Source organism: Hevea brasiliensis, unplaced genomic scaffold, assembly GCF_030052815.1.
Source record: "Hevea brasiliensis isolate MT/VB/25A 57/8 unplaced genomic scaffold, ASM3005281v1 Scaf174, whole genome shotgun sequence".
Classification (NCBI taxonomy): Eukaryota; Viridiplantae; Streptophyta; class Magnoliopsida; order Malpighiales; family Euphorbiaceae; genus Hevea; species Hevea brasiliensis.
Window position 1 is genome coordinate 1 of NW_026614667.1, and position 72,089 is coordinate 72,089.

The window sequence follows — 72,089 nt, forward strand, 5'->3', positions numbered from 1 at the left end:
AAATTTACTGCTGATATGATGTAGGAGAATTACATGCGAGCTCGCAATTTTAATATCTAGGTCAAGTTGTGTGGTACTTGTAGTTCCTTTGTTGCAAAAGTGTTTCCAATTTGAAAAGGCTTGTTAACTTATTCTTTTATGAAATTGCATTAAATGCTTGAACTCCCATCTAACATGTCAAATCTGTAGATTTAGTCTTGAATTTATTCGTTTAAAATGTTAGTACTAATTAACGTGGGAATAAAGTGTATTGTGGGACATTGCTTAATAACTTCTATTTTGCTCATGGACAAATTTTTGAGACACGTAAAATGGGGAAGTTGACTACTATCCTGGGATGAAGTACAAATTTTCCTTAGGCATCTCTACTCTGTCTCATTGTTTGCGTGAAATTTCACAGAAAAATTCAACATTTTGTTATTATGCCCTCTTGATTTTAGCATGCGTATGTTCTGTAGCTGATAGTAGCATATTTACTAAGATCATCAACAACGCACACTAGTGGCTCTAAAGCATAGGAGAGTGTGGCCAGGAAGAATGGAAGGGGGGCTTGGAGGGCACTGGTATATATTTATAATTTTTGTAATTTAAAAAAATTGCAGCAGTAAATTTTTTTGAATACCCTCCCAACTACCCACACCCTCCCCCCCTGCCCCCCTCTTTTTTTTTTTTAAATTGTTACCTATATAAGTAAGAAGACAAATAGAGCTCTATGTAAGGATTGCAAGGTCATTCCAGGAGAGGCTTTAACAAGTCAACATCGGTTGGTGGTCTTGGATGTCAAGTTTAGGAACAATTCAAGTAAGGTCAGAAGAAATAGTGTAGCTCGAACAAAGTGGTGGGAGTTCAAAGGAGTAAAGCAAGTGAAGTTCAAAAATGAGCTTCTCGAGTCCAAGTATGGAAGAAGTGGATATGGAGGCCAATGATATGTGGATATAGATGGCATCAAAGATTAGAGAAGTAGCTAGAAAAGTACTTGGAGAGTCTAAAGGACATGGACCACTCTCAAAAGAGAGATGGTGGTGGAATGAGGAAGTACAAAAGGCAGTGAAGAGAAAAAGGGAATGGTATAAGAAATTACCTAAATGTGATAATAATGAGGCATATGAACAGTACAAGATAGCAAAGAAAGAGGCAAAAATGCGATTAGTCAAGCAAGAGCACAGGCCTTTGAAAAGTTATATGAGAAACTTGGAACTAAAGAAGGGGAGAAAGATATTTATAGATTAGCAAGGAGGAGAGAAAGGAAAGGTCAAGATCTCAATCAAGTTAGGTGCATTAAGGATAAAGAAGGAAAAGTGTTGGTAAAAGATGAGGACATTAAAGAAAGATGGAGAAATTATTTTAATGATCTCTTTAATAATAGTCAAAATGGTAATAGCGTGAATATAGTTTATAGAACAATAGAAAAGAATGTGAATTATACTAGAAGGATTAGATCTTTAGAAGTAAAGGAAGCACTTAAGAGAATGAAAGTGGGTAAAGCCTGTGGACCCGATGAAATACCAATTGAAGTGTGGAAGTATTTGGGAGATATGGGAGTGGCATGGTTAACTAAATTATTTAATAAGATTCTAAACTCAAAGAAAATGCCTGATGAATAGAGGAAGAGTATTTTAGTACCTATTTTTAAAAATAAGGGAGACATACAGAGTTGCTCAAACTATAGGGGAATTAAACTCATGAGCTATACTATGAAGTTGTGGGAGAGAGTTGTGGAGCATCGACTACATCATGATACTTCTATCTCTCTCAATCAATTTGGTTTCATGCCCGTTCAACTATGGAAGCGATCTTTCTCATTAGAAGCTTGATGGAGAAATATAGAGATGTGAAGAAAGATCTACACATGGTTTTTATTGATTTGGAGAAGGCTTATGATAGTGTTCCAAGAGAGGTCTTATGGAATGTGTTAGAACAAAAGAGGGTATCTATTAGGTACATACAAGTATTGAAAGATATGTATGAAGGAGCAACTACTATTGTGCGCACAGTGGGAGGGGACACGAGATTTTCCGATCTCAATTGGATTACACCAAGGATCAGCCATAAGCCCTTACCTTTTTACATTAGTTTTAGATGAAACATATACAAGAGAGTATTCCTTGGTGCATGATGTTTGCGGATGATATTGTTCTGATAGATGAGACACGAGAATGAGTCAATAGAAAGCTAGAACTTTGGAGAAGTACTCTAGAGTCAAAGGGTTTTAAGTTAAGTAGAACGAAGACAGAATACATGCATTGCAAGTTCAGTGAAGGCCAAACTGGTGATAGGGAAGGAGTTAGTTTGAATGGGTAATCTTTAAGTAATCACTTTAAATATCTAGGCTCGATCCTTCAAGTAGATGGGGGATGTGAGGAGGATGTTAGTCATAGGATTAAAGCTGGATGGTTGAAGTTGAGACTTGCCAAAGGATTTTTATGTGATCGTAAGATTCCCAATAAATTGAAAGGAAAATTTTACACATCTGACCATGGCTATGTTATATGTTAGTGAGTGTTGGGCACTGAAACAGTCGTATGCATCTAAGATAAGAGTTGCAGAGATGAGAATGTTAAGGTGGATGAGTAGCCATACTAGACTAGATAAAGTCCATAATGAGAAAATTAGAGAAAAGGTAGGAGTGGTGCCAATTGAAGATAAGTTGAGAGAAGGGAGATTGAGGTGGTTTGGTCATGTGAAGCGTAGACATACGGAGGCTCCAGTTAGACAAGTAGAGCACATTAGGTTAGAGGATAGAAAGAAAAAAAGGGGTAGACCTAAATTGACTTGGAGGAGAGTAGTACAACATGACCTAGAAGCATTACACATTTATGAGGATTTAACCCAAAATCGTTCAGAGTGGAGAAAGCGAATCCATATAGCCGACCCCAAATTTTTGGGATAAAGGCTTAGTTGAGTTGAGTTGAGTTGAGTTACCTATATAAGTAAAAGTCATTGAGCCTTGTGTAACACTTTTTCTTTTTTCTTTTTTTTTTCCCAATTTAATAAAATGTTAAAAAGTCATAAACTTAACAGGCTCCCTATTTTTGGCTGCTTACTTTAAAACGCGAGAAGCTCTTCCTTGTTGCTTTCTGCATAAAATACACCCTTTCTGTATAAAATGCAACCTTTCTTGCTATTGTAAAACACACTGAGCTCAATTTTTTGGCTGGTCCAGTTCTTTTTTCAATGTGGATTAAATTATTTTAGGGCTTCAAAATTTTTTGGTGATCTTATTTAATTAAATTTTCAGGTATTATTTCTTAATTTTATGATTATAGATTATAGACTATAACCTATATTTAATGTACTCATACAGATTTTGCCCCCCCGCCGCCCGCCCCACCCCCCCCCCCCCCCCAGCCCCCTCAAAGTTTTGAAAGCTTGATCTGTCCCTGAGTTTGACATTGTTTGTGCACAATATGTTGTAATTGTATGATATAGCTAAGTGATTAGGAAATCTCACTTTCTTGCAAATTTGTTTTGTAGGACAATTCCTTTTGCGTGGAACCTCATTACAGCTGGTTACATTGAACAATCAATATATGGGGTATGCAGTTCTCTGTAAACACATCTTACTGAAGTTTTCTTGCATCATTTTGTGCAAACTGTCCTTTGGCTTTGGTGTTGATCATATTGTCCTTATGACTAGTCGTATTTTCCAGGTGGTTGTCAGCAGTTTATTCCTCCTTATTATGGGGAAGCTACTTGAACCTATGTGGGGTTCTAAGGAGTTCTTGAAGTTCATTTTCATAGTCAACTGTCTTACTTATGTGTGTGTTTTCATTACAACTATTGCCTTGTACTACATAATGAGGCAGGAAAATTACCTGTAAGTGCTTGATTACAGAATATGTAGTTATTTTGTTTGCTTCTGTTTTCTATCCTCAACCTGCCTTTTTCTTTCGTCATTCTCTCCTTATACCTTCTATGAGCCTTTAGCACTCTGTTTGATTTCATAATAGTAGAAGAAATTGCAAGTTAACTACTTTTCTTTCATTCTAATTGTTGGCAATAAATATTGCATTGGAATATTTTAGGTCTGGCTGTAATATTTGCTCAAAGTTTGACCTAGATCAATGCTGAATGATTCATTCTTGCTTTATTAAATACTTAAATTGCTGATTTTCTTTTGTTTTAATCTCGGCAGCTATATGCCCATTTCTGGCTTCCAAGGGATCTTGTCAGGTTTCTTGGTTGGTATGAAGCAAATTATACCTGACCAAGAACTGCCCTTATTCAGAATAAAGGCAAAGGTAAATCTGTCACTTGATTCACTACTTGCCTTCAAATATCAATAAACGAATTTTCACAAGCTGAGGAGGTTTCTCACTTAAATGTTACTGTTGTGACTGCTATGCAGTGGCTTCCATCTATTGCACTCTTGCTAGCTATTGCTGTAAGCTTCTTTACGCCTGATTCAACAGCATATCTTCCAACCATTATATTTGGCACGTATACAAGTTGGATTTACCTAAGATACCTACAGAGGAAACCAGAAGCAAAACTAAGGGGTGATCCAAATGATGATTTTGCATTCTCTACTTTCTTTCCTGAATTCCTTAGGTATTTTAATGTTTCTCATTATGCATTAGTCTTTTGGCTGAGGAAATTCTGAGTTTGTTTAAACGCTGCTGTCTCTGACTCTCTCTCTCTCTCTCTCTCTCTCTCTCTCCCTCTGAATGCAGACCAGTTATTGATCCCATTGCATCAATATTCCATCGGATGCTTTGTGGAAGATCCGACACTTCTACTGAAGCACATTGTTATACTCTGGGAGGGGCTCCATTGCCTGGTTCAGACCCCATCGAGGCATCTAGGAGGAGGTAAGAATCCCGGTTATAGGGCCAGAGTCATATCACATGGGATCCCCACCTCCGTCCCCTAAGCACACACTTTACCCTTCTCCCTGTCCAGTTGTTGTGGTGGCATATAACTTAATGCATTAATCTAACTTGCAAGAATGATGTAGATTTTCAGTTTGAGCATATACTTGTTTAAAGTTGAAAATTGGCATTCATATAACGGAAATTGTAAGTTACTTTTTTTAAATTACGAATATATTCGGACTAAAAAATTGTCATGATTATATTTACTGGAAAAGTGCAAGGGGTTTTTGTATAAGGTGCTACCTTACTGATGGATAAAAAAAATGCGCCGTGGACCATTAAAAAGGAATAGGAAAAAGAAAATCTGGAGAGCAATGACTAGAATGATGCTATTGAAAAGCTACAACAATACAAGAGACCAAGAGTGTATAATGGCAAAAAGGAATAGTTTCTGACATATCTGCCATCTGCCACTTGCAGAGAACGTGGAGCTAGAGCACTGGAAGAAAGATTGGCGGCTGAGAGGTTGGCTGCTGCAAGGAGTGCAGAGGAGTCAAAAAAAGATGCCTCAGAGAATGTTTGATAGCTCGGAAATTCTACTTGAGAACTTAAACAGCGAGTGAAAAGTTGTATTTTGATGACTGCTTACAGAAATTGTGCAGTATTTGGAGATCAGTTTTTTATTCTGATTTCTAGGTAAAATTTTTGTGATAAATATTTTTGTGGATTGTTATTCTTATAGTGAATTATAGCTATAATCAGCATTTTTTTCATGATGATTCAAGTCTTGCTCAAGTTTTGTGAAGCAGAAATTCTAAACTAACCCAAAATGTTGCCCTTTCAATTTTCATAGATAGATGAAATGTGTTTATGTGCCCATTAGGTACTCCTGAAACTTTTGCATAGCATGCATGGCACCATCAGATGGAGCTGCTTTTCTTAAAAATTTCTATTTCCCTGGAATCCTACAGGCATTTATCATTTTTACCAGTATTTATTTACCAAACAGTGACTACAAAATTGAATTAATTACAGAAAAAAGCTTGAAATTTTCATATATACGTATATTGTTGGTATTGGTTATTTTAAAATTAGTAATTTTCGTTTTAACAAATTAGTTATTATTATAAAATTATCATGCTTAGATAGTATCTAATTATGCTTAACCTAGTTCATGAATGGAGTTGAAGGTTTTCAAATTTGGTTCCATTTTAGAACTAGTAAAGACAAAGGTTTTAGGGTTAAAGTTTAATTAGTTTTAAGTAGGAATAGCAATTGATCAGATATTTTTGAATACTCAATCTAATTGAACATTACTAATAATGGGTTTGTGGGGATGATAATAAGGCGAATTGAGAGCAGGAATCACTTCTTCTGTCATTGTCCGAAAGAAAATTAGGATCAGTGTAGGAACACCATCAAAGAGTAGGGTTTATTAAAAAATAAATTCTAAGCTTAAAACATAATTTTAGTAAATATATATTTTTTTTTTTAAAAATTATAATATTTAGATATGTAAATACATAAAAATAAATTATTTTTTAATATAAATTAATAATGTATTATTGTTGGGTAGATTTCAGGATTCAGTGTGTAGAGATCTTCTCCCCATCCCTATTCCTTGCAATAGCGAGGATGAGACAGATAGAGAAAAATCATGTATGGAGCAGATTGAGACAGAATTGAAAACAATTGTCATCCCTACAAATAATATCTACCACATTCTCAAGTGACTTCACTGCACAACTCTCCACTTTCCACCATTAATCTTTAATTTTCAAAATTTAATACAAACCCTTTTGATTGAATTGTACAATATATTTGAAATTCATTTACAAATTTATTTTATATTTAGTATAAATTAAAATTTATTTATAAATTTAAATTTAAATTTTATAAAATTTATTATAATTAATTTAAATTATTTTAATTTTGAAAAAATTTTTAAATGAATTTGTCTCTGCTAAAAATTTTATTGGATAGAAAATTATCGATCTTACTTCTAGGGTAAATTACACAGACTATCAATTAAGGGATTTATAACATTATATATCTGAATTTTAATTTATAAAAAAAAATATTTTATGTTATTTAAATATTATAAAAAATTCTAAATTAAGATATTATCTGTATAATTTACCCCTTATTTTTATTCACTCTTACCACCATGGACTCTGTCTTATCCCTCGCTGCTACTTCTATCACCGCTGCAACCATTGCCTTCGCTCACCAACTCCTCTCTCTTCTCTTGTCTCGTGCCAGCTTGGGATTCTATCTCCTAACTATCATTTCATGGACTTGTTGATTTTCCATTATCATAAACGGAGATTTCTCATAGGTCTATTGATTTCTCAATAAAATTTCCACTTCATTTTCATTTGAAATGTGGAATTCTCATAATACTCTTATCAAATTTTATGTCACGCATACTCATGCGATAGGGCTTTGCCGCTATTAGTGCCATTAATTTTTTAAATTCATTATAATTATATCAGTGGGATTCTGAAAATCCCACACCTTACTATGGATAATGGAATAGAAATTTTGTTGGTAAATCCCCATAATAATGGAGGATCAACGAGGCCAAAGAAATGACAATTAAGAGAAGAAATGTTGGTGAGCAAAGGAAATGTTGTCAATGGTGATAAGAGCTGCGCCTAGGTGAGAAGAGGCTGGAGTACATGGTGGTGGAGCAAGAGAAATCAGTTTTATTATTATTATTATTATTATTATTATTATTATTATTATTGATGTGAGAAATCAAGGTTTCATATAGAAATAAAATGGATATTTTTATATAATAAAATTTTTTGCATTTTAAAACTGAAATTTATTTTAAAATTTATCAAAATTGATAGAATTTAAATTGATTATTATAAATTCTATAAAATTCTAAATTTAAATTTATAAATAAATTTTGATTTATACTAAATATAAAATAAATTTATAAATAATATCTTATACAATTCATTTATATCAAAAGGATTTTTAACAAATATTTGCACTTTTTATATGAGAGAACATACTTCCATCGGAAGAAAATAACACTGGCTTCGTACTTTGTGAATGAAATGATGAACTCAATGTATAATAACTTAGCACCACCTCCTCTGCGCAGGAGCAAAAATTCTTGCTTTGGTTTCAAATGCTTTTTCTATGCTTATTGTCACCAATTTCATGTTGAGAAAACCCAGAAATTGAAATTTGATGAACTGTGCTCCATTAATGATCTCTCAAATTATACAATAATATAATGCACCTTACGGATCCAATTTCTATCTTCTTGAATTTTCAAAGAATAATAATCAGGCAGAATATATAAAGTTCATTAAACTTAAAAAAAAAAAAAACATCTCTTAACACTCTGAATTTTTAAAATGTCCCATGATACATATCAATTCTTATAAATATTTTATAATATACCATCGTAAAGTAAAAAGATTTCTTTAAATTCTAGTTACTAGACCACTATGTCAACAACCTGAAGGGTATGTTAATTCTACTTTATAATAAAAATAATTAAGATGTTACAAAAAAATTTTTAATAAAATTTAAATGTGAAATTAAGATCTCACAAGATTTTTTTTTTTAATGAAATTCAAATGTGAAATAATAATAATAACAATAACAATGATGATGGTGGCCAAGACGCAATGTCCTTGCCAGAACCATTCACATAACAAATATACAGTGACCCCATGAGCACATATTGCTTCAATTTAGATTTTGATGAAAAAGATTCGAAATAATATTTATATTTTTAAAATTAAGAGAGGATCACAATTTCGAGAAGCAAGGAATATTTCAATAATAGCATTAAAGAAAAATCAGCGGTTGCACACTACTGTGCAATTTAACATTCACCATTTTTGTATAATCATCTAAATACAACATTAGAAAATCAGTAATTTGAATATGTGCATGTTTTTTTCTTTTATATATACAATTTCAAGTACTGTCTCTACACTCAAGAGGCAAATTGTCCAGCCATGAATTATCCAAGAGAGGGGTTGAAGATTCCAGTTCAGTGGGCCATTCAGAATTAACATCTATTTCATCATGAATAATAGGTTTACACTTTCCATTCCTACTTTGGCTGATTGATTCTAACCAAAGATTACAGTGCACAAAAACCAAATCATTTAACTTTTCAAGCTCCATTTTGTTGCGTTTCTTGGAGTGAATGCTCTCAAAGGTGCTCCAATTCCATCTGCACCAGTGGGAACTACAAGGTTGGCTAAGTATTCTTATAGCAACTCTCTGCAGAGTCGGAATTTCATAGCCGTATGCAGCCCACCAATCACCTAAAGATGAATGTGATGGCATATTAGAAGCAGTTGTAATTCTTATTTAAACACTTAAAAATATAAAATGTTACAACGTCTCAAAGCCATAGTAGTTATTTGTAACTTCATTGTAAAATATCAGTTTCAGATTGGATATTTTGACACTAATAGAACACTGACACTTTAAATCAATGTGAAGATGAATGAAAATTTTGAAAAGTAGCCAATTCCGACCTTGAGAGCACACATCCATATTCCGTATCCATTGATCACCTTCCTACCAACATGCATGCCAGACTATTCCAGCACAAAATATGGAGCCAACCTTATATGGCACCCAAAGGACAGGTCTAAGATCTAAAGTAGGTACAATTGACCAGTTTAGCACGTTACTCTAAATTCTCTCATCCTTAATGTTTCTTCTACCAATGACCAACAACAACCAATTCCAACACAGAAGAGGATTCTCTATTGTTTTGGTAATTGGTAGGTATTGTACTAGTGAAATAGATTGGCGGACTCCAATGCCAATTCAGAGACGGCACATACACACAAGGTGAATATACACTGTAAAGCCAGTATGCACCTTAGAAACCATGTTAAGACGCAACCATTTATGTATAGTAATAACCACAAAAGCTCACACATACCTGGAGAATTCATTGTCCTGCCCATGATTGCAAAATCAGTACCAAGAGCACCTTGAGCATTTATGAACATTGGATGCTCTTTGGTGATTTCTACTTTATCTTTATCTGAAGTAGCCATCTTGATCATAGCTTCTTGAAACCCATTCCTCATCCGTAAATCAATTTTAAAATTTGGGTTGTAGAAAATTGGGTTAAGGAATGCTGCTGCAGCATGCAAAGGCGAGTGGAGCTGTATATTCCATCTTTGATCAATTATATCCCAAATTGGCATATATTTTCTTCAATGCCCTTATAAAATGCCTTGATTGCAGCCTTTGCCCTCTCTATTCCTTCATAAATATACCCCATAGCTGGCATGTCTCCATCAACAATCCTTAAAATTTTAACAAGTGGTTCAGAGACACTAACAGCTTCATGTGCAAACTTCCAAAACCGATCTTGAAACAACAAAGATTTAATGACTTGAGCATCTGGACGTCTGCTATGTATGGATGATAACCACTCTGAATGAGAGAACATATGCTTTAAATTATCCTCCTGGATAACAATGGCCCTCAAGGAAAGATAATTACTCACAAATCTAGTGATTCTAGGCCTGACCAAATCCCTTCCACCTGTGAACTTTCTCATCATATTTACGGTCCATGAATGATCATATATGTACCTAGTGATGGTATTTGCCTCCTCCAAGACTGTTCCCACCCACTCTAGTTTACTGATATCTTCCAGCATCTTATCAATACAGTAAGACGCACAAGGTGACCAAAACAAGGAGCTGTACTTGGCCATGAGAAGCCTCCCGGCATAAACATAACTGGCAGCATTATCAGTTATTACTTGTATAACATTTTCCACACCAACTTCTAAGACAATCGAGACAAGCAATTCAAACAAGTAATTAGCATCATCTTCATGACCGGATATATCAACCGACTTCAAATATAGTGTTCCTTTGTGGCATGCAACTGAAATTACAAGAATTGATTTGGTTCTACCATCAGACCAGCTGTCACACAAGACCGTGCAACCTGTTTCTTTCCACTCATCTCTATATTTCTTGTACCAATCATGTATATCACCTTTCACTTTTTCCAATAGGGTGGATCTCAGCTTTTCATAACTTGGAGCTTTGTAACCCACCCCACACTCAGCTACAGCATCAAACATCTCTTGATAATACATAGATTTAGCAGCACTAAAAGCAATAGAATTATGTAAGAAAAACAGTGCAATTTTTTTATCTGCATTATCCTGTTTTTGCTTCAGAGCATCATCCACTACTGGTTGTGCACTAGGTGAGGGGCGTGGAAATAACAAAGATGGGCAGGTACTACCATGTTGGCCACTGGACCCATGGTTAGGATGCAAGCCACCACTGGCTGAAGAGCTATTTTGTTGACCGTTGGCGGCTCGATCCACCTTTTGTTTCTTGGGAGTTTTCCGCTTTTTAGGAATGCTTAGAATACTTTGAATATGATCTCGCACATCATCTGGGACTTCTCCACAGGGGATTATGTCTTTGTTTTTTATTTGTGCCAAATGAAACTTCATCCGGTAAACACCTCCACTGAATTCCCTATGACAATAATTACATCTCACCTTCTGTCTTGTTGCATCCACAAGAACACAGTGCTCCCAACACGCATCTCTTCCACGAACCATAATTCCTAAACAAATAGCATCTTCAATGAGATTTTTTTATTTCAACATTCAGTTCATACAAATAATGCAAGAAGCATACAAAATTAAACAGATATAAACCTACATGGATTCAAAACAGCAAAGAAAATCTAGGAATATCACAGGAAACAAGACATAAAAGATGAACCTTGTAGATTAGATGCAATTCTCATTGAGACAAAAACAGATGAAGTTGATTTAAAACAACCTGGTTAGATTGAACCAATGAAAAAGAAACCCAAGGTATTGATCATAAAGAAATGGTCAATAGCTTATGTTAACTCAGCTTGAAAAGAAAATCCAATGTTGTTTAAGAAATGCTGATCACCCAATTAGCTCAAATACAAATTTAGAAAGATGGATATGCATATGTCATCACTTCAAAAACCTGGATTTTCTCATGCTTCATATTTATAATTTTCAAATTATTTTTTTCAAATAATGTGGATTAACTTGTTTGTCAAAATGTTTTCTCTTCAATTCTGCAAACCATCTCATCCCTTTTTGTAAATCTTGCAGAACTCCAATTTTCATGCTCCATACAAATGACAGGTACTTAATTTATCACATACAAAAGGATAACGGTAAATCTCCTTGTCTTAAACTTGCCGTGATAAAGCATACTTGCAAGCCAACACCTATTATAATCATTAATACAGCTAGTGAAATTCCAATACAAGAATGCATATCCATCTAAAAATAGGCACTTGAAAGTTGCTAAGAGAGTACTTCAATAATAAGCAGCAGTACAGTTTGTTTCTTTTTTTGACTACTAAGCATAAAAATGATCACACCCATTCTGCCATACTAGGATAGGTGTAACCTACATACAAACTGACAGATCCATTGAATGAAGTAAATTTCAATTCAAGCAATTAATTTAATAATATAAATTGATCTATATTAATATTTAAATGCTAGCAAGTTAAGCCCCTGATATTTGTTAAAAGACAATCAAATACATCATTATACATTATTGGTTTCCAGCCAAAATGTCTTTACCCAATATATATATATATATATATATTGTATGCATAATTCTAAAAAAAAAAAAAAAAAAAGAAACCCTAACTATAACATATTTGTTAGAGCTACTTACTTTGGACCACATCTGAAGGCTGTCTACACACATCCTATGAAGGATCAAGCCCACTTAGCTCGTGGTTATTTATAAAGGACATTTTTATGTTATATGTTCTAATTAATAATCATACCACAAATTGCAGTTATTCCCACCCAATCTAAAATCTTAGGAATCTGTTTGTGAGTTACTGTTGAGAAAAAGGATCTCTTTAAATTTGACGTGTTTTAGTCATAAAAACTTCAAAAAAATTAAACTGTTTTTTCAAACCTCTTTTCTAAACAGCATCTAAAAAATTAAGCTTTTCCAAAGAGCACCATTTTAGCCCCCGAATCAAAACCCTGAAAAGACACTAAGATCTGCAAATGAGCACTCAAGTTGCTGCCAAAATTCAAACTTAGTTACGGCACTCCAACTCTCTATAAATAACTCCATCCTTCACAGCCAAACCCAATTCAAATCTGAAACCCAGGAAACACAAGAAGTATGCACAAGGAAATTCTGCCAAAATTAAACCTGAATCTCATTCAAACGACACACAAGAAGATAAAGAAAGAAACTCAAGCAAGCTTCAATCTCACATGCTAGCAAGCAATAGACAAACTCTACCAAATTCACCCATAGCAAGCTCAAACTAATTCACCCATAGCAAGCTCAAACAAAGAGGCATATAAAATACAAAAGGAAACTTTGTGAAGACATCCAATCCTATGTAATATTCCCATAAATCATATACACTTGAAAACACCTATGATCATGCATTAATCTACCAAAAATATACTTCGATCACATGATGGTATATGTGACTACTTACCCAAATGGAACTAAGCTCAAAGGACTGAATAAAACTGAAAAGGAGGCAAAAAAAGCTGCTGGACCAAATTGTCGCGGGTCCCCCTCATCAGCGCGTCCACGCGTCGCCTCCTACAGCAGCGTACGGCAAAGCTGCTCACACCACCGAACTCGCAATACTCTGCTAGTCACTCCTATACCAGCCACGTGCCCAGAAAGTCGCCCAATCGAACAAATCGAAGGCTCAAAGTTTCAGTTATCCAAAAATCGATCTACTTCTCCGGCAACTCACACGCTGCACCGCCGGTCGCATAGTCTCTCTGGAGCTAAGGGATGCTAAGGGAAGTCTTGCCCGTCCTTGTGGGCGCTGGAAATGGCCAGAAAAGGCTTTAGAAGATTCGTGTTCTCTTCTTTCTCTCTATACCCGCGATTTTCCGACGGGATACTTCCCTCAACGAAGCTTCCTCACTTGCAAGGACACTAAAAATGAGGCTGCCGATGTTGGATTCCATGGCCGGCTGACTTCTTACCTCCTCTCTCTCTCTCTCCCGCCCGTCTGCTTTCCGATTCCTCTTTCTTTCTTTTTCTTTTTCCTGGTCATTTGACCGGTCAAAGGAGGCCATGCCTCCATAATTCCACTTTTTTTTTTTTTTTTTTTCAACTTACTATTTTGTTAGGCAAATCTGTATACAAGGACATGTTTAATTTAAGATTGCTATTTAAGCAAATATTGAGAAGAATATTATTTTAAATATATTAATTAAAATTTTAAAATTATTTTTTAAATTAAATTTAATACATATTATTTATAAAAATTTTAAATAATAAAATATTTTTTATTTTTTTAATAATATTTAAAATGTTCATATATTTCGTATTAAAGTGTAGTTATAACATTAATAGGATATTTGACTTAATTTATAAAAATTAACTTATAATAAAAATTTAAAATGTTAAGCAGTTATATATTTGATTAAATTATAAGTGATTAATAAATAATTGATGTATATAGAAAAAATTACTTTATAAGTTATTTATTATTAAAATAATTAAAAATAATATTAAATAAAATTTAAAAATTAGATAAAAATAATATAATAAAATAATTAGTCAAATTAGCTTGTGAACACTAAAATAAAAATTAATCTCTCATAATTTATTTTTTTAATAAAAAATATTATAACCAAATAGATAAATTTATTTTTATATCTTATAAACTGATTTGGTTAATTTATACGTTAAGACAAAAACTATTTTCAGAGGTGAAATATTTACAAATTTTTAGAGTATTATATTTTAAATAAATATAATTTAAAATATTTTTATTTAATTACTATATTTTTAATATATAAATTATTAATTAAAAATATATAATTAAATGAATTAGAATAATATATGTATTAGTGTTTTTGAGTTTGAAATTATCATGAATAATTAATAAATTAAATTTAAAAAAATTTATCTAAATATTTAAAATTAATTATCAAATTAACAGCTCCCTATATTTTTAATCTATTCCTTTCTTTTTAAGATCCTTGATCTAGACTTACTAGCAATCCGAATCAAATTCCTTTCTTCCTTGATTTTCTCTTTGATAAGTGTTTTCATGGTGACAACCTTAAATTTTTTTTCTAATAATTTTTATATTTATATTTATTTGTAATAGATTATAAATAAATTCTAAGATTTGCTTTTATTAGTAGATCTTGAATTTTTGTTGTATTTTTTATTTAAAGTTTTGCTAATAAAAGCAACTTGGGTAATTTTTATAATTTATTCTTAAATTTTACCTTATATTTAATTTTTATTTTTTAAGAGATAGAAGTGAAATACATAATAAATTTTAGGACAAGATATAAAAATTATCTTGACTAATTCACATGCTATTGTACTTTTCTTTTATTACTATATTTCTAATAAACGAAATATTTTTCATTTCTAAATTAAAAAATAAAAAATAAAAAATCTTGATCTCCGTCTATCTCCTGCTTTGAGGCTTAATATAGTTCTACAATGGTTGAAATCATTTGCTTTTGTAGTTTGTACAAATGGACTTTTTCCTAGAATTGCAGTTTTAGTGCACTTTGATAAAATAGGTCCATTCTAATAGAATTTTTTTAGATAAATTTTAACAATCGTTCCTGAATTTATATAATTATAATATTACAGTCACTTAACTTAAAAAATATAACATAAAACTCTCTCAATTTTTAAATTTTACACAATAAAATTTCTCAAACCTTCAATCATTGATTTTTCAGTGAGATGCTAACCTAGACGATTTTCAGTATAGCTCTTAATTAGCATTTCTCTTTTCTCTCTCAAGTTAATGTATAAATTGAATTTTTCTCCCCTTTATTATATTATATTATAATCCTTATTATAACTTGTATTATAATAATATTGTTCCTTTAGCTTTGCTTTTTTGGACTGGGTTTAAAAATTAAAAATTAAAATTTTAATGTGCTTTTTTTAAAAAAGTATTTAAAAAGAAGCTAAGGTTTAATGATAGTTAATAATTAACTTGCATAATTATTTAAGTACGAAAATAATTAAAATGTTGAATGATTAATGAAACAAATTATTAAGTGTTTTAATCCATCAAGGCATCAAGGCAGGGTAACCAAACAGTTCTGATAATGTTTCTCGAGCCAGGACATCCCATACACAATCACAAATATAAATGCTCTCCACAGTTACAGATGAAGTGAGAAATAGTTTCATTTGATTCTGAAAAATTTACAACTCTTTGCATGATTTCATTTTCCAGTTGAACACAGAAAATGCTAAATCATTTGATCAGAGTGAGGGAAACATATAGATATAGACAAATTATGTGAATGAATCTGTTTCACATGACAAGTTTTCATTTGAGAGAGAAGTACAAATGTACAAACTCATTGGAGACTTCCCTCGAAGCATCAGAAGAAAAGGCCTGGCAGTTAACATTTCAGATGTTATCTGTGATAAGAATTCAGATCAGCTCTCAAATACTTCTCCAGCATAGTACAGTTTGTGGACCATCTTCTTGTAGTCTGCACCAAAAGAACACCCTCTTTCAATTCATAACAACAAGCCACAGTTGAATAGTTCCTTCCAAAGAAAAGTTAATCAGAAAAGCAATATAATCATGTCCGCACAAAACAGCAAAGAAAATTGGCGAGCTATCAATTGCCTTATGGAACATTCATCAGACTCTTCCACATTTTTCTTTTTCTTTCTTTTTTTTTTTTAATTTTTAATTAAAAGAAGCGACCTCATTAAGAAAGAAGAAAAGAGATCCAAAGGCATGAAAAGGATTCCTCTTAAGCAAGAACAAAAAAAAAAAAAAAAACCAAAAGAAGGGCTCCATTGTTATGTCTATCTGACCTTCCTTATGATTCCATAATTTCGCAGCATAGCTGTTGAGAGGACTGTCTGGGTTAGGTTCTGCATGAGAACTAGATGGTCAGATAAAGATACCAACAAAAACTACGCTCAAACATGTAGGAAATATAGGAAAGAGACCTCCCAACAGACTCTGAATGGACAAAAGAATGGTTCTGCAATCGTAAGCTGAAGACCACTTCTCCTGAGAGACATGATGCGATGCTCTTACAAGAAATACATAAATAAAAATTCAAAATTAAAATTCTAAGCAACTAACAAAATATAACCATTCCAGCTATTAAAAGGCAGAACCAGACTTTGACAATCTTGGCCAGGTTTATCTGCTTCATATATGTTACCTTTCACCAAGTCTTAAAACAGTTATAATGAAAAAATTTAGCCAACTGAGGAAAACTTAAGTCCATATGAACTTTTGCATTTCATACTGTAATTATTTGTGACTATCTTTGATTGCAAAGTAAAATTTTAGGTCAACCTCTTTCCAAGGAGTGCAAGTGATCTATGTCAGCCCAATAGACAACTGAATAGTTGTCTCATTTTATCCTCAAAGCCATAAGCACAAAGCTTAGGGAAAAATACTACTATCATGTTGATTGATACCTGGAGTATGTCTAGGCATATATTGCCATACTGATCGACGTTTGGGTGAAAGCAATTTGTCTCAAATTTGACTTGTGGTGGTTTAAAGGGGTAGTCCAGAGGAAAACGCAAAGAAAGTTTATATGACAAACCCTCATACACAGTTCCCTTTCCACCCTCAATTGTGCCAATCCATGTGAAAATGCACTCGCCTTCAGGAAATGCTGACACACCAAGATCTCCTCCACTCATCTGCACAAACAAGACCGTTTAATGTTCATGAAAGCATCTATTCTTGCAGGCCAAATCTTTGGAAAAGGACAGAAGAAATTCACATAACATTTAGCCCACCAGAATTGCCCAAAAATTTCACCAAAACGTATGCATTGCATAGGAAATTTTGCCTAAAAATTTCCACAAGACATTTGACATACCAAGAATATTATATAAGCCATCCAAATAATGCAGCTTAACAAGAAATTTCTTGGATAAGCCCATGCCATCAATATTAACTTGGCAATAAATAAAATTAGTGTTAAGTTCCAGAAATTATATATTAGGAATAACCACTGCAAAGATTATGTCTATCTGAAATATAAGCTGATCACAATGTTTACAAGACGACATTGAACTCGTGCTGTTTGCTATATTACATAGAACCTCAAGTTGATATTACAAACTTAGCTGTGAGACTATGATTTCATTCATAGAAATTAGTTAAGCAAGGTTGCCTTTTCCTTCCTCCAATAGGTGTCTAGTTTTTTCTACCCAAGAATTATATATATATATATATATATATATATATATATATAACCGCTAGATAGACACTTAAGAGTGATCACTTTCCACAGTAGCCTTTTCCTGTACAACAGACAGATGTGTCAAAGATTCCATGTTATAGTATAAGTAGGTTTCTACAAAAGAGAGGCATGACAATGGAAAGAAATTAGCGAGTCCTCAAAATTTTTGTGCAAAAAAAAAGGTTTATGTTTTTAAACACTACTGGCAACATAAGCAATAAGTTCAGTTAAAATCGTTTTGAAAAAAGAGGTCTGTAAAAATCACATATATAGGAGCAAGGAAATCTACGAAAGCCTATAACATTTGCACTTCCAGATATAGAATGTGTCTAAATCAAGAATGCCCCTATAGGATTTCTTGTTTCTCCATGCTAATTGAATCAAAAAAGTCTACAGTGATGATCCCAGTAGAATATGCAAATCAAGAAATCACACAAGAATTCATTAATGTACAAAAGAAAATTAAAAAAATATTATGTTTAAAAGAAGAAGAAGAAGAAGAAGAAAAGGAATTGAGAAAGACAAATGTAAAAAGGATTTTGGCATACCATGAGAGACATCAATTCCTTCTGTAACCTGAAAATTAAAGCAGAAAACATGAAAATCATATCATTAATTGACTACCCAACAGGACAAAAACAAAAAGAGAAAAGCTCAGCCCATGAACAGCATATATCATTATCATATCAAGATTCCCTTTTTCTTTTTATTGGTATCATTCTTTACTTTGTCCTTTACACAATTTTCTTGGCAATCAAACACGTTGTTCAAGAAAAAGAATTAAAGCAAAACAGAAAAAAAAAATTCACCAGCCCACTAGGACTAAGCAAGAATAATTGAAGAAAACAACCTTTGACAAACGGAGGAAGTATCAACCGGGTTAGGAGGAGCAGCGGGCTGCTTCGATGGAGTAGCAGGCGCATAGCGGTGATATTGATACTGATGCTGAGACGAGTTATCGACCGTGGGATTTGGCCTCATCTCCATGATTACAAAATCAAGAACTAATCTACCCTACTGATCCAAATCAACGACCAATACGCGAGCGATCAATCAATCAATGAATTTTTTTTGTTGTTGTTGAATGATTCACTGCACGGGTATAGAATCAGGAATAGACGAATTATGGGGAGATAATTTTTCCTCTCTGTTTCAGGTGGTGGCGATTCTGGTGGCTGTGGTAGTCGCGGCAGTCACTCCGGTGATTGTCTTGATGAGTCCGTGGAGAAGGAAAATGAAGAGAGAGAGAGAGTATAATACAGAGAGCCACTAGACGTGCTCTGTTAAAGGAGAAGCCTACATCTATTTTCATCTACAGAGCTCCCAACCACCCTTTTAAACTTTCAATTTTTTTAAAATTTTTTTTTAATTTATCCTTTTTTTACAATATATTTTTTTATTATTTTTTTATTTTATTTTAATAAATAATGATAATATTTTAAAATTAAATATATTTTTATTGAATATTTTCAAAAAAATATTATTATTGTTAAACAAAACTTTATTATATGCTTCGTTTCAAGACTCCATTTATTTAATTCGCTTTTTTTTTTGCTTTTTTATTAAAATATATTTATATAAATTTAATAAATATATTAATTAAAAAAATTATAGTAAAGAATTCAATTTTTTATATAAAAATAAGTAAAAAAGTTTTAGCAATAATTGATGAAAGATAATGTTGTTCAACTGAATAAAAGTTAATTTATCTATAAAAATTATTAAAAAATATAAGTTAATACCTTTTTATAAAAAATTATTCAATAAAATCGATATATATTTTTAATATAACTATTAATTAATGGTAAATTTAATTATGATCAATAATGATAATTAAATCATTAAGCATAATAATATTTATACGGTATCGAGATACAATAAATTATTATAATTAAATAAATATTAAAGTGTTGCCCTTTCTATAACGATTCTATTAAATAAAAATTCTTTTTTATGCCTTCCATTTTCTTACTATTTTCCTATTGCTCCTTCTTTCATTGCCTCTTTATTTGAAAAATAAAATTTTATAAATATTAAATTTAATTAATTTTTTATTAATTTTCATATTTAAAATAAAAAAAAAAATTTTAATTTAAAAAACTATTTTAATAAAATAGAAATAAATATAATAATGTGATGATTTAATTAATTTATTTTCTTGCTTTTTTATTTGAAATTATGAATTTAAAATTCAATCGATTAAAAAAATAAATCCTAAATTAGTGTATATAAATCAAGATTAAATTTATTTTTTAAGTGATTTTAATAGCACATTATTTCATATTAGTATATTGTATTAATTTTTTTTAATTTCCTATATATTTTAAATATATAAAACAATAAAATAAAGAGTTGAAGAATGAAATCTCTTCTACATTAAAAAAAAAATCAATAATTCAAAAGATGGAAAAGCATTTTCAGCAAATGATATTCATTATCTTATGGAAAGAGAGAACAAGGGAATCTCAAATGGAAACCACATAAGAAGAAATATATGCATCATTCAAACATCATTGTAGTTAAACTTAGATTATCATTTTCCAATGCTAATAACCCATCTCACTTATTGCTTTTTGTTTTCTATGGTAAAAGGTTTATTTTGACTTTTAAAATATTAATTAATAGTTATATAAGTCTTTACTGTATTTATTGTTAAAATAAATTTTTTAAATTTAAAAAAAATAAATAAATTTTTTAAATTTTAAAAATAAATCAAATAAACCATTTTACTATTTTTGGGACAAATGAACTTTTAATCAATAGTCAGCAATCTTGTATATTTAATTTGTAATATTTTTATAAGTATCTACTATATCATAGTGCATATTAATAAGTTATTTTTTTTGCTAAATGATTCAAAAAAAACTTCTCCATAATTTATTTGATCTATTTCTAAAATTTTAAGGAAAATTTATTAATTAGTTCTTATATTTTAATAAAACTAACTACTTAATCCATGTATTTTAAAAATTACACTATTTAATCTATGTGTTTTGCTTTTGTTAAATTATTTTCTCTCTCTGTAAAATTTTTCATTATTCATGCAATTCAAACTACTATTTAGTCCATCTATTTTAAGAAAATTAATTAGTTGATGCCTATATTCTGAAAAATATTCTATTTAATTTATCTATTTTAGTAAAACTAATTAGGTGGTCCATATATTTTGAAAGGTATAATATTTTAAAAAATATATTATTAGATAAAAATTTTATTATGTGGAGACTAAATATGAATTTACATTTTTTAAAAATTTTTAATTCTTTGGACATTATTTTTGTATTTTCTCTACTGAGAAATAATTTTTCTTTATTGCTTAGAAATTTAAGGAAACTAATTAATTTTTTTGATGCAGACAACTTTTATTGTTTTTATCAATAAATGAAAATAAAAAAAGAATGAGGGCAGATGGGTGTAAGCGTAGAAAATAAGAAACATGGAGAGAGAGGAATAAAAGAAGATAAGACAAAAATAAGTGGAAGAGAATTATGGTAGTTTATGTATAAAAAATAATTATGAGACTAAATAGTTAAAAAAGTCAAATTATAAATACTAACTAATGTGTTTTTCTAAAATATAGAGACTAATTAATTATTTTCACTCAATTAAAAGGACTAAATCGTAATTTGACCATGTATTAACTAACGGAAAAATTAACGAAGGACTAAACAGTTAACAAAAATAAAATACAAGAACTAAATAATATATTTTTCAAAATATAAGAACAAAATAGTTAATTTCATTAAAATATATGAAGTTATTTTAAGAACTTACATAACTATTTGATATAGCCAGTCTTTTGCTTTTCTTTTTTCAGAATATTGCTTCTTGACAATAACACAAGTCCAGATATATTGAATCCTAAAAAAGCATACATAAGCATAAAGCTGTGAACTTCCTATTCTTGAAAGAATTTTATTTAAAAAAAAAAATTAAAAGAAGTGCTTACAGTACAATAAATACAACATACTGCCTAAAAAAAAAAAAGCTAAAAAAAAAAAAATCCCAGTATCAGCAATCCCATGCTGTGATCTATCTCAGGTAGGTTTAATCAGTTGCTTGGCAGTAACCAACCTCCCTGTAAACAGAAAAAGAAAGAAATAACAACCATCCAAGCCTTTGCTGCTTAGCCGTGAGCAGGCAGGCTCTTATGTATTCTCATGTACAAGAAATGTACACATGGAATTAACAAGATTTAGCCTGTGAAAAAATCTTATTTCCACGTGCTTTATCAATTCCTGAATGTGAACTCTCGCAAGCTGACACCAATTTCATGTTGGGTACGAATGGAACCTGGTGCTGGAGGCAATTGCATTGTTGAGTTTGAGTTTGGCTCTTCAATTTCTATGTTATGATCCCTAACATCAGGATTTTCAATGTGTTCAGGCTCATCAGCCTCCTGGTTGTGTACAGAATTTGCTGCTTCAGGGTCCCAATTATCTATGTCGTGGTTATAGTTTCTTGGAGAAGCCTGCAAGCTGTCAGGAGCAGTGCTGCTACGGTAGTTATGCAAGAGATGGACAGGCGACATGCGATGTGTGGGAGTTGCTGGTCTGCTTGACATTGGTGTTTGAGACTCAGAATGTTTGCTGTGTTTAGCATGTTTTTTGGCAGCATGGTGCCAGCTCTTGAGTGCTGCTGCTACTCGGTCATTAAAGACTGTTGGTCTCATGCTAGATCCCATCTGTAAGATCATAGACGATAGTAGAAACCCGTTAGAAGGCCTAAAGGTTATGAAAACGTAACAAGGTCTATAAGCAGGCAATGTAGATTGACAGACAAGAATGTCATTGGCAATTGGTGCAAAAATCAACTATCATTCTCTATTTAAGGCTATTTTTCCCACCTGTGTCACTAGAGCATACAGAGGCAGTGTCACATAACTGCATACAACCTGTATGATGATCCTGAAATGTTCCAATTTGGCATTGTGTCAGGAATGCTCAAACCTATGAAATCAATCTGAAGAAGGGAAAGAACTAGATGTTATGGCAATAAAACTCACCCCATTGTAAGTTTGATTACAATATCTTCAGTGCGATCATGGTAGCAAGAGTCAGGTCCAATTTTCCACTGAAAGAAGAGGCAAAATATAACAAGTCAGGATAAAATAGTTTAGCAAATAAGTAGCTGAACTTGTAATACATGATTGACAGGAAGCAATGATTCTTCTAAAATGTTTGATGCTTACCATGCTCCAGGCGAAGAAAGCCAGCTGAAATGCATTCTGCAATGCAGAAGTTGAAAATGGGGGAAAGATTATAAGCGTAAGCATAAAGAGGCCTAATGTTACTATGGAAATGTTTGAACATAGGAAGTAGTTTGCAGGTACCTGAAAGAGAACTAAGTGAATGAGGAAGAGGATGAAGCGTGGACGTCCAAACCAGAAGAGGTCATCGCCTGGTTGAACCACAGGAGCACCCTTAACTACATCTCCTCTCTCTTGAATCCTTAGTGCCATTTGAGTTATGATCACTTGGAGCTTAGCCCCCACCACCAGAATTATCTGCAAAATTCCCAAGTCAGAGTTTGAGTTCCTGATGCTTACTGACTAGAACCAGCATGAAACAAACATTAGGTATAGTTATGTGCTTACAACTAAGGGGACAAATGGTAACCATAGATAAGCATACCAGCCTGCCAACCAAAAAAGAAAAGCTCTTCTTAGTTCTTGAATCATATAATATTCTCACCATTTATCATCTGGGAATTTTGCAGGAAACTAGTGCTTACCATGTGTGCTGGTCAGCAGCATCAAGCATGCAATAAACCATATAACTGGACTGCATAAAATGCAAAGTAAGGTTTAGGATTCTGAAAGAATCAATCAACCAAAGTAATGTATGCCTTTTAAATGCTTAAGATTTACAAGCACTAACCTGATCCCTACCACAACTTTAAAGTCATCTTCAAGTGATCTGTTGATGTATTTTTGGAAATCAAATCTTGTTTCACTTCCAGGGGCCAAATGTGCCTGAAACAACATAACAGAACATTACAACTCCAATTATCAATGAGAATTAGATATTCCTACTCAGAGAGAAACTGTATACATGTTTAACTCACCATGATAAATCCATGTCTCAGTGTCAGGTAATCTGTTTTGGTGACTGATCCAAAGAATTGTCTAAAGAAACAAACCTGATATTCAGATAAAAAGGGAAAAAAAAAGTCAACTATATATAAACACTATTTCCCTGAATGTTAAGGGTAGAATTATGCAGAATGTTTCTGTAATACTATTCTCATGAACTACAAGGTAATTCCTTCTCATCTAAAAAAATAATAATAATAATAAAAATCATGTTCCGCTACTTACAATCCAAAGGAAAACTGTTGACCGACTCCATAACGTCATATGTCTTCGTCCAAATGATGTATCCCTTGCAAACCTAAACCTCTCTGGATCTGCAACACAAAATTCCTTAAATAATTATGTAAAGATGTCTAAGATTTCTAATTATTGAAATGGTTGATGTTATACAATGGAATTGTGCAATATAATAGGATAATGGAGTCCCCAGATGCTGAGATGGGACACTACAACGCCCACATGTTTATAGCTTTGAAGAAAGGACCTACCATTATGGTATTGATACTCAATTGTCTTTGTCTCTTTCTCCCATGCCTTCCACTTTCTCATCTGCAATCCAAATATTTAAGCATTATTAGAGATGGGAATTCATCAGCAGACAAAGAAGCAAGCAATTATTAACTAAAGCTACTAGTATTTCGGTACCTTGGTTCTGCCCAAAATATAGGTAAGTATGCAGTACAGCACATGAACAACTGCTAGTACAAAGATGAAATAGTGGAGCTGGTCAATTCCATATGCTGATACAAAGGCAGCTTTACCCTGAAGTATATGCAAAACCAGTGTTAGAGAATATGCAGCTCAAATACCTTCCTGCAACAACTAATTTCTGAGTTCTGATCATATTCTTACCCTTTCTGCACATTTATCTGTTACTGTCTTGCTCTCTTCCTGTTTCTTGTTGCAAGGATGCCAGGTGGATGCAACACTCTCTGAAATGCAAATATTGGAGATAGGACTTTGTAGAGCAGTTAGAAGCAAAGATATAAATCCCATAAGCATCAGCTCTGAAAAACATGAAATTAAAATAAAGGGTCAGCCCTGGATGAATATAAATTAATATGACTTCAAAATTGGCAAAGATCTAAATTGACTAAAATAAAATGGGTCACCAGCTTTAATCTTTTCAAGAGCTTCCACAAGAGCTGGCTTATGTATTTTCTTAAACCACTGTAAAAGAAAACAAGAAGATTAGTCTTCAGTTGCAGAAATACATTATTCTTAGTCTTCAGGCAATAACCAAAACATCTACCTACTAATGAAGATTGAAATGTAATCTAATCACATACCTTTTCTATCAAATGAATCACATGCTCAATGAAGATTGAAATAACAATCATCACAAGGCACACCACAGCAACAGCCCACGTAGGCGTCTCCTCAAGAGAACGTTCTTTACTGGTATCAGACATGGTAGTAAAGCTTCTTCTTGATGCAAGACTCTCCAAGAAATCACCAAGAAATGTTCAAAAGGACCAAATGCAGAAGATTCTAAAGAAATAAAACACTATTGGCAAATTCACCACTTATGCAAAGTTCTCTTACGCCCTCTGCAAATGTTTGTGCAGATATGCAAGAGAGATAGAGGGAGTTGTCTTTATAGAAAAGTCTACATATATATACATACATATATATATATATATATATAAGAAATGTAGAAGAAGCAACTGCAGAACAAAGGCATTGACTTTTTCAGAGAGAGGAAAGAAAGAGAAGAGAGAGAGAGAGAGAGCATAAACGTGTCTCAACTAGACTCTAACCAAGTTTGAACAAGGAAAATAGAGAAAAAAACAAGAACATGAACAAAAACCATAACACAGAGAAATGATTCTTAAAAAAACAAAAAGAGAGAAGAAAATTCCTAGCTTAATTGGAGGAGAATTACTATTAAATCAAGAAATTAGCAAGGTTAGTTAATTCTGTAACGAAATTTAAGACTACAGACGTAGACTTGATATGGAAAGTGAAGTTTCTGTTTGAAATGGTGGTTTTAATATGCAAGATTTGTATTTATCATTTTTGCTTGACCGGCATGTCAGTCTTTTTAGCCCTTTCTCGGAAGATTCAATCTTCTTGGACTAAAAGATGATCACTGTCAATGGAAAATTATTTGTTAATGGACCCTGCATACGTTATATATGACATGAAACCCGTCTCAGAGAAATATAAAGACTACTGGATAGGAAAGATCTAACGTTTTCGCTAGTCGGCAATTATGCTTATTCTAATTTTAGATTATATTTTCGGACTTTTAAAATTGAGAATAATTATGGTCAAAATCTCAAAATTAATTTGAGCAATTTCAAAATTTGTCCACCTATAACAGTTGTGATTAACAAAAATGAATTTTAAGATTGTGAAGTTTGGATACAATTGCTTTTAATTTTAAAGTTTGAGATGTGCAGTCTAAAATTAGAATATTTGAATATAATTATTAATTAGGTAAAATATTTGGCTTTTTCTATCCAATTGAACGTTCTTATGCAAGAAAAAGGTCCCTTTTGATTTTTATTTGAAAGATTAACATTTTTTTAATCATCATTAGAAATTTTCTCTTTAGCCAATTATTTATAATTAATCAGAACAAGAACTTGTAGTTCTCATTAAAAAAAAATTAATTTTATTAGATTGAACATATGGAAATTAACCTTTTAACAATATAATTAATGATAATTTAGAGCTTATTTTAGGATTAGTATAGTAAATATTAATGTTGAATAGGAATAAATGTCATCACTACTGGTCAACCATTTGTGCTACAAACGTTGTTTTCTGCCCAATTAAGATTTATTTTATACTATATAATTTGTTCTTCATTATAATTATAATACTAATAAAATAAACTTATTGACAAAGTCATTAACAAGTAACAAAATTATAAGACAGAGTCTCAAAGAAATTACGCATCTCTTTTCGAAGCATTACAATACATTTAGCTAGACAACATGTTGTATGGATTTATGTTCTTGTCGTTAAGGTTATTAGTCTTAAAATGTCAACATTGCTTCCTGGGTATTTGGAGTTTTGCAACTATAATTTACTTGGTTGTCAAAGACAAGGAAGTAGGTATTGGATTTGGACATTAAGAATGTCCTTACTTGATCATTTTCAATTAGAATGTGTGGTTGAGAAAGAAGGGACTAGTCCTCAACTACAGGAATAATTAAGCAAATGATAGAATTTTGGAGAGGAGTAAGTATTTCCTACATTAGGTATATAAACTCGGCCAATTAATAAATGATATATTAATTAAAATTACGACTAGTCTAACAAATAAATATATATTGACTCGTAATTTTTTATTAGTCAATGCATGAACATCTCGACATAAATAAGAGTTATATTTTAGATAGATATTACATGCAGGATAGGGGACCATTCCATGATAGTTTGCATAATGGTTGATGCGGTACAAAGTCAAAGAAAATAAATATTTACTTGGAAATGAGACACATTTGTATAGTCTTATGCATTAGAAATATCATATTTCTTGCATCGTGTTAATTGATTTAAAATTATATATTTTTTATATATAAATAAATATTTAAATTTAATTTATAAATATTATATTTATTAATTCAATTTTATTTAATATTAATTTATAAAAAATGATTAATAAAAATGATTAAGTCGATCTATGCATGTGCCCATCGGAGAAGGGAAACCCCATAACAAGTCTTTCATTTTGGAGCCGCGGAAAGTATTGTGTACTTTCTTTTGCTTTGCACGTAAAGAACGAGAAATAAAAAGATTCAAGCGGATGTATCAACTCACCAGGTCAACTATTCCTAAATTAAATTTATTATAAATAAGGTTCTATTTATTTTATAAAAAATATTTTTTTAAGAAAATTTATATTTTGTAATATTTTAAACACTCAGTAAATAAATCAATACAAATTAATTTTCTTATTAAATGAAAATTTTAATTATTTAAAAAATTATTTTTTAAACTTTGGCAATTCTATTAAAATATAAAAATATTTGTGTTTACACAAAAAAGTAATTTTTTATAAAATTAAATTAATTAATTAAAGGCACCAGATAAATTAATAGATAAATGTTAATGGAGATAAATATCAAGAATGAGTTAGCAATCGGATAGATTTTGCAAATATATATATATATATATATATATATATATATATATATATATATATATATATATAGAAAGTTAAGGGCATTTTAATTAGTTTTACTATAATTAATAGTCAATCAGATGAAAATTTTAACAGAGAGATTAAATTATGGATTTTGTAAAATTTCAATAACTAATTTACTCAATTTTGAAACTATAGTGACTAAATTATATGTTTTATCAAACTCCAATTTACTCTAAAAATAATCATTTAATTAGTTTTTTAACAAAATTTGTATATGAAAATTGAATAAAATGATAATTTTAATTAAAAATATTTTGATTTCTCTTAAATTAATTTTCAATTTCATATATATATATATATAGACACACACTCCAATATGAATATGAGGAAATTTACTTATTAAAAAATAATTAAAAAAAAAAGTTTTACTTCAATGCGGAGCATAATTGAGCATTGGCAATTAAATTTGAGTCAAAAATCAAAATCAATTGAACGCATTTAAATAGCAGAAAGTTAGGTATGTTTTAGGTTAATGTGATGAATGAAAAGATTGAAATAAGTAAAAGTCTAATTTATTTGGTACATTTGGCGCCCACTTGAGGCTCATTAAAGCCCCGTTTGAATTGGAATTCAGGTTAAAGTAAGTTTTGGAAAATATTATTAAAAAATAATTAATTATTTTAATTTTATAATTAAAAAATTAAATTTATTTTTAATTTATTTTTCATATATATATATATATATATATATATAAAGGTGAATCCCTTCGATTTATGGCATTTGAATTTTTACACTAAAAATTATAAGAGATTTAAACTTTTGATACGATGATAAACAGCTTAGCGTAGGAATTCAAATGTCATAAATTGAAGGGCCCACCTTTATATATATATATATATATATATATATATATATATATATATATATATATATATATATATAAAGGATCAACATTGTTTGATTTTAAATGATTTGGTATGTTACAATTAATTTGGATATTTTTTAATTAATTTGATTTAATTTATTTTTAAAATTAAATATTTTACTTAATTTCATTCATTTTTATTAGTCAAATTTACAAATAAAAATAACTAAAACTCTATTTATTTCAAAAAAAATAATTTATGTATAGATAATATTTAAAAAAAAATACTTTTATAACAATATTTTCTGTTATTTATTAAACTAATATATATATATAAGTGTTTTCATATTTTAATAAAATTATTAAAATTTATAAAATAAAAAATAATTTAATTTTTTTTTAATTATAAAATATTTTTTATTAATTTATTTTTTTAAATATTTTAAATATTAAAAAATATAAAAATATTTTTCATGAAATAGACGCAATCTAAAATATAAACAGGCTTAATACTCAACTCTAATTACTCTTCTATTGATGAAAGTGAAATACGAAGGTGAATGAAATCTATTCGGTGAGAAATTTTATTTTTATTTTTATACATAAAAATAAATGGAGAGAAAATTTAGAAAAAAAGAATAATCAGGAGGAAGTAGAGATGTCAAAGTTTTCAACCGTGTGAAAGCGGTCAAGCTCACATTAATTGACCTTTGCATTCCGTTTTATTATTAAAATAGGGAAGCTAATAATAATTTTAATTTTAATTTTAATATATAAAAATATAATAATATTTAAATGTATTATTAATTATTATATTTTATTTTTATTATAAATAATTTAAGACTGAGTAAATAATATAATATTTTTATTCTTTTTAAATATTAAAATTTTAAATAAAAAATATTAAAAAATTTTAAGAAAGATTTAAAACAGTTTATAAAATTTTAATAATTAAATAATATTAATTATATATATTTAATATTTTTAACTATTTAGTAAAAAATAATAATATTGAATATTTTAAATGTAAATTAAATATAATTAAATAAATATATTTTAATTTATTAAAATAATCAGGTCACTTAGTTTGTTAAATGGCAGAACTGCCCTTAAATGGTGGCGTGAATAATTTCCCCATCTTCCTTCCCTCTTTCCCTTTCATTCTGATAATCGTAGCTATCAGGCAACAGCTCCTTATGACTCTCTCCAATCACATAATCAATCTCTAGTTGCTCGAATATAATGCTCTGAGATTGGGAAGTGTACTGGTGAGAGAGGGACAGGCGAGACCACTTGGCAAGGCGAGATGCAAAGGCCCGGCTCCTTATCTTCCGCAATGAGGGTTTCGTCTAGGAAGACATCCTCATCCATGAATTCGTCGTCTACGGCTAGTGTTGTGGCTTGTTGCTTTGCTGCTGGTGGCGATGGCGTGGGTTGGGATGTCGGCAGAGGGCGCTTCCTAGTGTTGCTGTTTAGGTTCATGTCTGTCTTTTTGGCGAGAGTGCAGATTTCTATTCTCTGTACTGTGTTTAGAAAGGGAGGGAAAGTAGAAGAGCTGCCTCCTCATTTCCTCTATGTGTTGATCTCACCGTCAGATCGGTGCTTTGATCTCACCGGAGCGTCAACGGTGGCAATTACAGCTCTTTGATCAGACTCGATGATTGTTGTTTGATTTGATGATCTTTGTTGATCGAGTTGAATTCAAAGAGACGCTAATTGTTTTGTTTTCATGACATGGGTATCAATGTCAATTCACAATTAACAGTAGGCAAATTGGATCCATTTTTAACAGAAGGATCAATTTGTTTATTTAAACTTATATTAAGGACTAACCTGTAAATTTTTTACTCTATAAATTTCTTGCACATATTACTTAAAAAATTCTTTCACGTCTATTTAATATAATTAAGATTATTATTTTGAAAATATTAATTAATAAATTATATTTTAATTAATAAAGAAGGGTATTTCCAATAAGATGCAACTTTCATTCCACGTTATAATACAAGGAAAGGTTACTCAATATATATATATAAAACAACATTATTTTATATGACAATTTTTATTTAAATAGTATTTGATATAAATAAATTTTACAAAATTTTATGAAATTCATGTATAAATCTAAAATTTTAGTATTTGATTTAAAATTATCTTCTTATTATATATTATTTTATTTTATTTTATTTATTCAAAATATAAAATTTATTTCATTTGAAATAAATTTAATATTTAATATAAAATATAACAAATGAAGAAATTTATTTACAAATAAATATAATTTATTTACAAATGAAATAATTTTTATCATAAAATTGAACTAAACAAGCTCTTATAATAACAAATAGCAATCTTTTATACTAAAAAAAAAAAAAAATCCTTGTTTTATGTATTTTAACGTCTTGAATGCAATTGCAATGTTTATTTCTCTAAAATATAACTCTAAACCTCTTCATGGGTAGTGTAGATTTATTATCAGTAATTTTGGATAGTCAAATCTTGAAGAATAATTATCCACTAAAAATAAGTAATATTAATTCATGTTTAAGAGTAAATTAGACATAAAGATTATATTTATTAATTTAATTTAATTTAAAAAATTGTTAGGCTGATGAGTAAGAAAAAAATCAATAATTATATACATTTAAATAATTTTATCTTTTATTTTACGTACATTTAAAAATGTCATTGAGTATATATATATATATATATAAATATATATATCAAAAGTATATAATGTTCATTGCACTTTTTTATAACTTTTTATCAATTTAATATGTAAAAAAAAAATATCTTTTGCATTTTTAAGAGTAAATAAATATTTTTTTTTCTGAAAATATTATTGATATTGACACTTTCTTTATTATGAACTTTTTAATAAAACCTATTTTCTCAGTAACATTTTTTAAGTAAATACTATTTTTATGGATAATTTTGCATTCACATTAGATTTATAAATTTTTTTACACATTTTTTAATAATTAATCCAATTTTTTCAAATATGATCCTTTAGTAAATAAATTTTGTACTTTCTCTTTAAATTAATAAATCTCCCATTTTTAGTTAAAAAAAAAAATAATTTCGACTCATTTGGCATCCACTTGAGGCTCATTAAAGCCCCATTTGGAGTTGCAATTGAGGTTAAAAGTAAGTTTTGGAAAATATTATTAAAAAATAATTAATTATTTTAATTTTATAATTAAAAAATTAAACGTAATTTTAAATAATTTTTCATATCTTTTAGATATTAAATTTTTTAAAAAAATTCAACAACAATTTGGATGATAATACCAAAAAATTCTAAAGCAAATATCAACCCAAAAAGTCTCCTGCTCTGTCCATCACACATCAGCTAATTAAATAATCAACATTATTTGGTTTTAAATGAATTGCTATGTCACAATTAATTTGGTAATTAATTTGATAATTAATTTGATTTGATTTATATTTAAGAGAATATTATTCTTTAATAATTACCTATAATAGAGTGTGAATTGAGAAAAAAGGAATGATTAAGACTGGAAGAGGAGATGTCAAAGTTGTTAACTGTGATTGGGAAATGATTGTTTTGGTCAAGCTCAAATTAATTGACCTTTGCTTTCAGTTTTATTATTTTATTTAAAATAATTAAAATATTATTTATTTTAATTTTTTTTGTCAATAATATTATTTATTTTAATTGGAATGCTCATAATTGACCTCCAAATTAAAAATATTGATATAGCTTAAAAAAATAAAATATCCGTTATTAACATTTTCTTTTGTTGAAATCAATGTGTTAAAATTATTACATTTGTTTTATATAAAAATTAATTTCTTTCACGTCTATTTAATATATTTAAGATTATTATTTTAATATATTAATTAATAAATTAATATATTTAAAATTAAATATATTATATAATATAATCATATAAATATATATATATATATATATATATATATATATATATATATATATATATATATATGAATGTTACATTTATAATTAAAAATTATAAAATAATTTAATTTATTTATAATTAAAATTATTAAAAAATATAAAGAAATGAAATATAATATTATATTATATTTAGTTCATAATTTTATATATATATAAAATTAAAATTATTAAAAAAATATAAAAAAATAAAATATTATATTATATTATATTTAGTTCATAATTATATATATATATAATTATATTAAAAATATATAATACATCTAAAAAAATAGAAAAATACAAGTTTAAATTTTATTTTTGATTTGATTTCGATTCGATATTATTTTAGTTCAGTTTTTATACAGTTCTTAGTGGAGAACTAAAATCGAGCTAAAATATCAAAATAACTTTGGTTCAATACGATTCCTATCAATTAGATACAATTCTTTAATTTGATTTAGAACTCCTGAGAATCATACATAGCCTTAATTTTTATTACTACTTAGACATTATTCTTATTAGCACCCATAAAAAAAACCAAAATGATATAATAATAATAATAATAATAATAATAATAATAATAATAATAATAATAATAATAATAATAATAATAAAATTCAAATATTATAATAATAAAATAATATATAATAGAATAATCTATATAATAAAAAAAATTGTAGGATAATAATAATAATAATAATAATAATAATAATATAATATATCTATAATATATAAAATTTAAATAAATAATTTCTAAAATTAAAATTAAAACAATATAAAAAAATATTTGGCTAAGCTTGGGATGCCATTATAAATAGCATTCAAGTGACATTCAGTGAGAGAATATTATGTGTAGAGCTAAATTTGGCAAACTCGTCCTTTCTAGTCAATTACTTTTTTTCAATGTACCCGAATGGTAAAAAGCTCTGAACTTAAGAAGATGGCCATTTTTTTTTTAATAAATATTCGAAGGCAGGCCCTGTGAATGCTGTTGGGTGAGATTGTGAATGTTTTAAAAGACTGACGTGCATAATTTAATTTTCCCAATAATAAAATTGAAATTCCAAGACTTCCCTCGAGATCACTGCAACAACAATGAGGCTTCTTGTTCAGAAAAAAAATCATGGCTAACACTTCAAAAACAATAACAATGGAGGAACCTCATTCCTTTTTCGGCCTCTCCAAGCATTAAAACATGGAAAATTAATTCTTATCTAGACTATAAATTCAAAATTTTTAAATTTTCAAAAACTTTCCATTATTTTGAACAATTCTTCTCCCAAATAAAGGTTCAGTGGGGTTCGCCATTATAAACATATGCTATGTGTAAGTAATTAGTAGGAGTGCTAGAAGCAGCCTTTGATGAATGTAAGAAAGAATTTGAAGCAGTCTCAAAAGGCAAAGTAAAGGAAAAGGATAATGAGTACATAATCTTTGGAAATTAAAAGTGAAATCCATCTTTGTACAGAGAAATAAAAAAAGAAATAAAGAAAGCAGAGGAAGAGAAGACTGTAAAAAGAAAGGAGACATTGAAACTTCCAACATGGCCACCAATTTTCTCTGAAAAACAACTGAATTGTCTCAATTTAAACCACCAACAAGCATAACCCATTGGGACTTTCTGCTAGTAAAGCTGCTCTCTCTTGTCATGCCACCATCTCCACCTGTTCAAACCACCATCTCCAACACTAAGAGGCCCACTTGTATGTTTAATTAAAGACATATCAAATATGAAAAAAAAAAAAAAAAAGTTGTATAATTTTAAAATGTAAAGTCCACAAATAAAGTATTAGCAATTTTTTTTCACAATTAATTCTGATTGAAACTGAAATTGGAGACTTCACAATTTTGAAAATAACTCCAATATCATTGAGTCAAAACTTATTAGCCAACAAATCTAATTTTAATTACATTAACTTTTGAAATTTAATGTGTGAATTCACAAGACTAAATTGAATGTTGACATAGAATTTTTTTACTCTAATGTGTGTTAATTAAAGATTATCTGAATTTGTCTTTTATTTTTTAATGTAAAAACAATATAAAATAATATAATACCTAAGAGTACTCAGTGTTTGATTCACTAACCAATAATAATCCCATCTGGGTCTGACTTTGCTCATCCTGTTTTCTCCATGAGGATAATCAGTTTCAGCTCTTCTTGCATTTCTGAAAGCACAACATCCTATTGAATAGATGCCAATTAGAACAATAAGCATCACAATATTGAGGACTGATAGTTTGTGCCAATCCCTTCTCACATCTTCAAGCACTCCAGCTTTGCAAGAATCGCACTCATAACACAGTAAAGTTGGGGAATTGTTCCATCTGTAGCAATCTGGGTCTTGGGGCACCAACGTTGCCATGTTATAGTTACATGAAGTTGGTGGCTTGCAACATCCAGACTTCACCCAAAAAAAATGTCATTTATCATTGTATTGAACTTAAATAAAAATAATCAAAGAATTACCTGGATGGGAGACATGTCTTTCTGCATATAATCAAGAGGAGTCCAAGAGGCTAGCTTGGCGCAAGTCTTGGAACCCAATATGCAGCTCCTAATGGCTCTCCAATAGTCAGGATCCTTAACCCTATCTCTCAACCAAGGAGAATAATCTTGAAGCCTATACTCCTTGTAAACCCTACCAGGCACATCCACACCACCACCTTGGCTTGTAACAACAAACCCAAAAATAGTCAAACCCATTAAGGTTGCAATAATGAATAACATGACTACTAGATAGACCCAAAGTGCCCATGCTACATGAAAACAGGCTCCAATGAAGCCAGCTAGTGAAATTATAAGCACCACAAAACCCACAACCAGAAGTGGGGTTTGAAGGAAACTTTCACAGGTTGTGCTGCTTCTTGCCATCCATAACCCTCCGCCAATGATTGGTATGGAAGCTAAGAGAGTGAAAAGATTCAAGAAACCAATGACTGTGTTGCTAAATCTGTACATTTTTTCTAATTTCTGTATGTTGCACTTGCACCACTAATTGGGCTTTATCTCTAGCTAGCCAGTTCTCTCTCTCTCTCTCTCTCTCTTTCTCTCTCTCTCTCTCTCTCTGTCTGCAGCTTCTTTTCTTGTTATGGTGTTCAGCTTTTCGCTTTTAATGGGTGGCAATGCTTTTCTTTGTTGTTACAATTTCCTGAAAGATTCAAGAAATTCAAAATGCTTATTACCTTTCTCCTATTTGCTTTTCCCTGTATTAGTGTATTGTGAAAAACTTTATGACATATATTGTAGAATTAATGGCTACATTAATTATACTTGCTGAGTAAGGAACTTTATTAAACATGTAAATTGACTAGATTGCCCTGTATGTCTACACTTGAGTTTCAATTTTCTGGAGTATTTGGCCAAGTAATAAGATGAATTGAGGAATGCCTTCTGATCAATGTGCAATTTATAAATCAGATCATTGGTAAAGGTATCAATTCAATATGCAATGCCCAAGGCAAGAAAAGAATAGTAGGCAAGCATTTTGGTAATTTCAATGTTACTCAGTTGCCTTTTGGGTATGGACCAAGTATTTCTCTTTCTTTTGAAGCATGATTAGAATCAGAATTAGGTATGTCTTTGGATGAGAAGGAGATCATAGAATATATTTGTTGCTTTTACTTCTTCTATTATCTCCTCACATTCTTTAGTTATTAGTGCTTCTTTGATCATCTTTAGGCTCCACTACACCCCTCCTCCTTTCTTAATGGCAAAAATAAATAAATAAATAATTTCCACCAAGTCTATTTGAAATTTTCTAGATCAAGGGATTTTTTTGTCCTAAACCTAATTTATAATGTAGGCAAAATATAAGATATATGATATAATCCATTATTAAATATATGAATCTCATATATATATGTGTTGGGTTCATAATAGACAGAATTTATGTAAAAATTTATTTAAATCAAATCCATTATAGACTCAAAACATAATATAAATGCTAGAATTCACTTATTAAGTCCATAAATTTGACATATTTATATCTGTCTTGGCAATAATTTCCCAAGTCTCTTTTCCCTTGCCATATCAATCATGGAAGTTTAACCAGCAAAAATTAATTACTCTACCATGATTGTAGTTTTCTAGTTGCAAGCTGAATGAAAATACCAGAAAGCTTTCTCATGTCTTTTTAATTCTTGCATGCGTTTTTAATAAATAATTCAATAATTAAATACTCATTACAAAATATAAAAGTTAAAATATTTATTATTGATTAATTCAATTAATTTTATGAGATTTATTAAAATTTATGTAGATATTATGTGTAATATTTTATTAAAGATGAGAACTGAATAGCATGTTTAACTCTTATATTATATATGTAAAAAAATAAATATACTAAATACTTTTTAATTAAAATCAATTCTGTAACATTAAGTTGTATAAAAATAGTGAATTCTGATATTCCAATTAGAATTAAAATAATAATAATAATAAAAGACATTTCAAATTCCAATTATTCACCTCCCTTTAAAAAGTTTTTAATATATCAAAAGAAATTGAAAAAGATAAAAGAAAAGTTGTGAAGCTAATCAAATCATCAATCATTGTTCAATAACTTTTTGGATTTTGATTTTTTATTATAATTTCTTTCTGCATTGGTCAGGTATTCTTTCATCCCATTTACGGTTTTGACAGAAAACTATTTTCCCTTAGATGTTGGATGTACAAAGTGAGATCCTTCTTAGGCTATCGACTTCATGAAACGAAACTTGATCAATCCATAAAGTATAGGGCACATTCACCACTAAACCAGATCCACTTGATTTATTATACATATTTCTAATAGAAAGGGTGAATATTCTTTGATTTAACAAAGTTAATTACAGTAGATATGAGAAATGACAAAGAAAATAAAACAATACAACCAAAGTCTTTGGAATAATACATCAATAGAATAGATAAAGATCCTTAATTGATTTCTCTGAAAAAGCCATTCTTCCAGGATATTTCTTTCAAATGATAAACTTTGACTGAACTTGTACCCTCTAACTTCAAGCATACTCAAATTTTCACTAAATTTCTTATGTTTATGAAAAAAAAAGGTCATAAAATTAATTAAAATGGCCAAAAATCATAATTAGGCCATCATTATTGGTAACAAAGATTGACATGGCGATGAAATGATTACTTTTGAGGAGAAAGAGATGCTCTGTGGCACCCGCATAACTAGAAAAAGATTTCTCTCCCAAACTTTAACGTTCTTTCTTTTGGATTTAACTCAAAAAGTACTTAAATCCCTAAAGCAATTTGTGGAAATTGGTTGTTGCTCAAAGAAGAATATAGCACTCTCTTCAAGATGAGAATCCAAGTCAAAGGTACAAAGAAGATTGAATCCAATGAATTACGCATTCATCCAACCCTATATTTCATTAAAAAAAAAAAAATTACCAATGAAATTTCCAGCAACTATCGTGATTCATTATTAAAGAATATTTCTTTCACTTAAATTAAAAAAAATTTCTTTAAATTTTATTAAAATTTTAAGTCATAATTCTAGCAGTTCTATTGAAGTTTATAATCATGAAAAAATGAGATATAGTATTATGTTGATTTTTCAATATGATTTTGTAGGAAATCAATTCTTATTTTAGTGGATTTAATTGGCAAATTTAGTCCAATGTCAATAAATTGGTAGTAGTCAATTTTTTTTAAGTATTTTTTAGTATTCAACAATTGCCTCAAATACCAAAGAATTTGCAATTCTTTATTACACACGTTTGCTTCTCAATAACTGCGAGTAAGAAGTTTCTTAATGGAAGAGATCAAAAGAGATAGAGGATGTAAAATCAAATCTTCTCAAAAATACCAACTACAACCCCAATATTATCAATCTCCAACTCAATTCTACGATAACCTTTTCATCAAGCAAGTAACAAACCCCTCCGATTAGCTTAATTGGTATTCTTTTATCTTTAAAATGTAGAAAATAAGAAAATCTCAAATTTAAATTTCTCTATTTATCTATTTTAAAATTATTTACTTTTATCATAAAAAAAAATTGTGTAACCCATCAATTATATTTGGGCCACAATGCCTCTATCGAACAAATAAAAAAAAAAAAAAAAGTGCTCATACACTGCCAACAACTCATATTGAAAGACAAGACAAAGTTTGAAGAAGTTATAGTAAATGATATAATTGAATATTGTAGATTTCATCTCAAGACAAAGTTTTATAAATTAAAATAAACATAATTATATTTTAAAAATAAAAGAAATTTTTTTTAATATTTTATAAATATAAGAAGATAAAAGGGTTTTGCTCCCAATTACCAAAAGTTCACCGAACGCTCTATCTAAATTATATCTATACTTTTTAATGCAAATAAAATTATTAAAACTCTATTTATTTTTTGAAAAATAATTTTTATATAAAAATATTTTTTATGTAAATTATTTTTTAAGAAAATATTTTTTATAAAAATATCTTTCATTATTTGGTTATAATATAAAATTAATTATTTATATTTATTTCATACATATATAAACATTTTCATATTTTAATAAGTTTGTCAAAGTTTAAAAAATGACTTTTCCTTTTAGAAAAGAGTCATTTTCTTTAAAAATAATGTAGTCTTCCCTTTGATTAGAAAAATATTTTTTATTAACATATTTTTTTAAGTACTCTAACATTAGAAAAATGAGAAAAAAATTTTTCAAAAAAATATTTACAGCAAAACAAATGGAGCAATTCAAAATTATTTTATATGCTCCATGTTATATGTAATCTATTTATAATTTTGGTTTTTTCACTCTTACCAAATGTATTTACACTAAAAAGATGTAGACAATGTCTATATCAAGTACTTCTTTTTAAATAAATGTCTTTTCTTTGTAGAATTAATTTCAATTGAGATTTTTATTTGAGATGAGATTTCACAACCTTAAAAATGACTTCATTTTTATTGAATTAAAACTCATTAGTAAATTAATATTTTTATAGCACTAATTAAGAGAATATTTGATATATTGATTCAAAACTGCTTTTTTTTCTTTTTAAAAAAAATATTTAATATTTTATTATATATAAAAGGCAGTTGAAAAAAATATTTAGCTGTTTTTCAGTTTTTATAATGTAAAATAATTTATGAGAAATAGTTTTAAAAAATTAAAAATTTACACTGCTATTAAATGGTACATGGATAATACATAAATCAAAAAAAAAAAATTATGTGTTATAAAATAAGGTAAAACTAAGAGAATAATAGAAGAGAGAAGATTAAGAAAAATTAGAATTTCTTATTGATTTTTAAGTGTATCAAAATTCACATACTATGCTTCTATTTATAGACATACATGAGAAGCTGGAAGGTTCATAATTAATGAAGTATTAAATAAAGTTTATCGAGCTTATAGAGAGAAAATAAAGAGTTTCGAGTTAAGAATACTAATGGATACCCACCATAAATATATTCATAACATTATGCATATTGATGAGCATTAAAATAATTTTACCACAAATTAAAATAACAAAATCATTTTTTAGAATGAAGAACAAATAAATTTTTTTTTGTTTGTAAAAGAAAATCAATGTTTAAAACTCCATACAAATATACAAAATTAATGCTAATCATAAGGCTAGTTTAGGAGGGAAATAAAAGGAAAAAATAAGTAAGTGAGAAATTAAAGATAAAGTAAGTTGTGAATATACTAATAATATATATATTTATCAAATATTTTAAGTTAATAATTGAAATTTTAATAATTAAATGACATGCATATACATACACAATTACTAAAAAAACACAGATTAGCAATGAATTTTTTGGTTATTAATTCATAAAAATTCGTTACTAAATCAAGATAGGGCATATGCCAACTTGTTTTGCTTGTTGCTATATATGATGATCTCTTAAAATGAAAAACAAAAATCATGTAAATGTAATAAATCTGTGAAAGAAAGGCATATAGGCTGTATATACCATGCTTATTTTTAGGAAGGAGAGAAAGGGATATTTTCTTTGTCTTCCTTGTCTTATTATTATTTTTTTCAAAAATAAATATACACACAGACTTAGGATAGGAACATACTCTTTAACAAAATCATGACAATTTTATCAAGACGTGCTAACTTTTATAAACCCCACACACAAACTTATCCGCTTATTTATTATGAAGAAGCGAAGATACTCCTTTTTTTTTCCATTAAAAATCATATTAATATAAAGAAAAATTATTATTTAAACTCAATCTATCATTAACTAAATATATAAATACGTGGGTTTCATTATATATTTAGTATTTTATATTCATCAGAGATCAAGTTTACTAAAAAAATTCCTAAAACAAAGGCGTTGGTAACCTGTTATCTTATTTATCTCTTTTTATTTTTACTTTTAATTACTTTTATTAAGTTGGTTTTATTTTATTATAGATGATGAGTTATTAATATATTCGTATAAGTGATTTGAGCAGGTCTTCTTCCTCTTTTCAGCCAAATCAATAAAGCGTCGGATAACCAACCTATGAATTGATATTAAACGTGCATATAGCATCATTATTGGAAAATTTACAATTTAATTCTTGAATTTTGTTTTATATTATATTTTAATTTTTCAATTTTAAAAAATTAATTATTTAAATTTTAAGTTTTGTATTATATTATAATTTAGGCCATAAATTTTTGAAAATTAATTATTTAGTTATTAAATTTTATACTATATTACACTTTAGTCTCTGTAATTTTAATATATGAAATAATTTTATTTTTTTGTATATGAATTAAATTGTTGTAAACATTAAAATTATAAGGACTAAATTGTTTTATATATTAAAATTCAAAGGACTAAATAATCCATTTCTCAAAACTAAGGGATTAAAGTGTAATATAGTACAAAATTTAGAGACTAAATAACTAATTTTTTTAAAACTCAAAGATTAAAGTATAATATAAGACAAAATCGAAAGATCAAATTATAAGTTCCTCCTAATATTATATATTTTGTCATGTTCATGTTGATGTTCATATATATATATGTATGTATCTTAAGATACTTAATGATTGTTGCAATAATTGAACATGGATATAGATTGGTTAGGATAAGATTGTGCTTGAGAATAATATTGGTCCCTTAATGGAATTAAATTAAGGGACAGTCTACACTTGCAAATGGTCCATGTGCAAATGTTTGTATACTTATTATGATGTGATGCATGTACATTTAATGTTAGAACTTCATCACAGTTAGGCTAATTATACAAACTATATATATATATTTAATATAAATTTTATGAGTTGAATATTCATTTCTATTTAAATTTTTTTTTTCAAGTGATAAAAGAGGCTAATTTATTTGGAATCGTTCCTGATATATTCATATGATATTTATTAAACATTTGGTTTGTATTAATATTTTAAATATTTTTAGATACTCCACATGATTGTTAGAATTATAATGGCTTGTTTGAAATATTCATGTATGAGGGAATATGATTTATGAATATGGTAAGAAAAAAAAAATAGAGTCCTACAGTATAACAATCATGATTTCCTTAAATCTAAAACTTGCAGTCAGCTGTTATTGTTCTTAATTTAATCCAATTTTATAAAAAATGACCTACCATCGAATCTGAGATAGATCTTAACAAGATGCACATTGGAACAATTTATAATTGATCTATTCACACTCCTGAATAGAGGCAATATTTAGCCATAGTAAGTTAAATTTCTTGTTGGCTTGCTTTAGATGGAATATATATATTTAGGTTGATTCAATAGCTAAAAGTATATCATTCATCTTTGATTCAAACCAAACTGAACAGAACCAAATAATCAAAATAAAATTAACTTAATTACTATATTTTAGAAATCGAACCGAACCAAAATGAATGAAAAGTCGAGCTGAATCGAATCGAATCTCTCTATTTCAATTCAGTTTGGTTCGATTCGGTTTGAACCAATCGATTTTTTAGTTTTTATATTTTTTAATTTAAACTTAATTTTTAAGTTATTTAGTCTGATTTTGACATTGATTTATATCTAATCACTATTAATCAATGAAATTAAACAATTTATATATATATATAATTACATATAATTTATAAATTTTATGTAAAAATAAATTAATTTAAAAATCAATAAAGTGATTTAATTTGGTTCGGTTCAATTGATTTTTTTATTTTCAAAACTGAATCAAATCAAAATAACTAAAATTCTTAAAATACAAAACCAAACCGAATTATTTTAAAACCGAATCAAATTACTGAATTAAGACGATTCTATTCAATTTATTTAATTCAAACCAAATAATACTCACCCCTATCATCATTCCTTCTAAAAAAAAAATCCATATACTTCTGTGGCATGGCCTATGAATTTCAATCGTGACACAATTCAAGAACTTAGCAAAAGAATTATAAGTAATATTTTAAAAAAAAATGTATTATTTTATAATATTATATCATAATGTTTTAATGTTAATATTATCATTTATAAATACTATATAATAAGAAAAATTAATTTTGAAGTAATAAGAATCAAAATATATTTTGATAAAAAAAAAGTAAAGTAGTGAACAGATTCTTACAACTATTAAACGCTTGAAAAATATATATCCGACAAATATGAGGTGTACATTAGTTAGGATTTAAACTTTGATTATTATTATTATTATTATTATTATTATTATTATTATTATTATCATTATTATTATTATTATTATTATTATTATTGAGTGAGATTAAAATTTGTAATTTTTTAAATAATACAGTGGAGACGTCGCTAAACATAATTAGCAACGATTTTCTATATATTAGTAACAAATATTGTCGCAAAAGATTTTTTTTATATTATTTTTTATAAACAATATAAATAATAAATAGTATTTTGAGCAAAACCAATATTTCTTCCTCTTGTTATAATAATTATATTATCATAAAATATAATTATTATTAAAAAAATGTTTAACAAACAATACATTTTACGTAAAATATCTGATTAAAAATTAAATTTAAAATACAAATAACTATTAAAAATAACAAATAGACCACAACCCTCTTGTGCGGAGCAAAGTTAAATGAATGTCTAATTATAATTATTTTTTAAAATTTTTTATATTAATAAGAAGATAATTTTTTTTTTTACCTTTCAATATGAAAAATGTTTTTCATATACATGAAAAGGTAAAGGTAAGACTTATAAATTTAGAAACTGAAACTTTCTAAAAATATAATATGTATACTCAAATTAGACAATAAAATTTATTTTTTTTATCTTTTTTAGTAAAAACAAAAATATAATTAATTATCCCTAAATAATTTTTAATTTATTTAATTTTAATTAAAATTAAAATTTTGAATTTTAAAAACCACTATATCTCACTTTTTTAATTTTTCTACTAAAAACCCTTGTGAAAAATTTTATGTCCCACTGATTAGCTAGGCTGCTGATGCCTGTGGGCGGAAGTGTGAATGCGATGTGCGTTGGTCAAAGGCTGAAAGCAAAGGAGTGACCAACTTCTGACTATTCTATGAGCGCTACTTGAATAAGTTCGGCCTCCTTTCTATCTCCCAATTTACAATTTCCACAATTACTTGTTCTTTTTTACCTTCGCTTGTCTTTCCTTTTTCTTTTTTTCAATCTGGTTGTTTCATTAGAAATATTTTTTAAAAATTCATATTTATTTTTTTAATATTAAAATATTTTTAAAAAATAATAAATTTTTTTATAAGAAAAAATTTATGTCAATTTAAAGATAATGATTTTCTCTTGAATTTTGATAATTATATATATATATATATATATATATATATATATATATATATATATATATATATATATACCACGCTGCTAAACAAAGCACTAATCAACAGATTTGGTCATATTCACCAATAACTAATATTAATATTTTTTATTTACCCAAAAAATTTCAATAGTGAGGCATCTGATCTGATCATTTCTCCATGGCATTGTGTTAAATGGGCTGGTTTTCTTTCCAAGTTCTCCTTCTACAATAGTCTTTCTTTTGGGCATGCTTGAATTTGGATTCCTGTGGGCCTTAACTCCTTGTATTATTGAAATGTTTTAACCTTCTGCTTCTTTGAGAAAGAAATTACTTAATTATAATAATATTCAATAAATTATTTTAAAAAAAATATTTTTCATAGAAATATTTTTTATTATTTAATTATAATATTAAATTGATAATATATATTTATATTATGTATAAATATTTTCACATTTCAATAAAATTATCAAAGTATAAAAAATAATTTTCTCTTAAAAAAAGATATTTTTCCTAAAAAAAAGCTTAATTTTCTCTTTAATTTGAAAAATATTTTTTATTAACTTATTTTTTAAATATTTCAAATATTAAAAAATATGAAAAATATTTTTTATAAGATAAACAATGCATAAATATTTGATTTTTTTTTTTTTAAATCGACGGACTTATTGTATAAGGTTATGAAATGAGGGACCATACATGAACACTTCCCTTATTTTCATTCATAACCTTTTTTGTTATTACTAATAGAAATGTGGGAGTCCGAATTAAAATGAAAAAATATATTAAATTGAATTATTAGTACTATTCTAAAATTGTAAAGTCTTAAGTTTAAATTTTAATCAAAATCAATAATATAAAAAATATATATAATTAAAAATAATTAAAATATATTATATAATATATTATGTATTAATAAATAATTTTAAAATTTAAACAGAAATCTATTTATAAATTTTTTTATAACAGTAATTGCATAAAAATATTTTTCATTAAAATATTTTTTGTTATTTAATTGTAATATTAAATTAATAGTATATATATATATATATATATATATATATATATATATATATATATATATTTACATTTTAATAAAATTATCAAAATTTAAAAAATAAAAAGTAATTTCATCTTTTAAAAATAGGAAATCATTTTCTTTAAAACTAACTTAATATTTCCTTTAATTAGGTAAATACTTTTCGTCAATATATTTTCTTAAATATTTCAAATACTAAAAAATATGAAAGAAAATATTTTTCGTAATACAAATAAAACCTAAAAAATTTATTAATTTCAATTCTTGAGCAAATCCCAAGCCGGATCCATCCATGTTTCATTGTCAATATCATGAAACTTGTTGGTGAATCTTGTCCTCTTAAAGCAAAGCATCATCTATGTCGATATTCAATAAAGTTTCTTGCAAAATCTAGAACTAGCTTTAATTTATGATCTTTTTTTTAATTATTATTATTATTATTATTACAGTGAGAAGAGGGGAGAAAACTATATCAAGATTTTCTATATTGCAAAGCTAATTGTATAAATTTTAAAATTTTATTGCATAAATATGGTGTGAAAATTAAAATTTGATGCATAAATTATCAAAATATTTAATTACTTTCTGGCAACCATTATTCTATGATATTCTAGTTTTTACAGAATGATTTGAATATTTAAAATGCTGTAAAATTGGATAACTGTTTAGTTAAACTAATTAAATTGAAAAACTAACTAATAATTTATTTGGTAAGGAAAATATTTTTTTAATTTTTGAAAAATTAAAATTAATTTTTATATTAAATTTTTATCAAGTTGAATATCATTATAACTCTAATGGAGATTTTAAATTCCACCAGTTCACTGCAACAATGATAACAAAAAGATAATACATTAAATAATAAAATAATTGAACACATCTTAAAAACAATGTTATATAATCAATACCATAAGAAAGGTTAGATTTAATAACAATGATTTTTACTGTTAAATATATAAAATTTGCTATAACAAATTTATAATAGTAATATGTAAATTGCTACATATTATTGTTATAAAACTATAGTCATAAGTATTTTATAATTAAAATTATAATTACTAAAAAAATAATTAATAATAATAATTACTATTATATCTTTTTTTATGTACCATGAATAATAATATATTCATATTATTATGTATATTAGCTTTATGATAATAAATTAATATTATTGTAAAATTTATACTGTTAATTTTAATATTTGTTGGGTGAAATTTGATTCATTATCCAGATTCAATACTTGGGTCACACTTCATTGCTCTTGTTGTCTTGCTGCAGAAGCAATGTTGGGGTGTCCAATTGAAATGAAGCTCCTACATGTGTTGGCCCAAAAGTTTTATTTTCATTTGTTGTTATCATTATTATTACTTGAAACATGTTGGCCCAAAAGTTGAAAACTTGCATAAGTTTAAGGTTCAAGTTTCTCCTGATTAAATTTAGGGAAATTATTTAAAAGAAAAAAAAAATCTTTACTAAGTTTATAATTATAGAAAGCATTAACCTGCTTATAAATTGTAACTGAATATCAAGATCAAACAAATTTGTAAAAAAAAAAAAAAAAATTGGAACAATAAATTTGAAAATTTTAAATAATCATATATTTCATTTTGAAAAATAAGATTCCAATGCATATTTTGGTGAATGTGGATGAGACGCATATTTGCATTCTTGAATTATTTAGATTTAATTCATCCCATTTCTCCATTTTTTTTATAATTTATTGCATACTTAATTGTTGAATTATTGTTTTTCATAATAATTAAATCCAAAAAATTACGTATATAAGAATAAGTGAACAAAAAAAGCATCTTCTTCTTTTTTCATGTCTCTCCCTGGCGATTACCTTGACTATTCTCGACTCTGCCTCTCCCCCTTAAGCCACAACCTGGCTTGTTATAGTGCAAGTCATGTCACCCTCACCTTTCCTCAAGTTCAATGCCCTAAATAAAAGGTGAATCTCCACCTCTTTCTCACTAAATGCTACCATTGTGAGTGCTACTATCATGTTATGCTTGCCTCTTGCTTAGGTATTCCCTAAAAAGACATGATAATTTTACTCCTTCATGCTCCTTACTCCTTAATGCTGCGCTAATCCTCCTTCTTGCATTTATTGATTGAAAATTTCATGATTTGTTAAGAAATTTTATGATTTCTTACATTTTATTAGTGGTGTTTATAGAGGACATCGAAAGAGTTGAGAGAAAAAGCTCAAGTTAATTCGATTTAGGATTTCATGTATGATTAGATCACATAGAGAACAAGAAGCTTGCTACTCTCGAAATACTATCAGCTTTTATTCCCGACGAACAAGGTAAGGATATATGCACACTCATTTTTATAGTAAGCTCTTCCATAAACTTTTTTAAAATTCTCAATTCATATTTATCTCAAAAGCAGCCTTTTTACCTGCTTCGCTTTGATAACATTAGAAATATATATGTATTTTTTGTAATTAGTCAACTAGGTTTAATAAAGATTTATCTAAAATAATCTAGGTTTAATGAAGATATAGACCAAATTTATACATGAAATTGCTTTATTTAAGTTCATCAAGCTGTCGTCGGTCCACTGTTTATCCTATGGATAAAAAAAAATAATTATTAATTAGTATTGTATCATATTATTTAAATATATCATGCATTAGTCCATAAAGAAAAATAGAATATGCGATAATGAGCTAAATAAAGATAAACTCCAGTACGTTATTTATATGGGATTGAGTAAATATTATTTATAATTAATTAAAATTTAACTCATAAAATTAACATTTAAGAGGTAAATTTTAAATATACAAGTTGAGTGTGCACCTCCTGGCTTGTATGACTTGATTAATGTGTGGTTTGACCAATGCTTCCCTTACTGTGAGAATTAAAAATATTAATAATTGTTTCTAAATTTTTTTAAGCATGTAATAATTAATTAATTAATTGATAAAAAATAAAATTTTTCTGATTAATATTTATTTATTTTATTCAAAATTTCATAATTTTAATATTATTAAATTATAATTAACCATTTTTAATGTACGGATTGAGTAAAAAACGTAAAATGTCGGAAACTTGCAAAGACAACCTTGAAAAAGTAGAAGGAAAGGGATTCGCATGTTGCCGACGACCGCAGAAGATGCCATTGATAGATTCGGCACGTCAGCCCTATCATCTACAAACTCACGCGCTCGTTGGAGCGTGACAATGGTACATTCTGGAAGCTCTGCGAACAGTAGGCACGTGTTGAGTATTTTGTATGGCTAACAACAAGTACGCCAAACTGATGACGTGGATCAATTTGCTGTCGTTTTGTGGTTTTAACCATGCCTTGGGGCCAGACGAACGGTTTAAGGGGAAAAAATAATAATTAAAAAAAATATGTAGGCGGGAAAATATCTATTTACATTAATGACCTTGAATAAGAAATTCTATTTTTTGAGCACATTAGCCACAAGTCATTAAAAGCTTCTTTTGCATTTTTCTTGAAATTTTTTTAAATATATTAAAATTTTTAATTTATTTTTATTTTAATTTTAATTACACTATTTTTCATACTCGAATTACGAGTTATATGACTCTCGGATTCTCAGTAAAATTTATTTGAGATCAGTTTTATATTATTTATGTAATAATTTATTGATATTTTTAATTTATTTCTAGTTTTATAAATTAAAAAAATAATATAATTTTGTAATTTTATTTTCTAATAATATTTAAAAAATATTTTTTTATAAAAAAGAGTGAAAATAAAAAAATAAATAAGAGTGGGAAATAAAAGAATTTTCATATATCACTTTTTTTAAGTGGAAAATAAGTTAGAAAAGTTGTATGTGGGACCCATGAGCAACTTTTTTTCTCCAAATGAAATGAAGGAAATTTAGAGAGATAGTAAATGAAGGGAATTATTTTTTTATTTTTATAATAATATATTATAATTATAAATATTTTATTTTTCAAAAAATTATTTTTTATCATTTCATCAATGCAATGAGATGCACTCACATCTTTCTTTTAGTTTAATTATAAAATATTAATTTTATTTTAAATATAAAAAAATTAAACGCTAAAATGAAATAAAATTTAAAATTGTTGTGATTAATATGTGGTATATTTTATAATATCACGAAATGAAATGTAGAGTTATTAACAAATTATAGAGTTTACAAATATTAATTTTTTAAAATAATAAAAATTATGAAAATTTCATCAATTCTTTTTAATTTTTTTTCTATTATAATTGACGTAAAAACAATTAAAAAAAAAAAGTCAATGATTTTGATTTATGTGGTTCAATATGGCTATGCATGGTAGAGAGGGGTTTTGGTCACGTTCATAAAAGAGTGGATATTGCACTACAAATTGACTTTGTATTATACGCCTCCTTTAGACCAAAAGCATAAAGACTTTCCCTATGCATTTGAGGTCAATTCACAATATTTTGTCATCTTCAAATTATGTTTTCTTCCTTCTTCAGTGCTCCTTTTATCTACAGTAATTATATGTTATCATCCAGATTTTATATAAAATAATTTATATGAAATGATAAATTAATATTAGTAGATCTCATGAAAAAAATTATTTTTTTTGTGCATTAAAAGTAATTTTTTAAAATAAATTATAATTACTTTTTTATTTAATTGTCAAATTATAAATTATAAATAATTTAATTATTAAAATGTGAAAATACTTATACATGCATACATAAATAAATATTATTAATTTAACATTATAAGTAAATAATAAAAAATATTTTTACGAAAAATATAATTCTAAAAAATAATTTTTATCAAAAGTATTTTTCATATATAAATTATTTTTCACAAAATAATTGAAATATTAATTTTCAAATATCATAATGAAGTTAATCTCTCATACCAAATTAACTTAATCAACTCCAAGATCATGTTATTTTTGTTGATATAATAAGTCTTCAATGGCACTATATCTTTTATTTTATAGATATTCATAACATAATATATTTATAATGTTTTGAGAGACCATGAAAAAAAAATTACCCCAATTTATAAAAAAAGCCAATTAAATGCCATAGTTGATTTATTTCACAAATATCATAATTTTATTAAAAAAAACTCTTATATAAAGATAATAAATTTTCACTGAGAAGAAATAAAAAAAAATTCCTATAAAAAATGATAAGACTAACAGATTGGATAAAAATATTACAATTTATTGAAAAATAAAAAATAATATTTTTTGATTATATATATTATATATAAATAATTTAAATTTCTTTCTTTAAAAGAAAATGCAAGGCTAAGATATTGGAGATGAGAACTCTGTATACGGCAAATTGCAAATAATAAATGGCATTGATAAATGAACTAATAAAGTAAAAAAAAAAAATGCATATTTGTTAATTCTTACAATGCATATGATAAAAGGGGATTTTTTTTTTTTTTAACACATTTGGCTGTATAAATTAGTTTATATTCAGTTAATTAAAAATTATAATTTTATACATAAAATATATTTTATTATACTTTTGGATAAGATCTATCATAATTTTATATTATTTATAATTTTTTATTAGATTAACGTATATATATGAATATATATAAAAATTCCCATGATAAGGTATTTTTTTTTAATTTGGACTATCTCCATTGAATTGTATATTTATTAGTCATTTTCTGTTTTATACATATTGATTAAACTTTTTTTGGTTAATGTAATAAATTTCTCTGATAAATGTAATTTGATGAAAATCAATTTAAAGTGCATGTTATTTTCAAAAGTGACAATAGACCTAACAATTCCTTGGTCCCTCTTTGATGTAGGCCATATCATCTCAATATGATTTTTATATAGTGTTGTTTAATTATTATTATTATTATTATTTTAATAAACCCCAAATTCAATTTTTTTACGGTATCGAACGATTATAGATTATAGTTGATATAACTTCTCAAAATATATATAATAAATTTAATAACTCAAAATTTTTAATAATTCATGAGTTTAATGATATTTAATGGTTCAACTATGAGATTCATTCAATTAGTTTAATACTGTAACTAGATTAAAGATAAGTAATCTTAGTATGATTGCTAAATATAGTAATACTTATAATTATGCATTATAAATAAAAGTATAATCCTAGATTATGCTAACTAATAATATCCATATAATTACATAGTTGACTTACCATAATTAATCATTGTCTATATCTTACATAATAAAAAAAGATCAGATCATCTGTGGAGGTATATTCTTCTTCTCTAATCAATCTAATACATTATTTTCTCATATTCTTTCGAAGGGTCCTCACCAAGTCTGTACACACTTAATTTTTGGCCCATTTATTTTTTATTTTGCAAATTCAAACAGCAAAAAATTTTCGTGGACCGCAACAATAATCTTGAAAACTATTTCAATATTACTACATTTAAATTTTTTATTTTTTTAATACATTTAACTCCGATTGAAACTTAAACTCTAATTAATATTCTCAAAACTTAATCCCGTTTCAAACCTGATTAAAATTTATTTTCAACTATCCAAACTCGTCCCAAATCCAATTATTATTATCTAAAAAATACCTAAACCTATTTAATTTTATATATTTTAATTAATAATTTATATAAAAATTATTTTGATTAATAATTTATATTTTAAATTTTAATAAATCCATAAAATATTTAAATTTTATTTTATATAAAATAAAATATATAAAAATTTATAAATATTATTATAAAAAATATATTATATATTTAATTAAATATTTATATAAACGGATTCAAGTAATGAATAATCAATGTGCAAAACTCAAACGGTATTAAACTTCAAATCTCGATTACATATTACCCAAATCCGTCTTATTAAAATTCAGTCAGATCAAATACCTGTAAAAACTTACCCTATTGCCATCGATACCTCTAAGACACAATGAAATTGTCCTTTAATGCTTTAAAATTATAATTTTCTTATTATCTTGAAATTTCTTTATTGTTCTTGTGTTTCTTTTATAGAATAGTTTCCTAATTTCCATTAATTATTTCAATTTTAGCAAAAATTAATGACATCTTAAATGCTTATGGCACTGTAACACCTTACCCCTCTGTAAGGCATAACATGATCCCGTAGACTACCTAATGAACTACCGAACTTCACCTACTGATAACTTATTAAGTACCCTACAAAGGGATTTTAAAACAATTTTCTTACATTTTGGAAGTTGTGAGCATTTTGGTAGGAATTAAAATCATTTATTCAAAGTTTAAATACTAGTAAAAGTTTTTGTCCATTTTAATTTTTTCTCAAATTTTATAAAAATTTTGAAAGAGTTTCGTCTATATTTTGAGAAAACAGTTCTTCAAAAACCTGTGAAAAACACTTTCAATAAATTTTTCACAACTCCCAACCTTCGAATAATCTCAAGTCAACTCAATTCAATCTACTTCAAAATAATTCCACAATCCAATCAAGTTTTATCATCTCAAAATAATTCATAACTTCATTCACAGTGCATAAAGTGTGAAATTCACAAATACAAACCTTAATTTACAAAAAAAAGTTTCAAAAATAATATTATTACAATTTATTATATAACTGCTCAACTTTATATTGATACATAAAACATAGCAATATTTACATCAAAATAACTACAAGGGTATAAAACAATACCCGTACAAAAATATCAGTGTAGTCCTCAATATCAGTAGCAGCTCACTCTGCTGCCTTCTCGTTGCTCTTATCTGCGATAGCAAAACAAGCTATCGCTGAGTATAAAAATATTCAGTGGTGCACAATAAAAATTTAAAATACAATACATAAATCATTCATTGACAAAACACAATTTAAATATTTCTCAATCACATTTCACAAATTATCAAAACTCATAATAACACAATTTGATCAAATAATTTAGTAAACAAAGTGTTGCCAAATCATACACAACTTAAGCAATGACACAAAATTTTCGATCAATGCTGTGTTGTACACCACGACAAAGCAATCTACAACCCCACTAATCGAAATCAATAAGGGAGGTGGCTAGCTAGCTAATGAGTACTCATCCGATCTACAACCTGAACTAGTAAACCAAAGAGGGAGAAAAAATAATCGATCTCACCCCATGAATGGAGAAGGAGTAATAAGGCACTGTCATGCTAAGTGTGAATCAAAAATCCATTTCAAACATTTTATTCAAATAATTCATGAGAAATCCGATAAATTTCCAAAGTCATAATTTCATTCACAAAGTGGCAACACAAATCATGATTAACATCAATTTTTCATAAATTATACTAAATCAATTTTTCAATGACAAAATACTCAATTAAGCTTTATTGTGCACAAACTTGACGTGAGTCACCTCTAGGCCTTGACTCAGTCTCTCAGACCTTCCAAGTCTTTTTTAGCTGAAACATATAGTTTCACAGTGTTTCAATACCATAACTTAGCATAAATCCAAAAATAAATTCAAATTCACTTTTATCTAGTTTATATCTGTTAAACTCGATGTTCTTTAAATTTTGTGTTTCGGAGTTACTATTCACTATACTATTCAAGTCAATTTGTTGACTTTCTAAGGCTTAATAGGTATGGGAATTTCAACTTCACCCACATACCACATTTTGGTCACCAAACTTGTTAGTTTTGGTTGTTTTCTCAAAACTTAGGTCTTTTAGGCAAAATTGCCAATTTTCAGTTTTAGAGTCATAAGTTGCACTGTTCCATTGGTAATTTTACTGTTGGAATTTGGCAAAACTTTCTTCATAGAAAATGTTCTCTAATGTCTTAAGTTTATTCTCCTTTTTGAATCACCCCAATTGAAGTTTTGTAGCTCAAGTTATGGCCATTTGAACTATGGCTGCCGGATTAGATTCAACCTGCACTCAGGCAATTTTTGTCTTTGGCAGTTTTGGGTCACCAATTTGGGGTGGCCAAATGACTTGGTTAATGACATAATTTGGGTTTATATTCTTCATGAAAGTTTTAGGTCTATATCTCATCTAACCACTGGTAAAATTTTAGGTCATTTAGACCTGCCTAGCTCAAGTTATGACTAAATGAACAAACACTATTTATTTAGTCAGTTTATACAGGGCAGACTGTGATTTTCTAACTTTGATCAATTTGTTCACTAGGTTTTGGTCACTTTTTGAGCATGCTTCCTGAATGAAAATTGTGTCATTTAGTGTCTATTTTCATTCCCAATTAGTCTCATACCAATTGGACTTGTAAAATTTCATTTTTCGTCCCTCAAAGGTAATTTAATTTGGTCATGCTGCTGACTCAATCCGAATTTGGCTTTGATTCAAACACTTCTAACACACTTAATTAGGTCGCAAATGACCATTTCTCATTTCACATTAGGTCAAAGACACCATTTACAAGTTTTTCACATTTTTTTCTCTAACCCTAAGTGTCCCAAAACCCTAACTTACTAACTTGTTGTATTTAACCACATTTAATGCATTTAATCATAATTATTCAACACAATTAAGCTCACATACACTTTCAAATCCACCAAATTCATGCATACATACATCAAAACCCTAGTTGGCCAAAATTTAACTTTGTCCTTCACAATTATTTTCTTTTGAATTTAAGTTAAAATCTAAGTTAAATTAACTCAAAACATATGTTTGAAACTAAAAATTTCAATTTAAATTCTTACCTCACTTGAGGCTTCCAATCTTCTTAATTCCCCAATTTTTCTCTAATTTCTTTCTTCTATACTTCTTTTCAATACTCAAAATCAAGGTTTAACTTGAGGAACTAGGAAATTTATAGTGAAATTTAGGGTTTTGAAAGCTTAAATTTAAGCTCTCATGGAGGAACTTAGGGAGAGAAATGGGAGAAGTGAGTGTTCACGGCAACATGGAGAAGATGATAGAAAAATAGCTTTTTTAATTTTGTTTTTATGTATAATTATCCTTCTTTTTGACTTAGTCAAAATTTCAAGTAATTAGAATTTAATTATGAGGTCATGTGTGATGTCACACACATGATGTCATAAGGCAATTTTCTTTCTTTTTTCTTTTTTCTTTATTTTTCAATAGTTCTTTAATTTAATTTGCTATTCCAATATTTTCATTTCTCTGTTTTTATTTGACAGTTAGGTTAGGAGTCAGCTCTCGGGGTCAATTGACCAAATTGCCCCTCGCCAGTTCAATTCGGTTTGCAAATAATTCAATATTTCTTTCGGCTCCCTGACTTAATTATTTGACTGGCTTAACAGTTCTTTTTCGTGATTTTCTCTTTTCCACTATGTTCGTAATGGTCCTAAGGACCGCAGCGTCACATTTTACGGTTCGAAATTTAAGTTTAAAATGGTTTCGCAGTCGTTCCCGAGACGGTCACCCATCGCTGTAACTCTCGGCTGGTTTAACTTCTTATGTTCTGTTTTTCTTATTTATACTTAATTAATTGGCAATTACTAATTATTTGTGTTTATGGGTTATCTAGTTGTCTTAAGTGTGGTTCTAATCCCCTTAATTGTCGGGACCGACACCAGTCACCTGAACAATGAAATATACTAGGCTATACAAATGGGGGTGTTACAATTCTGCCCCCCTTAAATAAATTTCGTCTTGAAATTTTACCTGGTATTAATCTCTGAACAGTTGTGGGTGCTGTCTCCTCATGTCCTCCTCTCATTCCCAAGTAGCCTCCTGGCCTGAATGATGGTTCCACAGCACTTTTACCAATGGTATCTGCTTATTTCGTAGCTGCTTCACCTCATAAGTCAGAATCTTTATGGGTTCTTCCTCATATGTGAGGTTTGAATTCACTTCAATTTCTTCTACTGGTAGTATATGAGATGGGTTTGATCGATACCTCCTCAACATAGATACATGGAAGACGATATATATCTTCTCCAACTCTGGAGGTAGTGCCAACCGATATGCCGAAGGACCCACTCTTTCCAAAACCTCATATGGCCCAATGAAACGAGGACTCAGTTTCCCCTTTCTGCCGAATCTCATAATTCTCTTCCAAGGAGAAACTTGGAGGAAAACTTTCTCACCCACTGCATACTCAATATCCCTTCTTTTCAAATCAATGTAGGACTTCTGACGGTCTGATGCAGTCTTAAGTCGATCTCTGATCACTCTAATTTTCTTTTCAGTTTGCTGAACAATTTCAGGTCCAATCATCTTTCTTTCACCTACGTCATCCTAACACAACGGGGTTCTACATTTTCAGCCATACAAAGCTTCATATGGAGGCATCCCAATGCTTGATTGGTGGCTGTTGTTATAAGCAAACTTAATCAAATGCACGTGTATGTCTCAACTACCCTCAAACTCAATCACACAAGCTCGTAGCATGTCCTCCAAGATCTGAATTACCCTCTTAAACTGGCCATCTGTTTGTGGGTGGAATGCAGTACTGAAGTACAATCTAGTTCCTAGGGCTTTCTGAAGACTACCCCATAATCTAGAAGTGAACCTAGGATCTCTGTCTGATACGATAGATACTAGCACTCCATGCAGTCTCACAATCTCATCGATGTACAACCTGGCCAATCTGTCTAAACTATAGTCCATTCGGACTGGCAAAAAATGAGCAGACTTGGTTAGTCTGTCAACAATAACCCATACTGCATCATGACTCTTCTGTGTCCTCGAAAGTCCCATTACAAAATTCATAGTTATTCTCTCCCATTTCCATTATGGCACTGGTAGTGGATGTAACAACCCAGTGGGTACTTAATGCTCTGCCTTTACTTGCTGACAAGTTAGGCATTTGGAAACAAACTCTGCCACATCTCTTTTCATACCCATCCACCAGTAATGCTCCTTTAGCCCTCTATACATTTTTGTACCACTAGGGTGCATGGCAAAAGGAAACTCATGTGCTTCCTTCAAAATGATTTGCCTCAAATCAACATCATTAGAAACACACATTCTGCCCTGGTGTAGCAATAGACCATCATCTCTTATTGAGAATTCTGGTTTCTTGCCCTGCTGAACTTCTTCCAACAGTCTCTGATACTTCTGATCATTCTGAGCAGCCATTCTAATCTGATCAATCAATAGTGGTTGTACATGCCATGCAACTGTTGTTTGCCCATCATCATTAATCTCTAAGCTGGCATACAATAATCTTAACTCATGCACCAAAGACAAAGGAGTAACCCATAGACTTGCCATAGTTTTGTGACTTAAGGCGTCAGCCACAACATTAGCTTTCCCTGGCTGATAGACTATCAGACAATCATAGTCTTTTATCAACTCTAACCATCTCCTTTGTCTCAAATTCAACTCTTTCTGGGTGCCCAAGTACTTCAAACTCTTATGATCTGTGTAGATGTAGCATTTCTCTCCATATAAATAGTGCCTCCAGATCTTAAGAGCAAACACAATAGCTGTAAGCTCCAAATCATATGTTGGATAATTCCTCTCATACGGTTTTAGCTGGCGTGATGCATAGGCAATGACATTCTGATCTTGCATCAATACACAACCTAGCCCATTGTGAGAAGCATCGCTGTAAACTGTATATTCTTTACCTGGTGTAGGTAAAGTCTGGACTGGAGCCTCAGTCAAACATTTCTTCAATTCATCGAAACTCTGCTGGCATTTGTCCATCCACCGAAATTTCACATCTTTCCTAAGCAACTTGGTCAATGGAGATGCCAACATGGAGAATCCCTTCACAAATTGACGGTAGTATCCAGCTAACCTCAGAAAACTGCGAATCTCTGTGATATTTCTGGGTGGCTTCCAATTAAGGACAGCTTCTATTTTACTAGGATCTACCTTAATACCCTCTGCTAATACTATGTGCCCCAAAAAGGATATCTCGTTCAGCTAAAATTCACATTTTGACAATTTGGCGTATAGCTGTTTCTCTCTCAAAGTTTGTAGTACAATCCACAGATGTCTATCATGCTCTTCTGCATTCCTCGAATAGACCAATATATCATCAATAAATACCACAACAAACTAGTCGAGGTATGGTCTGAAGATAGTATTCATCAGATCCATAAAAGCAGCCGGAGCATTAGTTAACCCGAATGGCATGACCAAGAACTCATAATGGCCACAGCGGGTTCTGAAGGCAGTTTTAGAAATACTCTGCTCTTATACTTTCAGCTGATAATAACCTGATCTCAAGTCAATTTTGGAGAACATAGCTGCAGCCCTCAACTGATCAAATAAGTCATCAATGCGGGGCAATGGGTATCTGTTCTTTATTGTCACCTTATTCAACTGCCGATAGTCAATGCATAACTGGAGAGCGCCATCCTTCTTCTTTACAAACAATACTGGTGCTCCCCAAGGTGACACACTAGGGCTGATGAAGCCCTTGTCAAGCAACTTTTGCAACTGTATTTTCAATTCTTTTAGTTCTGCTGGTGCCATTCTGTATAGCGTTATGGAGATTGGGTCCACACCAGGCATAACAACAATTTCAAACTACACTTCTCTTTCTAGAGGTAATCCTGGCAATTCATCAGGAAATACATCCGGAAAGTCACATACAGTAGGAATGTCCCTCAGTGCTGGACTATCCACTTGGATGTCTATCACATGTGCCAAGTACGCCTCACACCCTTTCCTAATCATTTTTCTGGCCAATGCAGCTGAAATGATGTTTGAAGGCAATAACTGCCTCTCCCCATGTATTACTACATCACCATACTGAGGGAGACCGAAAGTGATTGTCTTCAGTCTACAGTTAATCATCGCATGATGCCTGGCTAACCAATCTATGCCCAAGATAATGTCATAATCTCTGAAGAGCATTTCAATCAAATCAGACAGAAAAGTGTGTCCTTGGATCACCAAAGGACAATACCTATATAACTTATTTACCTTGACCTCCTGGCCTAATGGACTAGTTACTAGCACATCATAATCCATTGGTACACACTGAATAGCAGTAAAACACATCACACTAGCACTAACATACGAATGTGTGGAGCCAGGATCAAATAACACATGTACATCTTGGTCAAGGATAGAGAAAATACCAGCTACTACGTCTGATGTTTCAGCTTCCTCCCTCTGATGCATGGTATACACTCTGACTGATGCGCCACTGGATACTGGTTGGTTAACAGTGCTTTGACTCCCAGGAGTGTTACCAGGACCCCTACCTCTGCCTCTACCTCTACCAGCTGGCTATGATCTTCTAGGTGCAGAGACTTGGACTGATCCCTCAGATGTAGCAGAAGGTCTAGACCGGCGCGGACTAGTACAATCCTTAGCAAAATGTCCGCTCCCTCCACAGTTAAAACATGTACCAATAGCCTTGAAACAAACCCCACCATGAGTTCTACCACAAGTTTCACATCGCTGCATCGAAAGAGCTCCTCGGGTGCTTCTGGTCTCACGACTGCACTGTGGTGGTCATTGGCCAGAGAATCTGTCTCTGCCAGATCTATGGGAGCTGAATCCCCCAAACTATTTCCTCTTCCCAGAACCACTCTCAGGTGTTTGGCCAGTAGTCTTTTCAGTATTCTCTTTCTCTTCTGTACCCTTTTTCACTGCTCCTTCTGATTCTATCATTTCCAATTCCAGGGCCTATGAGATCAACTCAGAGAAATTCTGATGTCGAAAACCCACAACTTGCATTCTCAGATTTGGCCTTAACCCAGACTTAAACCTCTTACATCTGTCTCTGGGGGTGGAGACTAAGCTTCCAGCGTAGTGGCTCAGTCGAGAGAAGTCTCTCTCATATTCTGCTATGGTTCTATCCCCTTGTTTCAAACTCAAGAATTCTTGCAACTTCATATCCACATATGCATCGGGGACCCACTTCTGTCGAAACTCCGTCAAAAAGTCTGACCAGATCAACACAGGTGGCTCAACCAGGCTGTGGGAGATGGTCTTCCACCATTCATATGCATCCCCTTGGATAAGAGATACTGAATATTCAAATTTTAATTCTTTAGTACACTGCAGCTTTCTGAAAACCCGTTCCATTCTTTCCAACCACTGCTCTGCCTCCAGTGGATCCACAGTGCCCTTAAACTCGGTGGCCCCAAATTTCATCAATTTTTCATATTGCCGAGCTGAGGGCTGTGGTTGTGCTATAGGTGCTTGCATCTGAGCTTGGTGTAGCACATTTCCGCCATTTCTTTGGAAAAACACCATCTCACATGCAAGCCGAGCGTAAAAATTGCGGTCTTTGGAGTAGGAGCTGGAGTGGCTGACCCACTCACATTCTGGAGTGCTGGGGCTTCCCCTTGAACCTCAGCCTCAACAGATTGTTATAAGGAATGATCTCCTTCTTCCATTCTGTTTTCTCAAATTTTCTACTTCCTGAGATCAAACATAAGGAGGTTGACCTCCGTTAGTGCATATTCATGATGTAAATATGTCATATGTATCAATTAAAGACACTTGAGCAGTTGTACTTATCAAAGAAATATTCACATGCATCGTCAAAATTTATTGCAAAACCATGCTCTGATACCACTAAAACATGTCACACCTTACCCCTCTGTAAGGCATAACATGATTCCGTAGACTACCTAATTAATTATCGAACTTCACCTACCGATAACTCATTAAGTACCCTACAAGGGATTTTAAAACAATTTTTTTATATTTTGGAAGTGGTGAGCATTTTGGTAGGAATTAAAATCATTTATTCAAAGTTTAAATACTAGTAAAAATTTTTATCCATTTTAATTTTTTGGCAAATTTTATAAAAATTTTGACAGAGTTCCGTCTATATTTTGAGAAATCAGTTCTTCAAAAACCTGTGAAAAACACTTCCAATAAATGTTCCACAACTCCCAACCTTCAAATAATCTCAAGTCAACTCAATTCAATCCACTTCAAAATAATTCCACAATCTAATCAAGGTTTATCATCTCAAAATAATTCATAACTTCATTCACAGTGCATAAAGTGTGAAATTCACAAATACAAACCTTAATTTACAAAAAGAAGTTCCAAAAATAATATTATTACAATTTATTATACAACTGCTCAACTTTACATTGATACATAAAACATAGCAATATTTACATCAAAATAACTACAAGGGTATAAAACAATACCCGTACAAGAATATCAGTGTAGTCCTCAATATCAATAGCAGCTCACTCTGCTGCCTTCTCCTTGCTCTTATCTGCGACAGCAAAACAAGTTATCGCTGAGTATAAAAATACTCAGTGGTGCATAATAAAAATTTAAAATACAATACATAAATCATTCATTGACAAAACACAATTTAAATATTTCTCAATCACATTTCACAAATTATCAAAACTCATAATAACACAATTTGATCAAATAATTTAGTAAATAAAGTGTTGCCAAATCATACACAACTTAAGCAATGACACAAAATTTTCGATGAATGCCGTGTTGTACACCACGACAAAGCAATCTACAACCCCACTAATCGAAATTAATGAGGGAGGTGGCTAGCTAGCTAATGAGTACTCATCCGATCTACAACCTCAACTGGTAAACCAGAGAGGGAGGAAAAATAATCGATCTCACCCCATGAATGGAGGAGGAGTAATAAGGCACTGTCATGCTAAGTGTGAATCAAAAATCCATTTCAAACATTTTATTCAAATAATGAGAAATCCGATAAATTTCCAAAGTCATAATTTCATTCACAAGGTGGCAACACAATTTATGATTAACATCAATTTTTCATAAATTATACTAAATCAATTTTTCAATGACAAAATGCTCAATTAAGGTTTATTGTGCACAAACCTGACGTGAGTCGCCTCTAGGCCTTGACTCAGTCTCTCAGACCTTCTAAGTCTTTTTTAGCTGAAACACACAGTTTCACAGTGTTTCAGTACCATAACTTAGCATAAATCCAAAAATAAATTCAAATTCACTTTTATCTAGTTTATATCTGTTAAACTCAACGTTCTTTAAATTGTGTTTCGGGGTTACTATTCACTATACTATTCAAGTCAATTTGTTGACTTTCTAAGGCTTAATAGGTATGGGAATTCCAACTTCACCCACATACCACATTTTAGTCACCAAACTTGTTAGTTTTGGTTGTTTTCTCAAAACTTAGGTCTTTTAGGCAAAATTGCCAATTTTCAGTTTTAGAGTCCTAAATTGCACTGTTCCATTGGTCATTTTACTGTTGGAATTTGGTAAAAATTTCTTCATAGAAAATGTTCCCTAATGTCTTAAGTTTATTCTCCTTTTTGAATCACCCCAATTGGAGTTTTGTAGCTCAAGTTATGGCCATTTGAACTATGGCTGCCGGATTGGATTCAAACCAGAATTCTGGGCAATTTTTAGTGCTGGCAATTTTGGGTCACCAACTTTGGATAGCTAAATGACTTGGTTAATGGCATACTTTGGGTTTGTATTCTTCATGAAAGTTTTAGGTCTATATCTCATCTAACCACTGGTAAAATTTCAGGTCATTTAGACCTGCCTAGCCCAAGTTATGACCAAATGAACAAACACTGTTCATTTTGTCAGTTTATACAGGGCAGACTGTGATTTTCCAACTTTGGTCAATTTGTTCACTAGGTTTTGGTCACTTTTTGGGCATGCTTCCTGAATGAAAATTGTGTCATTTAGTGTCTATTTTCATTCTCAATTGGTCTCATACCAATTGGACTTGTAAAATTTCATTTTTCGTCCCTCAAATGTAATTTGGTCATGCTGATACTCAATCCGAATTTGGCTTTAATTCAAACACTTCTAACACACTTAATTAGGTCACAAATGACCATTTCTCACTTCAAATTAGGTCAAAGACACCATTTACAAGTTTCTCACATTTTTTTCTCTAACCCTAAGTGTCCCAAAACCCTAACTTACTAACTTGTTGCATTTAACCACATTTAATGCATTTAATCATAATTATTCAACACAATTAAGCTCACATACACTTTCAAATCCACCAAATTCATGCATACATACATCAAAACCCTAGTTGGCCAAAATTCAACTTTGTCCTTCACAATTATTTTCTTTTGAATTTAAGTTAAAATCTAAGTTAAATTAACTCAAAACATATGTTTTAAACTAAAAATTTCAATTTAAATTCTTACCTCACTTGAGCTTTCCAATCTTCTTAATTCCCCAATTTTTCTCTAATTTCTTTCTTCTACATTTCTTTTCAATACTCAAAATCAAGGTTTAACTTAAGGAACTAGAAAATTTATGGTGAAATTTAGGGTTTTGAAAGCTTAAATTTAAGCTCTCATGGAGGAATTTAGGGAGAGAAATGGGAGAAGTGAGTGTTCACGGCAACATGGAGAAGATGATAGAAAAATGGCTTTTTTAATTTTTTTTTTATGTATAATTATCCTTCTTTTTGACTTAGTCAAAATTTCAAGTAATTAGAATTTAATTATGAGGACATGTGTGATGTCACACACATGATGTCATAAGGCAATTTTCTTTTCTTTTTTCTTTTTCCTTTATTTTTCAATAGTTCTTTAATTTAATTTGCTATTCCAAAATTTTCATTTCTCTTATTTTATTTGACAGTTAGGTCAGGAGTCAGCTCTTGGGGTCAATTGACTAAATTGCCCATCGCCGGTTCAACCCGGTTTGTAAATAATTCAATATTTCTTCGGGCTCCCTGACCTAATTATTTAACTGGTTTAACAGTTCTTTTTCATGATTTTCTCTTTTTCACTGTGTTCATAATGGTCCTAAAGACTGCAGTGTCACATTTTACGATTCGAAATTTGAGTTTAATATGGCTTCGTAGTCGTTCCCGAGACGGTCACCCATCGCTGTGACTCTCGGCTCGTTTAACTTCTTATGTTCTGCTTTTCTTATTTATACTTAACTAATTGGCAATTACTAATTATTTGTGTTTATGGGTTATCTAGTTGTCTCAAGTGTGATTTTAATCCCCTTAATTGTTCGGACCGATACCGGTCATCGAAACAGTGAAATATACTAGGCTATACAAATGGGGAGTTACAGGCACTTAACATCAAATATGCTTTTTTTTTCTTATTTTTATTATTTAAATAATATAAAAATAAATATTACATTTTTCTAATTATGTCATATAAATGTTTATATTTTCATTAATTTAGTTTGTAACATTATTTATTTTATTTTGTATTACTTGTGTCAAATTAATTCACACTCGGATCGAGAACGATGTTGAGATAAAAAAAAAAAAAAAAAAAAAAAAACTCATATTATAAATATATTTTTGTAAGTAAGGGATAAAGAGAGTAATGTTTTAAACCTGATTCAGTCAGATGAGTTATCCGCCAGTCTTTAGTCAATAAATTAAAAGAGATTATGTCATTTTAAATAATTAATATATATATATATTTGGATTGAGATTTGAGATATTGAGTTGGATTTTATCATTATATATTCTCAATATAATCTTTGCATATTTTACCATATTTGTGGCTACAAATTTGAATTTACAATCAAATTTTAATTTTGTTAAAAACATATCACTGAGTGATATTTTAAAATATTTCTATATAAAGAAATTTCTAATTTTAAACGAACAATTTAACAAACTTTAAAATTGTGAATACAATTTATTTTCTAGTAAAACATTATTTTATAATTAAAATATATTAAATTTAACTTAAAACTAAATTCCATTAATATTTAATTAACATATTTAAAATAATATTTTTGGTGGCAAAAATATTTTAAAAATTTAACAGCAGTGAAAACAATATGCATTATATTCATTTTATTTTCTTTTAATATTAAATTTATATAAATTTAATTTATATATGGTAATTATTTATTTATGTCACGAAACCCATTTTAAATGGTTAGTTTATACATATATAGATTGCAAATTTAGATATTAAGTTATGCATTATATTCATTTTATTTTCTTTAAATATTAAATTTATATAAATTTAATTTATATATGGTAATTATTTATTTATATCACGAAACCCATTTTAAATGGTTAGTTTATACATATATAGATTGCAAATTTAGATATTAAGTTATATATATTTTTTTTAATTTCATAGGTATCTCCAATTTAATGGACTATGACTAATTTGTTGGATTTGATTTTAAGTATACCAAAAGTTAAGACTGAACATTTGATTCAAATTGAACCGAACCAAATCAAACAGTTAAAATTAAATTAATAATATTTGTGACTACAAATTTAAATTTACAATCAATTTAATTTTGTTAAAAACATGTCACTGAGTGATATTTTAAAATAGTTCTATATAAAGAAATTTCTAATTTTAAACAAACAATTTAACAAACTTTAAAATTGTGAATTCAATTTATTTTCTAGTAAAACATTATTTTATAATTAAAATATATTAAATTTAACTTAACAATAAATTTTATTAATATTTAATTAACATATTTAAAATAATATTTTTGGTGGCAAAATTATTTTAAAAATTTAACAGCAATGAATACAATGTGCATTATGTTCATTTTATTTTATTTAACTATTAAATTTATATAAATTTAATTTATATATGGTATTGATTTATTTATTTCACAAAACCCATTTCAAATGGTTAGTATATATGTCACGACCCAACTTATGGGCCGGACCGGTACTAGGATCTGGGCCAGCCTAAAGCCCCCGAGGCCCGTAGTAAGCCTAACTATTCATTAACCCAACTCTAAAGCCCATTTGGACCCAATTTCAAGAATTCAACCGGACAGAGTCCGGCCATAAAATGAATCTTCCAATGGAGAGTTTTTGACTCACCCGACCTGTATACACAATAAATGCTCAATTGGGGAGCTCAGCTCACCCTCCACATACTCATATCATCATAAAAATAAATGGGAGCTCTGCTCCCTCATCCAGTCCATCAAACATGCATGTGATAATAATTTTACAGATCCAAAATAAGAATTCACATTACAGACCCAATTTAAATAAATATTTCTAACACATGGGGAAATTCTAGAAGTTTATAAAATTACACAAACATAAATAGATGACCTGCGAGGGAGAAAAGCAGGTTAACCTCAAAAATATCCTCCTGTGGCCTGAAAAAATATTGAACAGGAGTAAGCGTTCGACTCAGAGAGTAAAATATCAATTTTAACCATAATCTTTATAACTATCTAAAACTAATGCACCCTGTAGAGTGAAATGCAACAACATCAATAAATTCACATCATAGCAGCAAAAAGGTAATTTGGAGCACTCACACACCCAATAATATCAATCATAATATATGGGAGCTGATCTCCTATACAGCTCTCTTAAATCCAACCTGGTGCCAGCGAAGAACTCAGCTCGGACTTCCACTTAATAACCAAATCGGGGTCCCAGCGAAGAACTCAAGCCGTGTCTACCCCGAAGGACCGGGTCCCAGCGAATATCTCAAGCCGTGTCTACCCGTCCTATCCATAGTCCACACCACATCACACGCACGCCAACGCACGCGCACTACTCCAAATTACCACAATAATATCCATGGTACTTTAACAGTTATGAATGCAACATAAATTGTGCCTAGAGTTTAACTACATAAATATATGCATATAAGTGATGCATTGGCATGCTTGAACATATAATAATATCGAAATTACAATTAAAATTAATATTTTACTCACGTTGTGACAACGATCACCGTGGCGGAAGAAGAAGGCTGTCCCGGCTCACCTGACAATTACATTATAATTATTTAACACAATTGACTCAATACAAATCATGAAAAGACCAAATACGTCCTAAGTCGTGCCGAAAATCCGACAAAGTTTCCCCTATACCTAGGACCTACCCAACCTGCAAAAGGGCTCAAAACACACTTCTATATTCATAATCCATATATCCACAACTCAATCACATCACACAGCCCCTCCTGGGCCTATCAAAATAATCATCAATCACAATATGTAAAATTTCAATTTAATCCTTGTAATTGATTATTTTTGCAAAAACTGCCCAAATAAACTCTAAAAATTCTAAAACTTTGCCCCGCTGTCCTTAGCAATATTACTAGGCTATTCCAAAAAGGATCATAATTTTCTGAGCTACCACGAATATTTTATGGATTTTTAATCCTATTTAAGCACTAAAAATTACGAAAAAGCAAGGTTCGGGTTTACCTTTGCCGATTCCGACTTCGGGAACGCGCTCGGGATGTCTGACAATGGTGGGGTACCCAAAACCTCGATCCAATTTGGAGACTTTTCCGGTAGCAGGTCTGTCTGACCGGAAATTCACAGACCCGGACAACTGTTGAATTTCTGCAAATTGAGGATACCTACACGAAGCCTACAACACGGGGGTTAGTATAAAATTTTTACGAAATTTTCTAAGCTCATTTAATGCTCGAAAAAACACTGCGAAGTTCCGTGGGACCTACTGAAAAACGGTGTCGAAAAAATTCGAAATTTATGTCGCTGCGAAGCTCTCGACGAGTGGAGCGCTCTGGTACTCTCGGTTTTCTAGTGGGGTTCACGGTTTGGGAGAAATCTAGCCCAAAAATTAAGATGGGCTAAAACTTCCCGGGCAAAAATTGGACAAACTGCTCGATGGATTTCTGTGTTCTTGGTGTCTATGGAAAGCTCTCGACGAGTAGATGGATTTAGACACAAGACCCGGTCCGATTGGTGGCCGGATCGGCCGGATTTCGGCCGGGAAGACGAAAAGTCGCGCGCGCGTAAGGGGGCGTTCGCGCGCGTTTTTCGGCCGCCTGGGGCGTCGGCCGGCCGTGGGGAAGGGGTGGGGCGGCGCGCCGGCGAGCTGGGGTGGCTGGGGAGGAGGCGACGCGGCAAGGGGAGGAGGGAGGAGAGAGAAAACGGGAGAGAAAGGGAGGAGGAGAAACGCGCGCGGGAGAGGAAGAAAAAGGAAGAAGAAGGCCGGTCCGATTCGACCGGTCCGATCCGGTCCGGTTCGATTCGGCCGGTTCGATTCAGAATACAAAATTTTGAATTTTTACTCTGCCTTGGGACCGAAAACGAGGTCCAAAAATTCTGAAAAAATTTCAGAAAACTCAGAAAAATTCATAGACTCCAAATATATTTTTAGTTTTGCCACGTGGTCTTTAAATTAATTTTTAAAAATCATCAAAGTTTATATTTTCGGAAAATCGAACCTGATTTTTAAAATCCGAAAAATCTCAAATAATTTCTTAAAATTTAAATATAATTAAAATATCAATATTACTCATAAAATACTAAAATTTAAAATTTTTGGGGTGTTACAATATACATATATGGATTGAAAATTTAGATATTAAGTTGGATTTTTTTTTAAATATTTCATAGATATCTCTGGTTCAATGGACTGGGACTAATTTGTTGGATTTGGTTTTAAGTACACTAAGAGTTAGGATTGAACATGCGGATCAAACTGAACCGAACCAAATCAAACTATTAAAACTGAATTAGTTAAATTATCATATTTTAAAAATCAAACCAAAATGCATGAAAAATTGAATCAAATCAAACCATTCTAATTTGGTTTGGTTTGGTTCAAACCAATTGATTTTTGGGCTTTAATGAGTTTTTTTATTTATGCTTAATTTTTAAGTTATTTAATCTAATTTTTATCTTGATTTGAACCTAATGACCATTAATTAATGACATTAAACAATTTATATATGTAAAAATACATATAATATATAAATTCTCTATAAAAAATAATTTAAAAATCAATAAAGTAATTCAATTTAATTTGGTTGTAACCATTTTTTTTCTCCTCAAAACTGATTCGAACCGAAATATCCAAATTTTTTAAAATCTAAAACTGAATCGAACTGAATTACCTTAAAAACTAAATCGAATTACTAAATTAAGGTGATTCAATTTATTTAGTTCAAACTGCATAATACTCATTCATACTAGGAGTAGTGTTCAGGTAAAGTTGTAAAGTAATCCCAAAGACTCCATATTTAAACTCTCGACCTTTTAAGTAAAGTTTGTCTGTAGGTTAACTCTATACCACTGATTCAACCACTTGTTGGTTTTATGGTTGAATTTGGTTTGTTAGAGAGGTGAATTTAGATATTTCAAAACCAATAAAACTAGTTTGTAAATAAATAAAACTATAATCAAATTAAATAATATTAAAAAGAACACTCCAATCAAATTATTTATACTTTTTTAATAGTTAATTTAATTGATTTCCATTATAAAGTAAATAATTACATAAAAAGTTAAAAATGTAAAATAATATGATATTAAAATTTAGCAGTAAAAAAATAAATTAATTTCAACAAGTCAATTCAAAATGCATGTTACCTTCAGAAGTGAGAATAGACCTAACAATGCCTTGGTCCCTCTTTGATGTAGGACACATCAAATCATATGATTTTTGCATGGTATTGTCTAATTATCTTCTTTATTTCTTTATATATTTTTTTTAATTTTATTTAGCTTTATTAAAATTTAGATTCAAGACTTTATAATTTTATAGACGATTTCGATAGTTCTAAATTATAACTCGATAATTCAATTTGTCCTTTTATTATTTACTATTTAAGTATTTTTATTAGCAATTAATTTATTTTCTATAAAAATTTTAAAAGTACACTATATATATATATTATGTATTTAAATTTTGTTATGCATTTTTCTAAAGAAAGTTTTATTTAAAAAAAAAAGTTATGGCATGCATTATATTCTCTTTCTTTTCTTAAAAGGTTAAATTTTTGTAAAATATAATTTTAATATGGTCACTATTTATTTACACCCCAAAAGCCATTACAAATGGTTAATATATACATATATGGATTGGGATTTAAGATATTGAGTTGGATTTTATAACTATATACAGCCTCAATATAATCTAATTTAAGCGTATTTTATCATATTTGTGATTACAAATATAAATTTAAAATTAAAATTTAATTTTGTTGAAAAAGGCGATATCAAAATATTCTATATAAACAAATTTAAAAATTCAATAAACCAATTTAATAATTTAGTTGAATTCTATTTATTTTTCTAGAAAATATTATTCTAAAAAAAGTAAAATTCCCTAAAAAGAAAGATTACTATTTTTCTCACAAATATTTTTCACATGAAAAGAAAAGGAGAGGGAATGATTTATGTATTTTCTAAATTATTATAATTTTACTATTATGCCAATATTAAATAAATAAAATTAAATTAACAGAAAACAGAAAATTTAATATTAATTTTTTTATTTTCTATCAAATTTGAGTTAAAAATAAAATGATTTAAAATGCTTTTTAAGCAATATTTTTCACATAAATTTTCACGATTTTTTTCCTTTCTCATTTTTCTTCTTACAAAAAAAAAAATTATACCTTCAATTTTTTTATCCTTCATTATTCTTTTCAATAAGGATTTTTTTTTTTTTTCATTTCCCTATTTCTCTTTCCCTTTTCCCACTATAAGACTGGCCTTAAATCCCAATGCATTAATTCACTGTATTCATCCTGTAAATATCTCTCAAAAGTAAATAGCACTTTTGTAATAAAATTTAGTCAAATTACAAAAATACCCTTGCACGTAAAGTCCCAAATAAACTCAAAATCCCAAATAAACTCAAAATCCTCACTTTTGTGAAACAAATAAATAATCAGTTTTAATTGAGATTTAAACTCAAATTTTAATAATTTTAGAAACAATTTCATTAATAAAATAAAATAAAATAAATTTTGTAGATAAAATTTCAAATAACTCAAATCCTTATTTTTTAAAATAAATAAATAATCGGTTTCAACTAAGATTTAAGCTCAAAATTATAATTTTAAAAATGATTTTATTGATATCAAATAAACAATAAAGTTAATGATTCTACACATTTAATTTATTACAGTTTGACTCACTTAAAATATTTAAGTTAAAAATAAAAATAAAAAGTATTAGTTTTTAAAAATAACATTCAAAATATTATTTTACCTCAATATTAAAAGATTATATATGTGCTCATTAGATTTACAATGGAGTTGGTTCTAAAATTTAAAATTTAAATATTTAATAAATATAATGTTTTGGGATAATATCTTAATAATGCCAAATATATATTTAAAAAATTTCTTACTCTTGTGAAAAAGTAATGCTGTAAGATGAGAAAATGCATTTTTTTTATATACATAAAAGTATAAAAATAAGATTTATAGATTTTGGAATTTAAGTTTATACATAATAACTGTTTTACATATATTATGTATTAAGTTTTGGTATGCATTAGTATTCAAGCATTAAATTCTCTCTTTTCTAAATTATTAAATTTATATAAAATATAATTTGAATATGGTAACTATTTATTAAATCATAAAATTCATTTTAAATGGTTAATATATATGTGAGATATTGAGTTGGATTTTATAGCCATATATAGCCTCTATTTAATCTAATTTGAGCATATTTGATAGTAATGAGCGCAATCTATTATGGTTAATAAAATATAAGTATATAAAATTATAAGGA

General features: G+C 29.1%; 4 protein-coding genes and 1 pseudogene across 6 annotated transcripts; 1 reads left to right on the forward strand and 4 right to left on the reverse strand.

Moving 5' to 3' along the window:
• Nucleotides 1–3,441: 3,441 nt before the first annotated feature.
• LOC110650576 (rhomboid-like protein 19) lies at nt 3,442–5,590 on the forward strand (the record flags this gene model as incomplete). Its single annotated transcript, XM_058141637.1, has 6 exons — nt 3,442–3,535; nt 3,651–3,817; nt 4,136–4,241; nt 4,349–4,551; nt 4,674–4,811; nt 5,295–5,590. Coding segments are annotated over 6 exons (811 nt in total), but the record flags the coding sequence as incomplete, so codon positions are not given.
• A 3,129-nt stretch (nt 5,591–8,719) lies between these two features.
• On the reverse strand, nt 8,720–13,949 carry LOC131176577 (uncharacterized; annotated as a pseudogene).
• Nucleotides 13,950–15,923: 1,974 nt separating this feature from the next.
• Nucleotides 15,924–19,376, reverse strand: LOC131176580 (uncharacterized). Of its 3 annotated transcripts, XM_058141639.1 has the most exons (6): nt 18,923–19,376; nt 18,621–18,648; nt 17,294–17,524; nt 16,811–16,874; nt 16,673–16,732; nt 15,924–16,338 (listed from the first exon to the last, which is right to left on the reverse strand). In XM_058141639.1, exons 1-6 carry the CDS (start codon nt 19,057–19,059, stop codon nt 16,283–16,285), a joined length of 576 nt encoding a protein of 191 aa, XP_057997622.1. In that variant the 5' UTR covers nt 19,060–19,376; the 3' UTR covers nt 15,924–16,282. The 3 variants fall into 3 exon arrangements, with proteins under 3 accessions (XP_057997622.1, XP_057997623.1, XP_057997624.1); XM_058141640.1 differs by lacking the exon at nt 16,811–16,874; XM_058141641.1 differs by lacking the exons at nt 16,673–16,732; nt 16,811–16,874.
• Nucleotides 19,377–21,907: 2,531 nt separating this feature from the next.
• LOC131176579 (MLO-like protein 6) lies at nt 21,908–25,769 on the reverse strand. The gene is made up of 15 exons (XM_058141638.1): nt 25,456–25,769; nt 25,279–25,336; nt 25,019–25,173; nt 24,812–24,928; nt 24,655–24,715; nt 24,392–24,480; nt 24,139–24,213; nt 23,952–24,046; nt 23,806–23,855; nt 23,669–23,709; nt 23,405–23,578; nt 23,264–23,299; nt 23,078–23,145; nt 22,919–22,979; nt 21,908–22,756 (listed from the first exon to the last, which is right to left on the reverse strand). Exons 1-15 carry the CDS (start codon nt 25,576–25,578, stop codon nt 22,304–22,306), a joined length of 1,656 nt encoding a protein of 551 aa, XP_057997621.1. The 5' UTR covers nt 25,579–25,769; the 3' UTR covers nt 21,908–22,303.
• Nucleotides 25,770–34,459: 8,690 nt separating this feature from the next.
• Nucleotides 34,460–36,115, reverse strand: LOC131176578 (tetraspanin-6-like). Its single transcript, XM_058141636.1, has 3 exons — nt 35,526–36,115; nt 35,144–35,460; nt 34,460–34,719 (listed from the first exon to the last, which is right to left on the reverse strand). Exons 1-3 carry the CDS (start codon nt 36,015–36,017, stop codon nt 34,680–34,682), a joined length of 849 nt encoding a protein of 282 aa, XP_057997619.1. The 5' UTR covers nt 36,018–36,115; the 3' UTR covers nt 34,460–34,679.
• Between the last annotated feature and the right edge of the window lie 35,974 nt (nt 36,116–72,089).

Coding starts and splice junctions, on each gene's coding strand:
- LOC131176580 (XM_058141639.1), bottom strand. CDS start 19,059: ATGGAGATGAGGCCAAATCCCACGGTCGATAACTCGTCTCAGCATCAG. Junction 17,525..18,620: donor AGGAATTGATGTCTCTCATG/GTATGCCAAAAT, acceptor TTGTTTGTGCAG/ATGAGTGGAGGAGATCTTGG. Junction 16,733..16,810: donor CATTCAGAGTCTGTTGGGAG/GTCTCTTTCCTA, acceptor GTTCTCATGCAG/AACCTAACCCAGACAGTCCT.
- LOC131176578 (XM_058141636.1), bottom strand. CDS start 36,017: ATGTACAGATTTAGCAACACAGTCATTGGTTTCTTGAATCTTTTCACT. Junction 35,461..35,525: donor AAGACATGTCTCCCATCCAG/GTAATTCTTTGA, acceptor TTTTGGGTGAAG/TCTGGATGTTGCAAGCCACC. Junction 34,720..35,143: donor CCCAGATGGGATTATTATTG/GTTAGTGAATCA, acceptor TGGTTTGAACAG/GTGGAGATGGTGGCATGACA.
- LOC131176579 (XM_058141638.1), bottom strand. CDS start 25,578: ATGTCTGATACCAGTAAAGAACGTTCTCTTGAGGAGACGCCTACGTGG. Junction 25,337..25,455: donor TGATTCATTTGATAGAAAAG/GTATGTGATTAG, acceptor TTTCTTTTACAG/TGGTTTAAGAAAATACATAA. Junction 23,146..23,263: donor CTTTCTTCGCCTGGAGCATG/GTAAGCATCAAA, acceptor CTCTTCTTTCAG/TGGAAAATTGGACCTGACTC.